This window comes from Sander lucioperca, chromosome 19, assembly GCF_008315115.2.
Source record: "Sander lucioperca isolate FBNREF2018 chromosome 19, SLUC_FBN_1.2, whole genome shotgun sequence".
NCBI classification, from domain to species: Eukaryota; Metazoa; Chordata; class Actinopteri; order Perciformes; family Percidae; genus Sander; species Sander lucioperca.
In genome coordinates this window covers 19,815,585-19,886,051 of record NC_050191.1, presented here as the reverse complement: position 1 = coordinate 19,886,051, position 70,467 = coordinate 19,815,585, and the positions used below count along the sequence as shown (strand labels likewise).

At 40.4% G+C, this 70,467-nt stretch overlaps 7 protein-coding genes across 27 annotated transcripts in view; 5 read left to right on the top strand and 2 right to left on the bottom strand.

The window, feature by feature from the left end:
- Positions 1–4,583, top strand: part of nkain2 (sodium/potassium transporting ATPase interacting 2) — an 86,248-nt gene extending 81,665 nt beyond the window's left edge. Inside the window, exon 7 of the mRNA XM_031322113.2 lies at positions 1,692–4,583. Within this exon, the coding sequence (XP_031177973.1) occupies positions 1,692–1,701 (10 nt within the window). The 3' untranslated portion in view covers positions 1,702–4,583. The remainder of the gene's footprint in view (positions 1–1,691) is intronic.
- A 6,146-nt stretch (positions 4,584–10,729) lies between these two features.
- rnf217 (ring finger protein 217) lies at positions 10,730–25,270 on the top strand. Of its 3 annotated transcripts, XM_035995334.1 has the most exons (8): positions 10,732–11,885; positions 16,320–16,532; positions 16,705–16,869; positions 17,827–17,924; positions 18,023–18,126; positions 19,740–19,811; positions 20,509–20,611; positions 20,680–25,270. In XM_035995334.1, the coding sequence occupies exons 1-7, from the start codon at positions 10,899–10,901 to the stop codon at positions 20,586–20,588; spliced, it is 1,719 nt and encodes a 572-aa protein (XP_035851227.1). In that variant the 5' UTR covers positions 10,732–10,898; the 3' UTR covers positions 20,589–20,611; positions 20,680–25,270. The 3 variants fall into 3 exon arrangements, with proteins under 3 accessions (XP_035851226.1, XP_035851227.1, XP_031177957.1); XM_031322097.2 differs by having other exon boundaries at positions 10,733–11,885; positions 20,509–25,270; XM_035995333.1 differs by lacking the exons at positions 20,509–20,611; positions 20,680–25,270 and having other exon boundaries at positions 10,730–11,885; positions 19,740–20,495.
- Positions 25,271–26,205: 935 nt separating this feature from the next.
- On the top strand, positions 26,206–41,137 carry tpd52l1 (tpd52 like 1). Of its 15 annotated transcripts, none has more exons than XR_004895854.1 (12): positions 26,245–26,388; positions 28,896–28,994; positions 30,428–30,592; positions 32,412–32,432; positions 34,202–34,320; positions 34,444–34,592; positions 35,599–35,700; positions 36,237–36,250; positions 37,523–37,537; positions 38,043–38,069; positions 38,730–38,790; positions 40,405–41,137. XR_004895854.1 is itself a non-coding variant. In XM_031322099.2 (12 exons), the coding sequence occupies exons 1-12, from the start codon at positions 26,370–26,372 to the stop codon at positions 40,525–40,527; spliced, it is 918 nt and encodes a 305-aa protein (XP_031177959.1). In that variant the 5' UTR covers positions 26,246–26,369; the 3' UTR covers positions 40,528–41,137. The 15 variants fall into 15 exon arrangements, 13 of the variants coding, with proteins under 13 accessions (XP_031177967.1, XP_031177968.1, XP_031177966.1 ...); XR_004895853.1 differs by having other exon boundaries at positions 38,031–38,069; XM_031322099.2 differs by having other exon boundaries at positions 26,246–26,388; positions 36,237–36,254.
- Positions 41,138–42,660: 1,523 nt separating this feature from the next.
- On the bottom strand, positions 42,661–46,513 carry hddc2 (HD domain containing 2). Its single transcript, XM_031322112.2, has 6 exons — positions 46,381–46,513; positions 45,573–45,694; positions 45,179–45,281; positions 44,991–45,059; positions 44,725–44,863; positions 42,661–44,338 (listed from the first exon to the last, which is right to left on the bottom strand). Exons 1-6 carry the CDS (start codon positions 46,453–46,455, stop codon positions 44,193–44,195), a joined length of 654 nt encoding a protein of 217 aa, XP_031177972.1. The 5' UTR covers positions 46,456–46,513; the 3' UTR covers positions 42,661–44,192.
- A 91-nt stretch (positions 46,514–46,604) lies between these two features.
- LOC116066194 (R-spondin-3-like) lies at positions 46,605–54,430 on the top strand. Its single transcript, XM_035995185.1, has 7 exons — positions 46,605–46,961; positions 47,128–47,241; positions 48,939–52,497; positions 52,918–53,109; positions 53,238–53,378; positions 53,491–53,637; positions 53,734–54,430. The coding sequence occupies exons 3-7, from the start codon at positions 52,428–52,430 to the stop codon at positions 53,931–53,933; spliced, it is 750 nt and encodes a 249-aa protein (XP_035851078.1). The 5' UTR covers positions 46,605–46,961; positions 47,128–47,241; positions 48,939–52,427; the 3' UTR covers positions 53,934–54,430.
- Positions 54,431–55,035: 605 nt separating this feature from the next.
- Positions 55,036–58,728, top strand: LOC116066298 (E3 ubiquitin-protein ligase rnf146-like). Its single transcript, XM_031322280.1, has 2 exons — positions 55,036–55,249; positions 55,867–58,728. Exon 2 carries the CDS (start codon positions 55,868–55,870, stop codon positions 56,939–56,941), a length of 1,074 nt encoding a protein of 357 aa, XP_031178140.1. The 5' UTR covers positions 55,036–55,249; position 55,867; the 3' UTR covers positions 56,942–58,728.
- Positions 58,729–69,905: 11,177 nt separating this feature from the next.
- Positions 69,906–70,467, bottom strand: part of LOC116066038 (protein SOGA3-like) — a 9,480-nt gene continuing 8,918 nt past the window's right edge. For 2 of the 5 annotated variants that reach the window (XM_031321780.2, XM_031321781.2), the window contains one exon: positions 69,906–70,073. The gene's annotated coding sequence lies outside the window, so the exon portion shown is untranslated. The remainder of the gene's footprint in view (positions 70,074–70,467) is intronic. The other 3 variants (XM_031321779.2, XM_031321782.2, XM_035995018.1) reach the window with 2 other exon arrangements.

Genomic DNA, 70,467 nt, shown 5'->3' with positions numbered 1-70,467 from the left:
CTTGTGCTTGTACATTAATGCACACACACATATATGCACACGCACTCGGACAAACATCATCAATATGCAATCATTGTTCCCCAGCTGTTGTCCCTTCACTTTGATGTTTATTGGCCTTGGCCAGAAGGACCAATGAAAAAGCATCAGCTCACACACACACACACACACACACACACACACAAACACAAAATAACTTGACAACAATTACTGCCTCCAGAATGTTGTAGAAATGAGCGAAAAAGTGGTCAGTCAGAAACTCGACATACTTTGCCGAGGTCATTTTCACACCTTCAGGGACCCTAAAGGGGCCTACCAGCTCTCTCCCCATGATTCCGGCCCAAAGCATGACTCCGCCACCTCTTTGCTGAAGTCGCAGCCTTATTGGGACATGGTGGCCATCCACCAACCATCCACTACTCCATCCATCTGGACCATCCAGGTTTGCACGGCACTCATCGGTAAACAAGACTGTTTGAAAATTAGTCTTCATGTATTTCTGGGCCCTCTGCAACCATCCTCCCCTGACCTCAACCCTATTGAGAACCTTTGGAGCATCCTCAAGCAAAAGATCTATGAGGGTGGGAGGCAGTTTGCATCAAAACAGCAGCTCTGGGAGGTTATTCTGACATCCTGCAAAGAAATTCAAGCAGAAACTCTCCATAAACTCACAAGTTCAATGGATGCAAGAATTGTGGAGGTGATATCAAATAAGGGGTCCTATGTTAACATGGAACTTGCCCTGTTAAGATGTGTTTGATTGAAATAGCTTTTGATTTCAGTTCTATATTCTATATTCAGCAAATGACCATTTCCAGTTCTTTACAACCTATAAAATGTTTTGAAATTCTGTTGTGCATAATAATTTGGAACAGTGCATTTTGAGTTTTTTATTTTTGAAAAAATGTTTTCATTGGGTGGTTTCAACTTATACCCTAACAGTTGGTGACTTGAAAATTATACTGACTGTCATTTGCATCGACCATTTAGGAAAATCAGTGTAAAATAGCATTTGCATAATAATTTGGAACACAGTGTAGCTAAAATGCTATGGTAATGTAACAGTGTCACAAGTAGAGAAGAGTCATAAAGTCTGTTCCATCAATATTTACCCGAAAGTTTGCTAACAGTAGCCACCAGAAGCTACTGGTGTTCGAATTAAGGGTGCGTTTCATGAATCATACATTTTATTTGTAAAAAGGAAGATGTGCTATTTCTTATCTGAAATGTTACGGTACATAGTCTCACTTTAAAGCACCGTTATTTACATTGTGTCAGCAATTATATTGATTTCATTGGCAAGCAATCAAACTGCATTTTTTTCTTGCTTTCCCAGTTTGGTGGAAAGTATTAGTCAGCACACCCATGTGGGTGTGCTCAAGCTGTCTCTGGCAGTATTATCTTTTATAAAATACAAAGGACAAGTGCTTTTGATGTCCTCAAACATTATGTTGTTCAGCTCATTTGCCAGAGTGAATTACTTTATCAGGAACGATACCACACAAATGCATCGCTAAGCATTTAATCAGAAACCTCTTAATCTTTACTGTCCCCAATTATACTGGACCTCACACAGTTGCAGTTTAAGAGGTTCACATAAACATGTACCTTTAAATCTATACTTAAGCAACACAGTGAAATGGATTTGGTCACTATTTTGTGTAACCCTCTGCTCTCCCCTCCTCTTGATGCAGGTCAAAGTAAACCCAGGAGCTACTCGAGAAGCACTGCCTTACCAATCGCCACTGCTTAACCTCCTGCTTTTACTACTCCAACTGTCTTTTAATAAACAACAACCAAGACAAAGACAAGTAGACAGGATACAGAAGACACTAAGATATTCTGCGTTTCAACCTACAAATACTCCACCCCCCCACCCCCCTGCCGCCTCCCCCTTCCAGTCCTTGTTCAGATTGCTTCCCTGGTCTGCCTGTCTGCTGTTTTTAATGGAGTTAGGTCTGTTCCTGATGAAACACTGGCCTCGTGTGGTTGAACACGGTAACTGCAGGACATATGTAAAACACCAGTACAGACTGCTGCATTTTTTGTTTAGTCTCTGAGGGACGTGATCAAGAGCCAATGATTTGCATCCTCTTGTGATGTTGGGTATCTGTGTTGTGAAAGAAACCAAAGGGATGTAGAGAGGCCCATTGGTGAATTACTGACGTGTTTCTTCAGGCTTCCAAGGAGAACTCATGGTGTTCTGCTGTCAGAGTGATGTTAACATGCAGCCCTCAAGCTGCTGCAGACAAGAGCACATATGCCTGACCAAAGAGTTGAAGAAAAAAACCCAGAGAAACATCCTCCATGTATACAATAGAAACTGTTTCACCATCTCTGGAACTTTTTGCTCTTTGTGCCTGACACATCAGACACTTCAACCAGACTGACCAAGCATCTACTAACAAGACTACCGATATAGGAATGTCACACTTTTTTTTTTTTTTTTTTCTAAGGTTACTTTTTGGTGCATTTGGTTTCTTGTTGCTGCAAAGATGGGAGCTTGATACAAGTCGCCATAACATGCCGCACATTTTCTTCTGTTGTTTCATCAGAAACGTTGAATGTCAAATAACAGTGTGATGTGTGGGTTTACACACTTTAATTCCATATGTGCATGTGTATAGGAAACAGACATTCACATACAAAGGCATTAAGCAATGCATATGTGAAATTCACACATGCACGCGCACACACACACATACACACAACAGATGTATTAGCGTTTTTACTACTAATGTGAATCTTAATGTTTACAATAGAAACTCAGACAGGCAGACTGGGAAACAGACAGGAGACTTATGTATAGCTGCAGCATCCCAAAGACCATGGGGTTTTTCTGCCATATTACCGGTAATACCAACGGGACAGTTGTTCCAGAAGTGTCTTTTGGTCTCTTGCTGTCTAAATATTTTGTCTTCCATCCAAGACAGGCCGGTAGAGGTAGATAGAGACAGAACATGACAAAGAAAACAACCCCAGAAGAGGGATTGAGGTCAGGCAACAGTTTCCCTTCCACCTCAGTCCTTTTGTAGCTCTCAATGCCAAGCTCCGTCGACACTCACCCATCTCTTTCGGCAGGCAAGTTTTTTCCCCTTTTTTTCGGAATAATAAAAAAACAGGCTGGTGGCTCAATTAAGTGCCCAATCAGCCTAATCTGCAGCACCTCTTCCTCATACCAGAAATAGTTCCAAATCTTCTACAGGCAAGGCTTACATAAAAAGAAAACACACACCTTTTACAGAAATGACAATCACAGTCAGAGTGGCCTAAACCTCCTCATGTATTGGCATTTTTTGTATCATAAACAATGTGACAAAAAGATGAAAAATGCCTGTCATCATGTGGGAACAGAGACACATCTAAGTTAAATGATTTGATTAATTATTCATTGGTGGATGACAAAGATCGGTGAAAGGAGGAGAAACAAAACGACAGAGGCTGAATCTCCGAAGACACTGCACGCGTTCATCCTCGCCTGCAGACTAACGAGGACAAAAAATTGTACCAGAGGGATGCCAGAGTCGTAGCAGCTCCCTCTCTTCACCTCACAACTCACATTTTAATGTTGAAAGTGCCAACTGTATCACCACATGGACATCTGTAGAGCCTGGTTTCTGAAAGCCACAGACTGGGACCAAAACTAATGGGTCTCAGGTTCACTTTTCTTGGGTTCCCATGTCAAAAGAAATAGCGAGGATATCACAAATCAAAAACTTCACATTTGCATTCCATGCAGCTAGCAGGTTTTCTCTTTTATTCTGCTGAGAAAAATCAACTGATACCTTCTGGAAGTGTAACTAAACATGTTGCATTTGTGTTGCAATCACTGGACCAAAACTTTGATGCCTTCTCCGTCAACCAAGGAACAGTTCTGGGTGGAAACATCGACATAAGGATGGACTATTCCACTCTACAAACTACAAAGTCCACCCCCCTCTGCTCAGCAATTCATGTTTTGTAACATAACTCTGTGGGTTACGTTCAGAGTCGCTGCCCCGTGAGGCTCCACCGACTGGAGGACAGAAACAACAGTTTATGTGTTTGCATGAGGTGTTTCCAAACTGTTGCTTATTTATTCTCATGCTGCGTGTGACTAACTAGCTACTTAAAATGGGAACCGTTTGGTCTGTTGAATGCCCCTCAACTCTCGTCAAAGAGTCCTAAATGTGAACTTAGTGATTTTTCTATAAATAACACTGAAATGTCTGCAGAGTAAAGGAGATAAAATAGCTACTACAATGTAAAACGATGAAATGTAACTTTGAACTTCTAGACGTTTTTTAATCACGTGGCCGTGTTTACTGTTTTTTCTAGTTGACTACTAATGTATTATGTTGTGTACAAGTGGGACTACTATGTTTTATTTCTTCTAATTGTACAGTGTATTTTGAAATGAGAGTGTAAGAGGAGAAAGGGAGGAAAGGGAATTAGTTGCACAATAGTCTGTAATTCTGTCATTAACCATTCTGTCAGGGCTGAAAATTCACTTTCATTTCAGCACATAATTAACTTTACAATATTAATTTATATTTGAATTGTCAACCAACACCACCTGTTGCTTTTTAATAAATGAAATGACTGTTGATGAAGTGTCTTTTTGCAAAATTCAAATCAGGAACTAATGCTGTGAAAAGGGTCACATAACCAGTATTTAGAAGCTTAATTGAAAAAGGTAGTTGCTTGTGTCATTAGTTTTGAACTTGAACTGAAAGTGAATTAATTAATGAATTTGTTTGTCTTTAAAGGAGAACTCCGGGCAATTTTTACGTTAATCTTGATCGCTATAAGTATGTGAGTACTGTCGATAGCAAAAAAACGAGCCGAATCGGTGCTAGCTAACTGGAGCTGCTGCAGCTAATGCCGAGAGCTCCCACTTAGTTAGAACGGCAGTTTTGGGGGCATATCATAAAGAGTGCCTTTGTGCCTCTTAACAGACACAAAATGCAATTAAAATGTCTGTGCAACATGAACAGGGCCCTTACATGACAACAAGATGCGTTTTCAACTCAGATATTGTTTAAATTCACCTACCCTGTTAGCTGCTAGCTGCTGTCTGGGATGAGTGAGTGTTCAGCCAGGCTTCGGTAATAATCATCACGCAACAGTTCCCTGTGTATTTGTAGCATATATATCCATTTTGTTTGCGATCCATCTGTCGTTGGTGAATAGTAGTCTCTGCAGTGGCGAACTGTATGTTAGTTGCCTTAGCCAGGCTAGCAGGCCTGACCGGCATCCTTCTAATTCCTCCCCGCCTTCCTCACCTGCCACGGCCGACAACAATCCACGGGTGCCCGCTGGTCTGGTGGATGTCCTCCAGAGGACAGTTCATGCTTTCGCGGCGAAATTTTTGCGGCGAAAAAAGTTTATTTCCCCCTCAAAAATATGTAATTGAGCACTGTAGTGGTTATGATCATATCAGTAACTATGTAACTACATGGAAACGGGCCAAATGATGCCTGTTTCTTGTACAGTAATAGCGTTACTGAAGGCTAGCTCTAGCTCCATAGGTTACTCCAAGCTTCTTCCCTTGTGAACACTGCTGTTTACTTTTTCCTGTTACAACTGAAATCCCACGGGACTTCAGCGCAAGACTACAGCCAGCCTTCTGTAACGCTGTTACTGTACAAGAAACAGGCATCATTTGGCCCGTTTCCATGTAGTTACATAGTCACTGATATGATCATAACCACTACAGTGCTCAATTACCTATTTTTGAGGGGGAAATAAACTTTTTTTGCCGCAAAAATGTCACCGCGAAAGCATGAACTGTCCTCTGGAGGACATCCACCAGACCAGCGGGTGCCCGTGGATTGTTGTCCGCCGCGGCAGGTGAGGAAGGCGGGGAAGAAGTAGAAGGATGCGGGTCGGCCCTGCTAGCCTGGCTAAGGCAACTAACACACAGTTCGCCACTGCAGAGACTACTATTCACCAATGCCAGATGGATCGCACACAAAATGGATATATATGCTACAAATACACAAACTGCTGCTTGATGATTATTACCAAAGCCTGGCTGAACACTCACTCATCCCAGACAGCAGCTCGCAGCTAACAGGGTAGGTGAATTTAAACAATATCTGAGTTGAAAACGCATCTTGTTGTCATGTAAGGGCCCTGTTCATGTTGCACAGACATTTTAATTGCATTTTGTGTCTGTTAAGAGGCACAAAGGCACTCTTTATGATATGCCCCCAAAACTGCCGTTCTAACTAAGTGGGAGCTCTCGGCATTAGCTGCAGCAGCTCCAGTTAGCTAGCACCGATTCGGCTCGTTTTTTTTGCTATCGACAGTACTCACATACTTATAGCGATCAAGATTAACGTAAAAATTGCCCGGAGTTCTCCTTTAATGGATTCGATCAAGTCAATATCACCTGGCACTGTGGAACCAATACCAACCTAAACGCCAACCTGACAGATATAAGAGAGGATTTCAGATATATAATGTGACCTGTGTGTGTGTGTGTGTGTGTGTGTGTGTGTGTGTGTGTGTGTGTGTGTGTGTGTGTGTGTGTTTGTGTGCCTGCATGTAAAACTTTGTACTGCAGTACTTTGTACTTTTCTGTGTCATGGTGAACTGAACAACACTTAACCCAGAACCTGAAAAGCCATGACTTCAACACAAATGAAACTGAAGAAAATTGAAGAACTCATCACAAATTGATAATCAACAGCAATAAGAACAGTAATAATATATTTTTAAATAATAATGAACACAATCTACACAGTTGGTTATTTATCTTCACAGTTACTTTATCATATGTAAACATTGGAACAGTCAATAGAGCTTTTTGTCTGTAGATCTAAGATCTGTACATAAAGAGTTGAACATTTGCAGAAGAAGCTGGAGGCGAGCTGTTACTTTGTTAAATGGCATCAATAAACATTCAGCCAAGCTATTGTAAAGTTCTGAATCTGTATTAAGAGTTACAAAGCTCTCCTTAAATGTAACTTCTCCATTTTGAAGATTTAAAGTTGTGGCAAGAGTAAACTATTATAGTTATTACTGTTAATATGGTGCTGAATAAATGTATGAATAATAGGGAAAGACATATATCCTGTGTTTGGCAAAATTTTCATTTAATAAGCGAAATGCAGCATTTCAGCTTTGTTTAACTTTGGTAAATATGTTGAAGTGTTCAACATTTTAAAGCCCCTGAAAACTTGGTTTCAAATTTAATTATTTCTCTATATTCTTAAATATGTGTGTCTAAATAAGCAACATTCAAAGTTAAGATTTGAAAAGAAAAAAACATATCTTTAGCCATTATTCATTAAGTGTTTAACTTTTGACGAAACTACACTAGTTTATTCGCTCCACACCAGTTGAAGGAAACATGCCTAATTCGCCTTTCTTTTTTGCGACATTTCAAACGTTTGCTTAAAATTCACTTGACAATTGAATGGAAACATGGTTAGTGGCCTGGAAACAAGCAGCCAACCTATCATGTCAGCAGAAACAATTATGTTAGAGGAGCAATCATAATAAATTAAGTAACTATTCACTGTCAGTACGTCAATGCAGGAACATGTCACTAACTGCCAGTGGAAATATCCAAACTTCTCTGTGGCTCTGGGTTGATTTGTTAATGTTCACCACTGATTAGAACCATCTATGTTGGTTTAACTCCTCTTTTATGATAGTTTTCACACAGGTGACTGACTGTACATAAACTAGACAGTTGGGAATAAAGTAGACAATGGAGAAGGAAAGTGTTTATTGTGTCCTGTCTTCTTTGACACCTTTCAGTCATTTCTTTGTACTTTCTGTGACCTCAACTAATTTACGTTTGCTACGTTATACATGTGAATGACACCGTATTCATAGACTGAGTTATTTTTTTGAGGTTTTGGGTTTGTCTTTGTTGCCAAGTGTAATCCAGTATCTAAGTTCTGAAGTAAAGAAAGAAAATACACTTTCTAAAGTGGCTGAAAAGCTAAACCTGTTGTAACAGGATCCAAAAAGACAGCTGAGGGCAACATCATCGCACATCCTGACCAGTCATGATATAGTACATCTGTATCTCCTTATTTTACACACACACACACACACACACACACACACACACACACACACACACACACACACACACACACACAAACACAGTCATTGCCAGAAAGCCCTATTGTTCCTTTGCCGAGGAAGGAGGGGTATGGTGGGTGGTATTCTCATCTGGTGCTCAAAGGTAAATTGACGTGATCAGTGTTTAAATCCCTGAGAATAATGTTGTTAAAGTAAATGAGGAAACATCTACCAAATTAAGAATAAAAACCTCTCGAGTGAAAGGGATTTAGATGCATTGGGCTGAGTTTAAGATGGAGTTAATGCTCCAGAGCGTCTGCAGAGTGTCCCCTCTTTTTGACCTGTTAAATGTGGAACAGCACATTCAGAAAATTGGGTTTCCGGCTTTATGTAATCAGCGGATGACTCACACTTGTAAAGGCTTTTTAACACTGTTGGTATTCTCCACTAAAACCAATTGGGTACAGCCAGGACAAGCAAACTAATTACCGTGTGGCTTGCGCCCTATGGCATTAATGAGGAATTGTTATGGAGCTAACAACCCATTTTACAGGCGCCCCAGTTAGGTTTATTTGAAAGTTGTGCCAACAGCACTGAACTAAAAATGTGTCCGTCCAAATGACTTTCATTCTTATGTGTTCGAGTGTCACCTTCGCTGTCGGAATTGAAATTAAATAATTTATGGGCAATTTAATGAAGATGAGAAGTGTGTGTGTGTGTGTGTGTGTGTGTGTGTGTGTGTGTGTGTGCAATAAAAAGTAATAGGTCTACAACTTTTCAAAAACCTATATGTAGCCTTGAACTGGCATATTATTCATGCTACCACTAATAATGTCAAGTGAAACTTCAAGATTACTTTATTTGTCCCTAGGGAAATTTGTCTTGGACATAAAGGCCGCCACATTAAAATACACACACCTATAGTGCAGTAACAGATGTAAGTGCACAGCACAGACATAAAGTGCATTCAAACTTCTGACTGAAAGGTTTTGCTCCTGTCAAGTATACCACCATATACAACATAATAACAAGGGTGGTTTTGTTGATGTAGTATGATGAAGCCGCCACAATCAGGCCCTGGCTGCAACACCAGAGCTGCCGTTCTAAAACTGGCACTGCTCACTGTCATGGCTTACTGGGAAACATGATGGAACTGAGCCATTGTTAATGAAGTTTGTTTCACCTGTGCAGTAAGTAAAAATATCTGCTGTGAGAAAATATTTTGGCAAGAAAAGCAAAAGCAGCAACATTTGAGAATTGTATATCTAGACATGAGATGTGCACCATCTAAACTTGATAATGAGTGTTATAATTGCGACTTGTTTTTTTGTTTTAAAGTTAGGTGCGTGTGTGTGTGTGTGTGTGTGTGTGTGTGTGTGTGTGTGTGTGTGTGTGTGTGTGTGTGTGTGTGTGAAATGTTCTACTTGAGCATGGAGGTTCACTCTTGACCTCAGAAATAGTAGTTTGACAAAACAATCCTAATCAAAATTCACCTTCTAGCTTTCTCTGCAGCTTTCAACCACATCCTTACAGTCTTCGTCAGGAGATAAAGTTTGTTCTGTTGTCATAGAGGTGTCATGGCTCAATTCATGTTAGGTCACGTGATGACAGCTGAGCCATCTCGATGATAACTGTTAGTGAGTGGACGTTGGCTTAGTGTTTTGACAAAACAGACTTAATGTCTGTTCAAGGTGGAGCATTTAACTCTTATTATAATTCTAGATAGTTTAATGAATAATAATGTATCATATTTTATTTGTGATATTTTGTGAGTAAAATTTGAATTTCAAATGTAACCAGTGACATTTCATTGTTAGGTAAATGTAGTAGTACAATGTTTTTTTATGAAGTAGAAGTACACAGTAAGTCAGTGGTACACAGTTGAGTTGCATTGGGGGCCTTCTGTCAGTTATTTAGGGGTGCAATAGTTCTGGAGAAAGCTACAAGCAGCAATACTGGAGGCCAAGCATTTTGAACAGGCACTGTACTAGTTTGTCCAAAGAGATAAAAGGTAAGTAATTAAACCAAAGTTGGATTGTATTTTGATCCAGTCATGTCCTTGCTTCTGAATATTTGAGTACACCTACCTGGACCTGTAATTGAAATAATGTATAAAGCTGCTCTTATGGTAAGTGGTAAAACGACTAGTGAGCTCCAAACAGCAGACTACTACTGTACAGCCTTGGACACATCTCACCCATGATAACAGATAATATGGAGCATCAATAACACATATTCTGTGTTTCACATGAGACAGTTGGCTCCACTGCATCCATTTTGCTACCAACATAACCAGGCTATTATACATGGGCAAAAATGAGGTGCTGGGCCCCATCAATCCCTGTTCTTTACTCTCAGGGCAGGTTGCACAGTTTTCTATGCTGTTATACTTCCCCAGGTTGTGATAATATGATTAACACATTAACGTAGGGATGCGCAACATATTTAAACAAAAAAAACTGAAACAATTCAGGTCTTAAAAGTAGATGTTGACACAGGGGCTCTTCTTAACACGAGGACTTCAAGATTAGGTGATAATAATGCATGATCCATTTTACATTTTCAGTCGATATTGCCAAAAAATATTTTTAATAAAACTCTTCACAGTGAAGCTGGAAGATCTGGGGGGGCTGGAGTTCTGGTGGCCCGGTGTAATTGCCCACTTTGGCCAGTGCTCTGATATTTGCTTGTGCCAATCTGCCCATCTGCCAGTGCTGCTCTTCACCACTAGGCTTCCCATCGGCCTATCGCTGCTCTCCTACATGCTGACGACGAGACCCGGAAGCACCGAGCTGCCTGCTTTGTTTTGTTTTGGTAGTGGAGTTGGATAAGAGGTAGACAGGCCGAGGTCCGTCCGGGAGAGAACCGCTCACTAAATGGGGAGAGGCATATCGGGGATGGAAGATGACAGACCGATAGCTGACGCCTGTAAAATGCCGAGTTTTATCAGTGGTTTCGAGGAGGAGAGGGTGAAATTGTCTCGTAACCTGCCGGAAGAAACTTCCTTCACGGACAGCAAAGTTGAGCACTCGGTCAGAGATTTGAGCCGTCGTGTCACCAGATCAAACTCGCGGTTATCCCTGGACGGAGGTGAGCGGGACTCGGGGGACAGGAGCAGCGAGGAGGAGAAGGATGCGAAGGGCAACAACAACAACAACTGCAACGGCGGAGGAGGAGAGAGGAGGAGGAGGGCGAGCGCTGTCGAGATTTTGAGGAGGAATTTCGGGGTTTCAAAATCTCCCTCTCTGTGTCTAAATACAAACAGCCGGATGCAGCGCAGCGCGGAGCACGAACAACATCGCGAAGGAAACGTTAATAACCACGTTTATAACGGTTATGGAACCGAACGTGGCGAATGTAAAAAGTCGGAGCGTGAAACGGGCGAAGCGGGGACTAAAAACGAGCCAACTTTGAACGACTTGACTTCGGTTGTCCAAAGAGTTGAATTTGTAACCGTTAACGTTACTGGTCAGTGCCATCATAAACGTGACAGTGACAGCAACACGGTCGCTTTAGATGAGTCTTTGAACACTAAAGAACACGTCTACTGCACTGTGTATTGCATCGCTAACAACAGAAAAGACGTAATCACAGACGATGAAACGGTCACATCTGACGCACCAAAAATGGACTTGGAGACAGAACAGGAAGCAGGCTCGAGTCCCGAACCGGTTCTGTACACATTGGACGACCTGGTGGATCCTTTCTGGGACATGACCCACCCGTTGTCCATGGAACTGGCCGGTGCAGGGACTACGATGCAGAGTTGCCGGGTGTGCCTGGAAGAGAAAACCATCGCACCCCTGCCCTGCTGCAGGAAGGCCGTGTGCGATGAGTGTCTGAAACTCTACGTCAGCTCTCAGGTTAGTAGGAGGGAGGGTGAGCAAAAGAAAAAAATGTTTAGTGCAGCAGGGTGTCACAGAGCCTGTCCCAGAACCAGGCATTGCTGGGTCAGTCAACACACACACACACACACACACACACACACACACACACACACACACACACACACACACACACACACACACACAATCATTTCTGTCACACTTTTTAATTCTTATGTTTGGCATCTTATTTACTCCAAGAAAATATCTGGAGCTGACATTGAACAATATGTCCCCACATGTTTTGATTAAGGGCCTAAATGGGCTCTCTGTTGTAAATTAAGAACAACATTTCATGAAATTGTTACTAAAAGGTCACAGGCCAACATTTGCAGGTCTCCTCATTTTGTGATAACAACTGTGTTTTGTGAATCTGGGTCACTGACACATTTTGCACACAAAATCTTACATTGTGCGCCGTTGGGCTTATTCGGCAGAATTTCCTTCTTTCATACTCACCTACTGAAGGAAGATTTCGCCATCAGATACACTACTTATATTATGTTGCACATTATTAGTTTAGTTACACTCGGACAAAGCACACGTGTGTCCTTCAACTTATCTCATCTTTCTTCTACATTGTTTCCTTCACTTCCCAAATGCCTTTTGTTGATGCCAGAAAATGTGTTGAGCATCCCGGCAGTGTGTTTTAGTATACACAGAGGAGCAGCATCATAATAAAGTCATTCTTTAACTCAGCCAAAATAGGTCACAATAGGGCCACAACATTATATTGTGGCTACAATGCATGTTTAGTAAGAGCTCCTGTTCATTGATTCTTATGACAATTTACATTTATAAATCAAAGAACTGAATATTAGATGGATACAAGATTTATTTCCTTTAATTCAGTGTAGCTGCCATGGAAATAAGAACTCAGCAATGAAAGGCACATTGCCAATCGCTGCTCCCTAACAGAGCTAAAGTGTTTCAGGAATGGATTTGTCTTTAAGTGCCTTGTTCATTAACTTGTACCCTCCTCTGATCATATCCCAGTTTTAATATTCACATACGCTGTCCCTGTTACTAATTTTATGAGTTGGGAAGAAGTTACAATCTTAGGTTTTTGCTACTGTTACTATAATCTGCTTTAATCTGTTTAGGTAAAACAGCTTTTATCAGTCATCTAGACTACTTTTTATCTGCAATTATCTTGCTTTGATAACAAGGCATGAGTAATCACACAAACACAGAGTCAAGCAGACTCTCTGATAAGCACACTGAGAATGAGATAAGGGTCATGTAAACTATCCTGTGTAGGTGGAATTGTTTTCCGTCAATGTACTGCAAACCTTTTTTAGCAAACAATGCTTGCTGTTAACCCTCAGTAGAGTACGCAGTATAGACAGTAAGCATTATGTCAGAGATATCTGAGTATGTGGTCAAAGATATGACCCTTGGAAGGGGGTCGGTATCTTGCTCCTTGGCACTTTGGTAGGAATTGAAGGCATCTGGGCTGGAGAAAAAAAAAAAAATCGAAAATCGTATGTATTGTGATTTTTTTGTGTGGCAATTTTTAAAATGGATTTCTTTCCCTAGAATCAATATACCTAAATATTTTCTGTTTAAAGGGTACAGCCAATGGCGAAGTCCTACATCCTATCAATTTTCAGCAAAACAGACCGAAAGCAGAAAATACAGAAAATACATGTTATGTACTTCTTTACAAAGGAAATAAATGTCAGACTGACATGTCATATGCATTCTTCTTAGAAAACAATTAGTTTTCAGAAATGTCTCATGATATATTGTCTCTAGAAGTGTAGTGTTCAGCTTTTGTTTTTGTTAAAGAAGGAAAAGAAAATCACAATACTATAGAATTGCAATACTTCTAGAATCGCAATAAATGAAAATTGCAATACAAATCAAATCGGCACCCATGTATCGTGAAAGAATTGAATAGGGACAAAACCATTGTGCCCCCGCCCTACTAACCATGTTGTTGTGCCAGGGATTAAACCAGTAATTTATTAACTTGCCTCCTCAAATCAAGGCAATAGTGTTGGGCTTATTTTAAAAAGTTATAAATAGGAATATAGTAGCTGACAATCTAGAATTTGTTGTGCCTTAACACATCATGTGTTTAGATTCACTGGGAAAATGAGCTTCTCTACATCATATGCCTATCAGATGAGCTCAAGTACCCCTTCATTGGCACCACCCTTCATGTTCCAAATATGGTTTTATGCATGAATTATAGACTGGATGTTATTTATTTTATACGTTTGCATTTGGAGTGACAGAGGCTGTTTGTATATTACTTTTAGCTAATTATTTCAACTCTGCTCACTTGCTAACTGTTTTTAAAACACTCTCAATTGCACACATGTGGTGTTTAGGTGTTACAACTGACTCGGGTTGATGGGCAGCTTACTGGTTATGTAGTAAAAGCCTGCATCATATTGATTTATCATCCTTGCTTTTTTGTCCTTATCATAAATATGACGATATATTTTAGATCAAGTCATTGTTTCTATTTTTAGCTGAGTTTAGCGGATGGACACCTCAGGGTACACAGACTCCTAGTTAGGAGTCACTGCTGAAGAGTTACAACACCACAATGTGCACAAACCTTACACAGTGCTAACTATATTGTCACTGCATACTGCCACTACATAGTACTAATTTTAGCTTTGACTGAGCTTACAGTCACCACTGTCCATATACCATTGTAAGTTTACTTGATCATGCATGCTTTAAGTTGGTTTATGTTTCTCCCCCACATTTCAAAACACCACACGGTGACATGTATCTGAGAGACAGAGTGGCAACAGTCTTAACCTGTCCATCCTGTCTGGAAGTGGTCACCACAGTGTTGGCGTTGTGGCAACAATACTACACACGCACATCAGCTCTCATGCCCTTTAGAGATACATATTTATGATCGTGTAATAGGCCTTTTGTGTGTGTGTGTGTCTGGTGTAGGGGATGTTGGGTGCAACACCATCAAAGGCTGATGCTTTTTTTCTTTTCTTTGCTTTCCGTCTTCTGTCCTTTCACACACTCTCTCACTCACAAAATGCTGTATCGTGTGTCAGTACAACTGGTCTCACTGGCTGTGATGGACTGAACATGGGGGCGAGAAACAGACAGAACTTGAATATGAAATGAGGAACAGAGAGAGAGAAGGAACCAGACAAGAAGCGCTAGATAGTGAAAAATAAGTATGATACTTACCGTATCCAAGGTCAGATTAGATGAGATTTAAACATACACACTTGTATTGCTTTGGTTTGTATGAACCCAGGTGTAAGCTTAATGACGGAAAATGTGTGTTCTTTTGTAACCGAGTAGTAAAATTATGAAATAGTGCACCCTAAAGTAAGAGCATCACTTCAATCCTGTGTGCAGATAAAAAAAAATGTTCCTGAGGGGGGTGAATTATTGTGTCAGACTTTACATTTTATGTTTATTTTGACTTCTTTGAAACATTTTTGGATGAGTAGGTTTAAATTTTATATATACAAAAGTTTGGGGTCACTTAGAAATTTCCATTCCACTCCATTATAGACAGAATACCAGCTGAGATCAGTTGCATTGTTTTTTTTAACCAGGGCAGCAGTTTTCAGATTACATTATGTGCTTACATAATTGAAAAAGGGTTCTCCAATGTTTTCTCAGTTAGCCTTTTAAAATGATATCAGATTAGTAAACAGAATGTGCCTTTGGAACATTGGATGAATGGTTGCTGATAATGGCCAATGTAGATATTGCATTAAAGATCAGCCACTTCTTTCTACATAGTCGAGAACCCTTTTGCAATTATGTAAGCACATAATGTAATCTGAAAACTGCTGCCCTGATTAAAAAAACAATGCAGCTGATCTCAGCTGGTATTCTGTCTCTAATCGAGTGGAATGGAAATTTCAAAGTGACCCCAAACTTTTGACCGGTAGTATAATATAATAATTTCTTTTTTAATAATGTTTTTTTTTTTTAAAAGGTGTCTGTTTCCCCTGTGGCTCTGTAAATGTCTGTGATGTTAAGGTTAGTTAGTGTTTGACTCAGTGGCCAGACTGTATGGAAAAGGTCCGCTCAGTATAACTGACTGCCGAGCACTTGGTCTGGACTAACTAATGTGTGTCTGTGTGTCCTTTGATACAAATTAACTTCCACTCTCTCCACGGCCTCCTTCAGCCTTCCATTCATATACCTTTTAGTCCCTCTATCCCTGGGTAAATTATTAACCATTTCCCGTCAGTGGTGTGAATACATCCACATGTAGATTTGGTATTGATAGTCCAGCACAATAACAGAGAAACCCACCATAGACAGATCCACATTGTGGAGCAGGTGAAGTTACAAGATATGTTCAGTAACATTTTAGTGTTACTTTCACATACTTGACCATATATTCTTTGTCTTCAATGTGCTTGAATCCATTTGAAATCAGATTTCTGTGATGTTTCCCAGGTGCGAGTAGCCAAATCTTACATCAGCTGTCCAATCCCAGAGTGCAGTGGCTTCCTGGAGGAGGGAGTGGTAATTTCCCATTTAGCCAATGAAGACGTAGCAAAATACCGTTACTTTTTGGAGCTGAGTCAGCTAGACTCGAGCACCAAACCCTGTCCCCAGTGCAGTCAGTTCAGCTCTCTGAAGGGGAACAACTCCGAGCACAAGTACAAGGTAAGATGACCGTTCCAATACACACCTCCAACTGCATACTGTATAACACAAAACATAAGAAAATGTAGAGAAAATTAAATTCCACATACAGCTTTTATATATATATATATATATATATATATATATATAAGTAATGTAAGAATGAGTCTACTGTCTTCTGTCCCTACTGTAGATCCAGTGTAGCAATTGCCAGTTTGTGTGGTGCTTTAAATGCCACGCACCATGGCACAATGGGGTCAAATGTCGCGAATACAGGAAAGGAGACAAGCTGCTTCGAAGTTGGGCTAGTGTCATAGAGCACGGGCAAAGAAACGCCCAGAAATGTCCACAGTGTAAGGTAAGGATACAAGTTATTATGATACTATTGTTTTGCTGTAGAACAACACGGCCAGAGGACTGCTGTTGGGTGTGGGTTAATTGAAAGAGGGTTGACTGATGGAGGGTGGAATCAAGGTAGATGAATAAATCAATGAAGGCTAAGAAGCATTAAGAGCAAGAACAGATGACGGATGGGGAGCTGTAGAGAAGTAGATGGACGCTCCAATTTAAAGTGCATGTGGAACAGCAGGACAGAGATGCATAAAGAGTGAACATATTGAAAAAATAATGATGTCTTTCTGCTGCACAAAACCAAATATGGTAGACTCACTGGCATCTCTCTCACAGTCATAAAACAAGCCTGGTCTCATTACGAGCAAGTCAGTATACACAATATCTAATTTGACTGTCAGAAAATGACTATAGCAAGACATAGATTAAGCTAATTACCGGTTTGTGGGAACTGTTTGCTCGCAGCAGCAAACACTTTCCATCTGTTTTCATCGCACTGATGCCTCTGAATTTTTGCTCTGGAAGCAGGGAAAGAGGATCGTGTTTGACTGTGATGCCAACAAATTGGTGTCATGCTGTGTTTCGCTGGAAAAGAGGCTGAGAGCAGCTGAACTTAATGCTCAGTTTATAGTAAGACTGCTTACTGCTACAGCAGCCAAATAGCAAAGATCCATTAAGTTTACCGCTGCATGCATATTGCAGTGCACTTCAATAGATGCTGAACCAGATGCTTCTAGTTTCCATTTTAAATTGAGAGTGTTGCATTTTAGTGCTGCTAAGACTGAGAAATTGTACCCTTTTTACAATAAACGGAGCTGATCTTGAGTCTGAAAGGAGAACGTAATGATGTATTCATACTGGGCCCCAAGCAGAAAGAGTGAAACTTCTGATAATGCATGTAGCATACTGTAAATCTCTCCCTTTTTCCCCTCCCATCTTGCTCTTGCCTCATCTACTTCTGTAGATCCATATTCAGCGTACAGAGGGATGTGACCATATGACATGTACGCAGTGTAACACTAACTTCTGTTACCGCTGTGGAGAGCGCTACCGACACCTAAGGTTGGAATCTTTGACTTTTTTAAAATGTTTTTATCTGACTGCCTTTTCTTCCTTTTCTATGTTATTATCTGATTTAATCTTAAACTTCCTGTCGTCAGGTTTTTTGGGGACCATACATCCAACCTCAGCGTGTTTGGATGCAAGTTTCGCTATCTACCTGATAAACCTCATCTGAGACGGCTAATTAGAGGGTCTGTCTGTGGTAAGTTGTGTGTGTGTGTGTGTGTGTGTGTGTGTGTGTGTGTGTGTGTGTGTGTGTGTGTGTGTGTGTGTGTGTGTGTGTGTGTGTGTGTGTGTGTGTGTGTGTGTGTGTGTGTGTGTGTGTGTGTGTGTGTCAATTATGCTCAGTTGGGTCACCATTTTGGCCCAAACTGAAATTTCTCATATTGATGGTGCCGAGATGATGAATCCTTTGCCATCTTTGGTGATCCTCTGACTTTTACTCTAGCGCCAGCCCACTATCGGGTCAAATTTTGAATTGGTCCAATACTTTGGTTTATGACCAAATACCTGCAAAACTAATGATATTCCCATGAGCCTCAGCTGTACTCTGTGTTTATTGCTATTTAGCAAATGTTGGTATGTGAACACGCTAAACTAAGCTGGTGAACAAAAATTGTAAACACAATTGTCACTGTGAGCATGGTAGCATGCTGACGTTAGCATTTAGCTTAAATAACCACTGTGCCTAAGTACAGCCTCAAAGAGATGCTAGCATGGCCATACACTTGTTTTTCCAAGCATACAATCAGGAATATTGAGTTTTACATTAATACAGCTGCATAGTCACACTTTGAAGCTACCCAGTTTGACAGCTACTGTGTCTTCTGTTATTAGGCACTGATTTGCCAATGCCAAATTTGGTATTTGGGATTCTATGAGTTATTTGGCAATAAACTGTTAAACTTTCTGATGTACCCACATTCCCCCACCCTGCTTTATTTTCTGTAATTCTACTTTGGTAAGTGAATTCCTGCGTTGCCCAGAAAGCCCATGACCCAAAATACATCAGAGCTACCATGTTGCACTCAGCTGTGGATTATCATCGTAGATTAGAGAAAGTAATGGAAATAGCAGTGGAATAGTTTTTTCTTATTCTCCACTGGATAAAAACCTTAAGTCAAAATGCATTGTTGCTGCCTTGCATGATGGCCGGCCAGCCCAACTTCTCTGTGACAGACAATGATTTCCCCCTTGTGACAACAGCAATGAACACTTGCATATTTAACTCTGTACTTGCGAGAGACCAATGAGGAACGCTTTATGATGAAGTGTGAAAGCATCAAATATCAGAGTATGTTAGTTATAATCATCCATTCCCAGTTATCAAATGTATGCACCAGCAGCAAGCCTCCAGGAAGCTGAACTCTGATAGATTTGTTTGACTCTGCTCTCCATGACAGCTACAGCTAGTTTACATCAGCAGGGTTGACCTGTTGAACCGAGAGCTAATTTGTCCCTTAACAAGAACCACTTAGCCATTACAGCTCTCGCCACTGTCTTCATGCCATGGATTGTTAGTGGCACAGATTTTGCACGTAATAAGTGGCGCCTTAATGTGGATGGAGAATTTTCCCTAAAACCTGCTCAGCATTCAGCATCCTCCACAGCTAGATTGTTGCACTTGTGGCCAAACATGTACAATTTTATTGCAGCGATTCATTAAAATTTAAACAAAATTTAAACCAAACTACACATTCATTTTGAATCATGCAATTTCTATTCCATTTGAAAGGAACATTTATTCATTATGAATGATTATTATTCTGCTCTCTCTCTGTCTTTCCCTTTCTCTTTCTCTGTTTTTCTCTGCAGCCACTAAGGTGCTGATAGCTCCTTTGGTCATTTTGTTGGTCATGGTGCTCGGAGCTTTCGCACTGGTGATAGGTAACACAATTATACACATGAACACACACATCGACAAAAAAATCAGAGTGAAGCTCCAGCGAGAGCAGCAAACCGAAAACAGCTAAATGGTTTGACTATATTACAGATATTTTCTTCCACACAGCAAAGCAGGTCCACTGTCTATGCAAAAATAACAAACATAAACATGCCACAAACTTTATTCATTCTCAGTTATATAAAGAGAAGTAAACTGCCAAAGCTTTAGATCCAAATAAATTATCACTCTCTGGGCGACTGGCTTTTATTTCCTGAAACTACATTTACTAGTAAAATCATCCAGCTGCACTCTGTAAGCACTCCGTCAGACAGTGATGTGAACTATTGATGCCTCGGCTGAACTGTAATTAGTGTTAATCTCTTTCCCGTGTCTGTGCGTCTGATAGATGATCTGCTGCGGGCTAACATGCCGTGATGGAAGAATCACATTTATTGTCATCGTTATTGCTGCTCTCTTTTTCAGCCTAATTAACATACACATACAGTATGCCAAATATGTAGGCAGTTTGCTATAAGATAGAATAATCAAATCCATATAGAAAACTCATCAGAGCTCGACATTAACAGATAATTCAAGATTTACATTGTACATTAATTAATAGTTAATTCAAATTAGTATCAATTGAAACAAGGCTTTAATCCATCTTTCTCCTCTCTTCCGCTTCATCTCTATCTGCAGGTTTGGTAGTTTTCCCGGTCTACTATGTGTGTAAGAGGAGGAAGAAGCAGCGCACACAGGGCTCCGGACGGTGGATTTGACTGCAACCTGCACTGCATTTAGACCACACACACACACACACACACACACACACAAACGCGCGCGCGCGCGCACACACACACACACACACACACACACACACACACACACACACAGCTTGAAAGACGACGCCTGCATCTCCTCAGGGATGAACACGCCAGCCAAAAGTCTAAGAGAAACATCACACAATTAACAATGGTGAATAGACTTTTTAAGATGGAAGGAAGTATATAAACATATGAAGTAAAGCCTGGATAATCATACATCATCACGCAGAATATTTGTATTTCAGTGGACCGCTGCTGCAAAAGAAATGCTGGATTTTCAAGTAGGAAAGCAAAGGAAAAGAAAATACTAATTTAAATTGAATTCTCTTCAGATGATGGTTGACAAGTGTTGCAATCCCCTTAAATCTCCACTAAATTTGACAGCAGTGAACTTTCTTGCTGGCCACCTTTTGTCCCGAACACATTACAGGAAGTTTCAGCAGTGTACATTTGACAAACATTAGCTTGGAGACCGTCAGTTAGCCTGATATAATGACATACTGTTGAATATTGTGGATGAAAGTTTTTTTTTTAATTTTTTTTTTTTTATAAAAGGTTTGACAGTGGTGGATACAACTTGACTTGATAAACACTGACTGCTGGAAAAGGGGAGGAGGAGCTCACAGACAAATAGTAGAGAAATGTGAGGAAATGTAATATTCTTGTTGAACTTTTGCAAACGCTTCTTCAGTCATTTGTCAAAAGTGCAAGATGGAAACTGAATTCAGGACCAAGCCATGATGGAAAAAAATGAGTTCTCACGGATGCAACAAAGCTGACATTGAATTTCGTCTGTTGGTAACTCAATTTTGTCATTGTCATTTGGAGTCTTTGACAAGCACACACTTTTCAAAATAATATGAAAGGACTTAATTTGGACAGATGGAAGGATGACATGTTACTATTCTTGGCTTTCCTGGATAACCTCGACTCTGCCTCAAGTCTTCAAGTCACTAGACAGAGTGAAAGTTGGGTCCTGTGTCCCCACCCTAAGAGTGACACCTAGTTTCAAAGGCCACACCAACCTTAGCTTTAAAAAAGGTGTCCTGTTTGCAACAAATATTCAGCCCACTGACCCCTTAAAGAAATATTGGAAAGCGGAATTTTAGCAAGCCACCATTGTTTTCTGTTCTGGTTCTCCATCAACTCTTCCCATCTTTTCCTTTCTTCCACACCTTCCTTGGGTCTCTGCCCTGGCTGGACGGTGGCTCACACACCCTCGTCTCTGCCTTGCCCTATACTGTACGCCAGTATCTGCATCATCAAAAAAATAAAATAATTGCTGCTGCTGTGGCAGTTGTGCCAAAACAAAACGCTGAATGTGGCAGGACAGACAGTTGACCCCGTCCCTTCTGTTAGATTTTTTTGGGGTTGCTTGTTGCAGCAGTGTTGGGAGGTGATGCTGCCAGTGTGTAGTGGAGTCTACATAAAGAAATAGATTTAGAGGCTCTGTAGGATTATAGGAATATGCATTAGATAGTTGAAAGCTGCTTAGAATTAAAAATGACTGAACTTATTATTGCGACTGGGTGGCGGTACGGTTTGCGTAAGTTGCGTTTGCTTTTTTTAAAGAAAATTAGTTCAGAAGTTATCGTCAGGCTGCTGTGCACTGTATGTGGTAGATTACATTTGGATGTTAATTATTAGGTGATCAGGTTTTCAAGGTGTTTAAGAATTGATGCAGTTTGGATTTGTGCAGTGATAAGAGGACGTCTGTCTGCTCGAGACTTTGGATAGTGACATAGTGGCTTTCAACGTACACATACTTAACTCATTCACACTGGCGCATGTTGCAAGAAAGCAGACACACGTGCTGCCAGGAAACAGGAGATTTTCGAGAGCTTTAAAGGTCGTCACCTGGCAGCAGCCAGCTTGCTGTCCTTCACTTATCCCTCTATCCTATCCTCCCTGCTGTCAGTCCTTAGTTTCCAACAAGGGTGCACATCCACTGGAGCTGTGGCTGCTCTTCAGCCACAAAAAAATCATCCAAACTGGATGCTTTTGAGCCTCTGATACATGAGAATAACACAGGGCTACCTGCGGTGCACGCCGCGGTCAAGTACATACAAGTGGTTTCTACATCACTCACAGATATTTCTTTTGTGTGTTTTTTTTATCCCATCACTTCATGGAGCGACCTTTTCTTTTTTTGCTCCATCATGAGACATTTATGAGGATGTTTTTTAAAGAAAGTACAAAAAGACGAGGAGTAGCACAATATATCTGCACATAAAAGATGCTACGGCAAGAAAAAGTTGTGGAATGATAAAATTATACAAATTTGAGGGGAAATGCCTCCATTGGAAACAAACTGGCACAGTGAAGATCAATGCATCTTCAAATCTGTTGTGGTTACCAGTGGAGTAAATCCTGAGTGTGTCAACACATTTCATCACTGAATCTTCACTGAAACCAGGATGTAAGGCATGAAAGCAGGGTTGATGTTCCTGCATGTTGGACATCATTAGCTTCTCTTTATCCCAGGGATCTGGCACCTTTTCTACATCTGGGAGTCAATAAATACCAACTGTCAAGTACAGTTTAACTGTACATACAAGGTTCCTAAAGGACACCGATAATTTATTGTTACACACTGCTTTCCGTAGATCCTGACTCTGGGTTTGAATCCACTCTCAGGGAGTTATTTTTTTTTTTGTTCACTGTACCCAGAGCCCTCCATCCACATGAGCTGTGGCACAGAAATGGCCGAGCAGCACTGCAGAGTCAAAATGCTTCCTGGTGCGTTTTCCCAGAGCTGCTTAGCAACCATATTTGATTTCAAGGAAGTAAAAACACTGTAGTGTCAAAAGAAATCCAAATATCTCAGTGATGCAAATACCATCTGTGTTTCCCAGCATGACTCAGCAGTTTTGCGAACGCTGCTTGGGGGTCAGGGGACTAAAAAGTGGTACAAGAAAATGTATTAGTATTACAGCACCGGGAAACTAAATTTGTAAGGTTTGCGCCAAACAAAAACATTGAAACTATCTACTTAACAATTGTTCACTTGCATCATATGCATACATGTTTTATCTAACTGCTCAGCTAGTACTACACTGACATGTTCCACTGCTGCATTTTTTTTTGTCATTTTGACAGTCATATGAAATATGACTGTCAGTTTGTGATGGGCATTTGTACTTAAAAGTGTCTTCAGCACAAAGAAATTGTTTTAATGTACTGTGGACACATACGTAAATATTTTACTATTTCCATGGCATTTTACCAGAAATGTTGCCCCGCAGTTTACACTGTACCAATGCTGAACCGATTTGATTAGCTCATTGCCTTAAAATTAACAAATAGGATCTTTAATAATTGATTAATAATTAACATAATTTAATCAAGTAACAATACCTAACATTTGGCTAAACAAAGTAAGCAACTTCCTAGGAGCATGAGTTTACAGTCAAATTTATTTGGCAGTTTTGCTGTGAGACAGTAATTCCAAATATGAATTTGTTTGACCTGGTCAGCTACAGGACAAATGTAAATGAATAATAATGTGATAATATTTGTCCTGGTTAGCCACTCATATCTGATTCCTTTCACTTTTATACATGTACAAGTGTGTTAATCCTTCTCATGTTAAGATGCCATGTGGAAATGCCATCATTGCTTTGTTTTGTTGTTGTGTTCTTACATTAATGATGTTTAGGTTCAAGTTAACATGCAAAAAAAAAAAAAAAAAGTTGCTCTATATCAATTCATCCAGTGACGTGAACGTTAATTTGGCCAATGAGATTTCCTTTGCTGGGTTTGTATTGGCTGGCTGATACCCCTGGCCTTTTTGTTTGTTACAATCCCAGCGATATTGGCATAAATATGCAATAGTGCCTTCACAGCCATTATAGATCAGAGTTTGCCAACCTGTGGTTCAGGGCCCCTGCGTGACTCCAAACATTACAAATAGGTGTAAAAATCTATCAAGGCCTCACAAAGTTATGTGTTAGAACAGCTAAAGCAAAGTATAACATATACTAATATGGGGCTTCTAATGTATGGAACCACTGTTAAATATATCTATGGATCTGTTACCCCAACACACCAGGCAATGTGCAGTGCAATCAGCCCCTCGATTAAGAATGTGTGTTTTAAATAGCTAAAAATGTAATCAAACCTCTAAAATAATACAGGTAACCACAATACAGGCTGTCAGCTACATCCCAAATAGTTTTGCACAAGTTAAACTGTCACTTTATTTTGGCTCATACAAACCTCACACTTTAGACTCTGAAGATTAAAAGGAGGAAGCAGTAGCAGAGCGAGCATCGTTTTCAACATTGGATCAGCGTCATAAGGCTGGTATGGACAAAAATGCTCAGTGAAGGAAGTGATTATATTAAAAAGATGTGCAATTTAGACAATATATCATAGGTTAATTTCAACTCAGGAGGCCTGTGAATATTGGTTTTGCTGTAAATGGTGTATCATCAGTAACATCAGGATGGGTTTTCACTATCTAGACATGCAAACTTGTTGGAAAACGGTGACTGTGTTCCTTGTTTGCACTAAGATTCTTCCACCTGCTGCCATCGTTAAAAATGTCTGCTGATATTGTTGCTCACTTAGCCAGGCACATTGTTTTCATCTGAGGATCTGATGAAGAATAAACCAACCTGGGTCAAATGCCAAAATGTTCTGGTTTGACTCTTTCATTTGATATTATACTTTCTGTTGACAGGTTTGTTTTTTACTCTAATTTATTTAATGTTTTTTGAGTCACCGACAGCCTACTTTAGAAACGGTATGAATGTCTGTCTGTTGGTCTGTGTATCAGTGTATGTCTGTTACATCAACCTCTTTTTATTTACAACCACCGTTGTGACTACAGTTTTATGTCAGCAGGGGTCATAAAAGTACTGCAGGAGGCAAATCCCTAGAATCTTGATTTTAATTTTTGTAGGAGCAATACAAATGCAAAATGACATGCATAGTCAGAGTAACAAAGAATATTACAGTATTGAGATTACTTGGATGATTACTAATATGAAATTTTGTAAATAAATAAAAAATAAATAATAGAAATGATAATACAAATTGAATTCCTTTAACATCCTTTATTAGTGAATCCCTCTATCATTATTGTTATTATTATTAGTAGTAGTAGTTGTAGTTGATATTGTTTTTTATAAGAGCTGCACATAATACAAATAAAGACATTGTGTAATAGGTTTAAAAGGAAACATTTTACAAAATCACCAGTGGTGGAAACAGACTGTGCAAAGTACATTCACCCAAGTACTGTGCTTGAGTACAATTATGAGATACTATACTTGAGCATTTGGATTTCGTGCTACTTTATACTTAATTAAGAGGGAACTTACTCTGCTGCATTTAGAACTTTTGACGATAATAATTTGTACTTTTATTGTAGTAAGTTTTGTTTAAATTCAGGACATTTGCTTGTAATGGGGTTTTTATACACTGAGGTAGTCTACTGCTACTTTTACTTAGCATCTGAATACTTCCTTAATGTCTTCATTTATATACAGTATGTTGTTGTGTCCAATGAGCGCGCTATGTCCAATATGTCCGGTAATTGAATTAAGCAAATTACAAAAGCGCGAGCCCATTGGCTCGTGCTCCAAGCTCCGCCTGAAAGAGCTGGCCCAGCGCGTGACAGCCAAGGAAACCCGAGTAAAAACACACTGACCTAACGGCCGGTGCTGCGCGTGCTGCCGTGTCTTGTCTTGTTTCAGGAGATTATTTGGGAAGTTCACCTGGCTGTCGCTGATGGAGACCAGACAACAAGGTGAGTCGGTGTCGCTGCATGTTGAAGACTTACTCTTTATTTTTCAGACAGAACTTAAAAACAGCAGCTGTTGATCTGATAATGAGGCTGCACTGACTGCACACGTCACTGTTTTGACGTTGAAGCAGTGGAAAGCAAAGTAGCCTATACATCCAAAAATACGAAGAAAGTCAAAATTGTATAGCGACAATTTTGGAGCGATAATTTATAGCCCGACTCTGCATGTGCTCAAATTATAGCCGACTGCTTAAACTGGCATGTATCATTTTCTTGTTCAGTAGCCTGCAATGTTTCTATGGGCCATTCATAAATTAGCTTTCTTGGCCAGCGCTTTCTGAAGACATTTCTGAGGCCTTCTGAGCTGGTTCAGGAAGCAAATAAACAAATATCCAGAAATGCAGGCATCCACAGCTAGACAGTTGTCAAGACATCATGGAAACTCCAGATCAAAGATCTTGTGGCTGGATACTGTTTCCTGTCTCAGAGGTTATCTGGTGGTCTAATGCACCAGTTTTCAAGTATTTTTGGTATTTGTAGAACATCAGGAGTTATGTCAATTTTCTATTGATCACTGAAATCAATTTAAGTGTCCTGTTATCCACACCTGCATCATCACTTGCTTTAAACCATGCAAACACTAAGCTACTGTATGTGGGAGGTGTTTACAGTAATAGGAGTGCCAAATATGTATGTCCTTTTGTCTCATCTGGCTTTAAGGAACTATTTCATGTTGCTGGATGTTGTTCTACCATTTGTGGCCTATCCTAGTATAGGCCTACTATTGGTGCTGTGTTACTGCTGACAGTGATACACATTGATTCTAATGTGTGCACTTAAATAATTTACATTCAGAGTCATTCGCATGTAATCGTTTGGTACAGGTGATAATGTAAGATTGTTTTGTTTATGCATATTGCTGTTTTGATTCAGCCAAAGTTTTACTGAGGAGTGGGAATTTGAATGTGAACTAATCAGGTCAGGCAATGACTCCCACATGCGTGAAGGTAGAAAAGGTACGGTTTGTTTATGCAGGTAGTTAATTGCATTCCTTTGCAGGTTTATATGTGTAGCTTACCTATGGCTAACTGGAAGACAGCAGAGCTTTGTGTTCAGAGTTAGAGGCTGGAGCAGTGCAAATGGCTTTAAATTGTCAATGAAACTTGATTAACATGAAGGTTTTGCTTTTATAATTGGAATATCGCCTCCTAAAACATCCCACGTTTATAATCCACATATTAAGTGTTTTAAATATGTTTTTAAATGATAAGGTATAAAAAAAAAATGGACTGAAAAAAGGTTTATATACAGTAGTACAGTATTGTTGCTGTTTGGCCATACTGCAGGCAACTTGGCCTTGGTTTAGCTTCAATTGATTTAGCAGCCATATGACTTTCCCTAGGCCTCTGATTTAGCATAGCCACATGACCAGCAGGCCAAACGGGAGTCTTGTGACTTAAGGTATTCCACCCCGGACAAGGGGGTAGAGAAACCGAGTAAAAAAAAAAGTGATCACATTCTTTGATCTGCTAAAATGATGCTTTATGATCAGAAGAGTTTCACTAAATGTGGCCCATTGAAATAAGCCTTCATTAACTTAGGGAAGGACAGTTCTTTGGAAACAAAGCATTTTCAACTGAATGATATGTATGCCACTTCATGTTTATGTTTTACACTGAAATCTGTGACCTCTTCTCCTTTTTGAAAGAGAGGTTTATCAGCCTCAATGCAGTAGTTAAACTAGAAGTAAGTCATTGTTGGTGAAACAACTGTCCTTGTCGGTCTGCTTCCTCCTGTAGTGCTGGAGTATGGTGTAATGAGATTTCATCAGCAACCAGAGAACTTGGATCACTCAATAACTTTGGAACTTCTTGCAAAATTATTACAAACAATCTTGTTGTTATCTGTGTGGCACAGATTTGCTCCAACTGAATACTTTTTTGAAGCGCAAGCAGTGTTTCCTTTCGGATTTTTTTTAGCAGTGGTGGCAGGTCCGAATGCGGAACTTGCAGCTTGCACTTGCAGCTTGCACTTCACACCGCAAGCTGGCATGCGCGTGTACAATGCAGCCCTATTTCTGATACCGTGGGGGGCAGAAATGTTGCCGTGGGGGGCCGCCACGGTCAAATCAACATAGAGGAAACACTGGCAAGAATCAGATATATCCTGTTTTAACAACTCTAAGAAGTTGAGATCTGTGCCACAAAGCGTCAAAAGTCAGACTTCCTGTTCCTGTACAAATGCAGACTCAGATAAACTGCATATACCAAAACAGACTCAGTGTTATCAAGTTACTGACTGGTCAGGATGGACACTGGGGAAACCCCAAATCCCTCAAGAGGGTGACGTGTGTGTGTGTGTGTGTGTGTGTGTGTGTGTGTGTGTGTGTGTGTGTGTGTGTGTGTGTGTGTGTGTGTGTGTGTGTGTGTGTGTGTGTGTGTGTGTGTGTGTGTGTGTGTGTAACCAGTTTTTTTTGTCTCCTCTCGCCCTGCTGCCTTGCTCTGCCGCAGAGTTGTACTCTGGTGTTCTGAGTGAAGCAGTGGTGGACTGGGGCAGCATGGGTCCTGGAGAGGAATGGGTTAATTCAGCCACACACAAGGGAGAGCAGGGTAAGACTCAACTCTCCCAAAAACGAAAACGTGAATCCACACTGAATCGCATGGTGTTAATATACTGCTGCTGCACACAGATCACGTCACAGGAAGTGATGTCTAAGCATGTTTGTTTTGTCTGTGACATCACTGACTGGGGTTTTGGAACAAGTGCGGCGTGTTTAGTTTTTTATATTCAGGTCAGTGCAGCAGCAGTTTTCTTCCTTATGTGATTCGGTGTTGATGTAACTGCTAGAAGTCAGGTGAGTGGGTGAGTGTGGTCTTAAAATATTTCAAATGAATATTTTAAATTTGAGTCACTAACATGAGGATGGTTAAAATAAGAATAATTGACCCTTCAGGAGTGACTTAACACAGGGTCTAAGTTGGACTTTACTCGGAAGCAGGGCTGCAGCATGTATAATTGTATTATTGTTTAATCTGCCCATTTTCTATATTTATAATTTTGTCTACAAAAATACAGAAAATTTTACAGAAAAAATTTTGCGCCTGGTTAGCTCACCTGGTAGAGCGGGCGTCCACATATAGAGGTTTACTCCTCGACGCAGCGGCCGCGGGTTCGACTCCAATCTGCGGCCCTTTGCTGTATGTCATTTCCCCTCTCTCTCCCCTTTCAAGTCTAAGCTGTCCTATCCAAATAAAGGCCTAAAATGCCCAATAAATAAAAAAATACAGAAAATTATAGGAAATGTTCATCACAATTTCCCGAAGCCCAGGAGACATATTCAAAATATAAGAGAAAAGAGAGAGACATTAGCATTTTAGCTTGACTCATCGATTATCAAAATAGATTGTGATCCCTTCAGCTTTAATTTAAAAAACGTTCAGGGTTGGCCTTGACCAAAATACAGTCAATCTAAACAGATTGGTATTTGATGCCCCTTTTAATGGCACATCCTTTAACTGTTCAGGGATTTTAAATAATGATTTACATGTAGGATGCAGTAGGTGTCTGAACATCCAAAAATCAGTTTTCTTACATTATCAGATGAATAACAGATGTAAATGTGGCCAGTCTTCCATTATGCAAAAATGTGCTGTTGGGCCCTACTGACCTCTACCTATCCTCTATGCAATGTGTAGGTACCCTTAAACCTTCACGTATCTATTACAGTCTAGTACAGTGCTATACTGGTATAATAATTTGTGTTTATTAAGCATAACTGTATTATGACTTTCTATCTTTTGAGCACAATATAAAGTTACAATAATCTGACACTTTCAAAATTAGAATTGACACAAGGTCCCTCATTGAGTACTTTTCCAGGAGCTGAGACTTCTCTTAAAAAAAATGAAACTTCCTGGATTTTTTTGTCAGTTAAGCTAAAACATCATTAAAAGAGGACTCAACACTTGCGAAATAAGATGAATCAAGCACTTCCTGTTTTGTCTAAGATACTGAAAGTGTATTCAACTGTAACTTTGCTCAGGTTTGAATCAGGACATGTTTTACCCTTCTGGCGAGGAATCGGTTAAAAGGACAGAATGGGGTAAAACTTCACCATCAGTGGACGATCAGTGGTGTCGGGCATCAGTGTCGCACTCTGACGACTGGGCCATGTCCACCACTTGGGATATGCAACTGGACAGCACAGGTGAAGAGGGATGTAGACTAGAGCCTGTAGAATAGACAGATCCTTCATTTTGATTAAACATTTACTTGTCAACATAACATGACCTCTGTAGGAACCTGTAGCCACACAAGGGCTATAGCTGACACTGAGGCCAATTCCTATGAGTTTTATCTAGTAATTATCCGGTTTTAGCAGCCTAAAGAAATGAAATGCATTTGTACATATTGTGGGGATATTATACACAGATTCAGGTAGTGTTAGACTCAATATTTTTTATTTTCATTACTTTTAGGTTAACCAATAAAAAGCTTTAGTATTTCCCCTCCAGAATTTTATTTCATAGCAGTGTGGATCAGACTTCAAACATGTTGGGCCTAAATAAAAACAAAAATACACAACACATAAACAGTCAACTAAAAATATAAAAATTCACAAACCCAAATAAGACTTTATTTTTGGCGTCTGGTTAAAAAGGTGTAGGTCATTCTGGCATATGCCTGTCCTAGAACATGATTAGCTACTACAAAAAGTGTACACAGGTTATATACCTGTACATAAGCATGTTTTGAAGTTAGATGGCAAATTCAGTGAAGAATAATAAATATACTTGTTAAATGTAAAATGAACAAAAGCACAAGATAATCATTTAGCAGCGTCTGGCAATGTTGCCTGTGTAACATGACCTGAAAATGGATCCACGTTTAGTAGAGAGCTTAGGATCTGAGATTACTTTGTATCTAACCGATTGTATGCAGTGAACCGTGACTGGGATCATTAACTTGTTTCAGCATTCTTCACATTCCTGACAATTGGTAATGCTACGGCAATGTATCATAGTATTAATGGGACAATCTTTCAAAACCAACAGCTAATCTTTCTGTTATTTTGAATTTCACCATAGATCTTTGAATTGTGTTTTTACTACTAAGTTAAATGTTTGATAGAAAATAGCACTACATCATCCATTAGTGTTGATAATATAAGAAGCAGCTTAGACACTGTGACTTTTGTTTCCATAGTGACAAACTGTAAAACACGTGACTTTCACAAACAGTCCTTATATAATGTTATGTCTTTCAGAAAGTTGATAAAAAACACTAGCAGTTTGGAAAAACCCTAATAGTGTGTGAACATTTAAAAAAAACAAAAAAATTTTTCGAGACGGTTATCGTGGATGTGTGAGTTTAGTTTCATTGTAATTTAATTCCTACAATTAATTCTGATTTGAATCTTACTGGCATTTTTAAGGTCTTCTCATGGCTGCGTGAACATGAAAAAATGCTCTTAAGATCTGAGTTATCCATGCACTTTAACAGCTTCCACCTTAGCCACAGGGGGTTTAAAAATCGGATTGTCCTGCTGCTGTGTGGTGTTTGCAGAATAGCTCCCTACTATAGAAAGACCGGTTACACTTTACTTGAAGGTATCTACATAAGAGTGACATGACACTGCCATGAACGTGTCATAAACATAAACAAGTCATACACGTTTATGACCTAACGCTTCTTTTAGTAAGTGTCATTCGCTTTTTGTCATGACAAGTTATGGTTAGGGTTAGAGTTCATGTGTCATGACTGTGTCATGACACTCTTATGTAGATACCTTCAAGTGTTACTTTACAAGACCTTGTATTGGTGTGTAGTTCTGCCACACTTGTGTGAAATGTGCATGTGTTTGCTGCATGTGGTGCTGACCCCTTTAGATTTCTAAAGTATTAAAGTAATTGCAGTTTACTTGTACAATAGTACGTACTTTAGTCAGTGGACAGCATCGCTAGTTTTTATCAGTCTTCACTAACCTGACGCTGTCCTCACCTGTCTTATAATGCTGCCACATCAAGAGAGAGGACACCTCACAGCAGGTACAGTTATCCTTTTCCATTCTGTCCAAACTGTGGGTTTTAGATAGTCTTTTTTGCAAAACATTCACAGGTCCACTACAAACATAGTGACATACATGTACTGTATTTGCATTTATGGTGTTGTGTGGACACGGTCGTCCTGCCGTTGCCTGGTGCTGTGTGGTACCGGTCTGTCCTGATTTGCCTTCCACAAATATCCTGCAACAATACAAGGCTAACCAGATGGAGCAGTTATAATGTGAAAATCTCTTGCTCTTGAATATTGCAAGGTATGGAGAAAGAAATCACTATTCTGAAACTCAATATATTTCTGCTGCATCATTTATAAGAGTCTATATAAGTGATTTAGTTTAGTATCAGCATCTAAAGAGTGTGTGTGGGTAGTTGTGTGTTTGAGTGTGGCTTCCAGAAGTACAGTGTGCAATTAGTATAATAAGGTGTTTTTGTGAGTGGCAGAATGAGAGAATATCTTCTAAAGACTGTTTTCTAAATCTGTGAAAGATGTTTGAGTATAATAATGTTTGAGTAACTATATTTATGCCTGTTTTTCTTTGGAAACTAATTTTATTGGGAACAGGTGCCAAGGCAAAACATAATTTGTTTAATTTTGGTTTCACTAAAATCCAATATTGCAACGTCCAAGTCAATCTGTCTGCAGAAACAGCATCTTGTTTGTTTGTGTGTGGCAGTCTGTAGTGTCCGTCAGCAAAATAATCCAGGAGTTAATCCAGATTAGAGCTTTACAGCCTGCCGCCACGGATTACATAACTGTCAGACAGAGACACCGTCAGAGATGGAGACAGACAGACAGACATGTTGACTCAGACTATATAGAGGCTGTCAGACAGTTTGCAGCACACAATCAAAACAGGCAAAAGGGCAGAAACATTTTAGAAATATCTTAAATCGATCGTAAGCAAGAGAAACAAAACAGAAAGGTCAGAACCATTTCCTCCCGTCTTTGACGTTGCATTTAAAGTACAAGACAGTTTAACTCTTTGTTGAAACCAATAAGAACTGCATTACATTCAATTCATACACATTTGTCCAAAGCAATTTACAAAAAGTGCATCCATACTAGGGGTGTGCCATTTCATATCGTTGCATTATCATGATGTGAAAAAATTTGTATTGTGACTTTAGCAATATTCCGACTTGTAGACGCAATTGCCTGTTAATCTGGCATCTGTTTAGATGTGCTTTTAGTTTTTACTTAATATATTTGAAGGCAAACTAAACATTGATGTTGACATATAAAACTATAACACTTGGTATGTTCTTGAAATTATTAACAAAATATTGTTCAGTATTTTTGTCATATCATCAAGAATATCATTATCGCAAATATACCCTGAAATAACATCGCCCAACTCTAGCCATAGGGACAAGAACATGTCAAAACTCATAAAGTGATGCGTTTGATTCCAGGACTAGATTTTTGCTATAACTGATGAGATCCAGAATATTTCAAAACAACACCACATCAATGAATGTAGTACTTGAAAAGATTATTATTATTTTTTTGCTGTGCCTATTCTACATTAGCTCAGTTTCAGTGCCATCACTTCAGAAGTTGAGCCAGTTGTCTTTTTTTTTTAGAATCAATGTATTACTTTTATTCACAGATCTTTCTGTCTTTTCTGTTTTGTCTCCTTCATTTCACTGTGTGTGTGTGTGTGTGTGTGTGTGCGTGTGTGTGTGCGTGTGTGTGTGCGTGTGTGTGTGTGTGTGTGTGTGTGTGTGTGTGTGTGTGTGTGTGTGTTCTTCAGGTTTCCTGGACTCTGAGCCATTGAGAGAGACTGATGAAGATATGGCCTCAGAAGTCAACCTAAACAACTCCATCATGACGGAGGAGGAGAGAGAGGAGATTCAACAAGAGTTAGCTAAAGTATGTTTACACATGCAGATTCTCATGCGCAATCTCAGAAAGAACAAGATAGTGGTGATATTGTTGATAGTCATAGGATAGTATGACAGTTAAGTAGCACTTTGTCTTTTTGTGTATGTCCAGCTGGAGGAGGAGATCAGTACGTTGAAGCAGGTTTTGTCGTCCAAAGAGAAGCAGCACGAAGAGCTCAAACAGAAACTGGGCACGACTTCTCTGTACGAGCTCAGGAACAACCTCAGTAGAGGCTGGCACGACATGCAGACCTCCACGGCGTAAGTTAATGTGTGTATGTGAGTGTGTGAGACAGCTGAAAGAGTTTGCAGGTTGAAGTGTTAGAGTGACAGGGAGAAAGTGTGTGTTTGTGTCCACAGCACTCGACAGAATGGCTTTTCTATTTGGTGTCATAATAGATGCCTTTATCAAGACGTATACACACACACACACACACACACACACACACACACACACACACACACAAAGTGCAGGTTTTAACAGTCAATAAAACCATACTCCACACTGAGTGTCTGTTATAAACCACAGATATCAGAAACCCAATTAAAAAGACATAATCCTCTGCTCCTAGCTGCACAGCATGTCTGTTTATCTTTGTTGCGCTTGCTGTAACAGACATCATAAACCTGATTAAAAACACATCAAATGGCTACACAGTGCTAAAGGCTACCGTTGACCTCATGACACAACTAGCTGAACATGTCCCGATGATTTTTACTGTATTATCAGCAGTAAAACAACAAACATCTGTAATGTTCCTCCAAAACTGGATAGGACTTGTTAGAAGAGTTTATTTTTTATTTTTTTTGCTTTCGTGTGCAGATTACCAATTTCCTAATTTGACCATCAGCTATGAGATCTTACTCAGACACCAAGAGACAGAGAAGAGCAAGGGGATAGTCTCCAGAGGCCTCCCTTCTTATCCAGTTACACTTCAACCTGAAGATCACTTTACACACACAGTTGCCGTCCTCATCTATAATGAACCAGTGTGGCCACAGGAGTGTGAGATCCCAGAGAAACGGAGTGTGGATGTGTGGATGGGAGCAATCCACGATGCAAATGTAAACAAAAGGGTTGCTAAACAGTGGAAAAAGGTTCAAAGGCTGTTGCGTATCTGTGTGTTTATGCGTTTGTGCTTGTCACCTTTTATATGCATATGAATACATCTGTGTTTAACAACGTTGTGTTAGTTTAAGCATGAGTGTGAATTCAGTGCAGTATGTGTAGGAGAGATATTTTGAATGGACCCCCTTTATGTCGCAGCTATAAGAAGACATCCGAGACGCTGTCCACAGCAGGACAGAAAACCTCAGCCGCCTTCAGCACACTGGGCAGTGCCATCACCAGGAAGTTCGGGGACATGAGGTACATAATGATGCCATATCGTCATTATTTAGGAAAATTTTTCTGTGTTAAAGAATGATGCAAATAGTGTGGACATAAGTCACCCACTGAATTTGGTTGATCTGTTGACAATTGCACCCAGCTGGACACATTGTCCCATGTGTCCACATGGCATGAGTCCCAGTGTCTTTCAAACATCAGTTGGAAATGTGTCTTTTGCCCATCATATAGCTCCATCATCAACACATTTGCATATCTAAACCTATCATAACCCCAGCCTACCCATTACCACCGATGCAGTTACACCTTCATCTAATTCACAGACACATTTGTATCTGTGCTATCCATTCCCCCGTCTCTCAGGGAGCAGAATTTGGACTCTTTGCTCTATCCAGCTCAGGCGAAATTCAGATTATGTAAGCCCACATTAAGCTGCTTTCTGTGGGAGCTGAAGGGCCAGAGGCTCTGAAGTCTGTCCGCCTTGAAGTCACTTTCTGTTCTTGTTCTTGTCCCTTTTCCTCTGTCACTCTGTGCTGCTCTGTTTGAGACACTGAAAGTCAACACAACACAAGTGTGTGAGTCAGCCTGTATTGCTCTTTGTGAAATAAATAGAGCATTTGTGTGTATGATGACTTGAGAAAGCTAGAGAATGTGGGCCTGTGTGAATAAATGTACGTTCAAGGAAAGCTGTTGAAGGTCAGGGAACAATCATGTCAACATACAGTATATGATTGTTCATGTAAGCAGAAAGAGCGTTGAGTGTAACTCAAGAGAGTTACTGTGTAATACCTATAACTAAAACAAATTTGAAGACTGCAGAATTAAAAACACCTAACATTGTGTGCATGCATCTAAGTAACACTTGGAGACGGCTTCATTTGCAACTTTGGTACCATGACTTTGACAACCTCTGTTCATTCATAACAAAGCAGGAAACGTTTTAAAAATGCCATATTGCATGTGGAGACTGTAATCTGTTGGCTCTACTGTAAAGACAAATGGGGTATTATCAATTTCACTGCAGCTTATTATGTTTTTGGAATATGAAGTGCAGAAAGGAAACAATGCATTATCTTTTGGTTATTCCAGCCTGGCTGGTCTAGAGTTACTGTTCCCTCGGAGGTATGTCCCAGTTGTTTTTGGCTCATGGTGTGCATAGGTTTTGGTTTGTGTGCAACACACAGTAAGCATGTTTGTATTTTATTTTTGCTGTGGATGTGTTTGAAGTGTGCTCTTGCATGTCACTTGTCATATCAAATATTTAACCTTCTTCAAACAGATTTTCAAAGTGAAGCCTTATTTTCAATGGATACAGCATATCAAGAGTTGCATATAGACTGTATATCTATCTAAATATTTGTAATTGTTGTGTATTCCAACACTGTTAATTCTGTCACATTTCTCTTTCAACAACTTACGTGTGTGTGTGTGTGTGTGTGTGTGTGTGTGTGTGTGTGTGTGTGTGTGTGTGTGTGTGTGTGTGTGTGTGTGTGTGTGTGTGTGTGTGGTAATCGACTCGATTTAGGGTTTCTTTTGTGTGGAAGGGCAAGTGTGGATGAGATTGGGTTTTTGTGCGTTTGTGATGTTTAGCTTTAGAACATTTTTATTTTGTTAGCACATCTGTGTACAAGTGAGATAAAGCATCATGTAGAACAATCTAGTTCCCCAGGTGTCCACGTTAGGTTACTTCCTCTAACAGATAAGAGATGATAGTTTACCTTTCATAGTGCCATTGTTTGTATTAATAACAAATGTTCTAAAGTGAAAGAGTGTGACTGTGAAGTATACAAGGCCTGTCAATGTATCTTCAAAATGTTTTCCATCTTCCTCCACGCTTCCGAAGGTCCAACTCTATAGGGTAAGAATTACACAGCTGATTATATCACATTAGCTGTTCCTCACTCAGAAACCTTAACTCAATAGATCTCAGTTAGATCAGCCGATAGTACTAACAGGTTGGTACAGTGTGGACTCCACAGTCAGCCGAGTCTGGTTGAGTAAATGCGGCTGCCATGCTGGACTACAGTACTCAGTCTCAGCTCAGATTAGAATCACATCTAATTGATTTTGGTCTCTGATAAGCAAAAACAAATTGTGTAGGTGAATCATGTGAACAAGTTGTCATGAACTTTCCCAGTTGCAAGAAAGTGCTAAAACTTTAAGCCAATACAGGCTGAGACGGATGTAAGTCCATGCAGTCATTCATTTTAAGCAATTTGAAATTAATATTGAGGTGTGTGTGTGTGTGTGTGTGTGTGTGTGTGTGTGTGTGTGTGTGTGTGTGTGTGTGTGTGTGTGTGTGTGTCCTGTGCTAATCATTAACTCCTCTCTCACCACGCTCTCTGGGAAAGCTACTCCATCAGACACTCTATGAGCATGCCTACCATGAGGTAACCAAACTGTGCTTGCTTTTGTGTGTGAGGGAGAGTCAATTTATGTTTGTTTTTCTAATCTTTGTATTCCTTATATAGCCTTGTTTAAACACCTGGTACAATGCTAATTCACTCTATTTTTTTTATAGAAGCAAACTGTTTAACTTGTCCCTTACATTGACATTTATTTAGAAATAGTGATACTAAGAAACCTGAAGAAAAAAAGTTGAATACCAGAGATGTTTGTACATGGTATTTATACCTGCTTACACCCCATACTGCTGTTTTCAGTGCATTTTACTACCTCTATGCAAGTGTATGCCATTACAGTAAAAACAATTTATATAGACAATCTATCATTGTAATACATAATTCTTTAACAGAAAGGACATTAGTTACTTTTTTTTTTTTTTTAAGATTATTTTTTGACAGCTGAAGACATGAAAGGGGAGAGAGAGGGGGAATGAATGCAGCAAAGGGCCACAGGTCGGAGTCGAACCCGGGCCCGCTGTGTCGAGGAGTAAACCTCTATATATGGGCATCCACTCTACCAACTGAGCTATCCGGGCGCCCGACATTAGTTACTTTACCAATAATATTGTTTCGGAAAATAGTTCAGCAAATCGTTTTGTGCAGTTAAAAAAGTAGAATGTCTGTCTTTCTTTCTTTTCTTTACAGAAACTCTCCCAGCTTCAAGTCTTTTGAGGAGAAAGTCGAGACTACAGTGTCCACCATCAAGGTAAACAGTGTGCAGAAGTAGTGATGTTAGGTTCTGTGCCGAGGCTTCGAAGCGTGTGTCGAGAAATCCCGGAAGTTTTCCGTGAAGCGTGTATTCAGGCTTGTATCGTTTTACACACGACATCACTGATGACATCCGAAGCCGAAGCCTTGCATGCCTTTTTATACCCATCAATTTGATTGTATCTAAAAAGCTAAAGTTGTCGGAATTAATCTAATTGTAAATGACAAATAGTTCTGCACAAGGAGCATGTAATTAGTGAAACTTTCTATTGCACCTTTCACAATGGTTAAAACATGCTTTAGACCTACAATAAAAACAAACATTTAAAACAAAAATAAAACTAAATAAATCTAAAGCCAAAAAATAAACTGTATAAAACACTATACTGTATATGACCATATTAAAACGATGTGCTCCGCCAGACGGAGGCATCAAAAACAGCATCATTCTATTTGTCCTGTTTATCGTATTATTCATGAGAATAAATTCCATAACATGCCAATATAATTAATTACAGAACATTTGAGTTTCTTTGCAAATATATCTTTGTTTGAATTTACGATAGTATCTTGTTTTATTTTGTCCGTTTTTCACCGCAGATGGATCAAACCGGTGTTTGTCTAGGACATTAATTGTGAGAATGGCTTTGTGAATTCTTCATATCATCAATAAAGGGAATATTTCGATTTGTTTTACCCAATGGTCTCAGATTCACAGTTTCACGTGTTTCATCCATCTGCTGTCGGTGTCGCCGTTTCTCATTTCACCTGTTTCTGTGCGTACGCCCGGGGTCAGAGTGTCCGTGGAGGATTGCACATTTTCCAAGTTTGCTTTTTATAAATCCCAATTCTTGCGTAGAGAGCGGCGTACGTCTTCTTTTGTGCATACGCCACGTTTATAAATGAGGCCCCTGGTGACAGAAATGTTCACAGTCACACTAATCAATAGCATGTCAACCATGCTTTATGATCTAAAGTAGTACGCTGTGAAAGCCACACAGAGAAAACAGGTAATGTTGCCACCTCTGAATGTTATAAAATGTCAGTGAAGCAGAGACAACTGAACACTATAATCTGGGTGTAATTGGCAGTTGACACTCTTGACTCTTGCAGTTGGTAATTTATAATCACACTGATCCTGTCTTAGCAGTGGTGGACTTCCACCTTTTGTCTGTACTCTGCAATAGTCACTGTAAAGACCACCATCTGATTTATTTAAATTGCTGCAGACTTCTCTCCTGTTTGGCGACTTTGTTTTAATGCCATTGCAAAGATAACATGGGCCTCTATAGAAAACCAAACACTTCTAAAGTTCATATAAAAAAACCCTCTCAAAAACACTGGCTAAGCTCAAAGATAGAGGACTTTAGAGGACATGTTTAAACAAAAGCTGTTTAAATAAGTTACCTGAAAAGTTTACATTTCAGCTTAAAATGAAACATCACTCTTCATCCTCTTATGTGCTCATAGTGGAAGTCTTTGTAAAAGTCTGCCACCCTGAGCCGATTCTGCAGCACAGCAGCAGTGCTGTGGCCATGTGAAGAGGGAGAAAGAACTATTCAGTGATGACAGCACATTTTATGTTGATACAATTTTTCTGCATTTTCCATAGACAAAGGTTGGCGGTACAGGGACCGCAGGCAGCTTTGAGGAAGTCCTCTCCTCCGCAGCAAATGCCAGCTCTCAGGACACGCCCACTATCAACTTGACGGACAGCGCCGAGAGGCCGTGTTAGAGCTGCGTCCACACGGTGAGGCGGGACTTAAACCAGGAACTGCTGTGTTGCAGCACTTTGTCACATAACTTCTCAATGCTTTGACTAAAATTTGACAGAATACCTTTATTTGATCACACGTGTTAAGATGCTTTTGCAAACCATGTTTGCGATTAAATCTCCTAACACTTGCATGGAATTTCCTGCAAACCCTAAATGCCTAGACATAATAAAAAAGTTACGTAATTTCTTGTTTGGCCCAAATTCACTCAAAATATTCTAAAGCGGCAGTTGTTTACCTTTTTTATTTTGAAAGATCAAGACAGCTGATGTCAAAAGCACACCTACCTGGTAGAGGGCTGCTTAACACAGTGAGCCTCTCAGATTGTTATTATTAAAATGGGTTTAAAGGAAGAATCTGTCGACAACCTAGATCATTTTATGAATGTTACCAAGAGATCAGAGCTTGTTGATCTTTTTGTTGAAGGACTGTTTTTCAGTGTCATGGATTTAACCAATGAGCCGACAAATGTCACCTGCCTCTGGTGACCTCCACACCATGTTAAACCACAGATGTTGATCACATGGAGTTGAAGCTAAGCCTTAGTTAAAAAAATGAGGACGCACAGATTCCAGACAAAAGCAAAAACACTGTATTTCTGCTGTCACTTAAGTTGAGCGCCTTGTGGTTTTGGCTCATGTAGTCACCCTCTCAACACGAGTGAAAAACTGTCAAACCACAGCTGGAATTCCTCAGACACAAAATAAGAGGTTATTGATGCCTTCTTTTGTTGTGTAAATTCAACATTAGTGGAAACAGCCATGTTGGTACATTATCACAACTCTACATCACTAGAACTTTCATACCAAAAACTAAATTTTTAGGTTAGTATTAGAAATAGGTGTTTGGTATAAAAATACACGTCATGTTACATTTTCAACTACCTTGTACATTTTACTAAAACATGTAAAGAAAATGTACATATAATCCATGTTGATGTGATTAACCCAGAAGTCCTGGGGGAAAAGATTATTTGTAAACTTGTATAAACGGTTTTACACTAAAGGCCGTTTTTTGCTTCTGCGTTGAATCGACGGCGTACCCCCGCAGACCCCTCTGCGTCTACGCCGGACCCTACGCCGTAGCCTGACGTGCACCTCTCGAAAAATGTAACTACACGTCGCTCGGCCGTGGCTTGGTAGCGTTGCATATTCCCCGACTCATTTCCTGGTTCTCCTTCTCCATAGACATGAAATCAAGGAGAGGGTTAACTTTTTTTTTTTTTTTTTATTACAGATTTCCCACCGTGGTCAGAAAGCACAGGGGAGACACGGTTTCTCTCACTACTACTCTAGAGTCGGTACTCGCTCCGAAGCTAATCGCCGTTACTCTCTCACTTCTCCCTCGCTCTGACACACACACACACACACACACACACACACACACACACACTCTCAACGCACATACCAACGCACAAGTACAAACATCAGGCCACTTACATAGGCTACGGCGAAAGCTCTGTGTGGAGCCTCCGCAGAACCATAAAACAGGCTTGAGACCGAAGATCTTAAGATTTTGTTATGTCACCTAAAACGATCTTTTGTGGGCTTTACTTTGCAAATGCAGCCACTCATGCTACTTTTTGAAAACCACAGCTGACTGTTGTACACATTTTGTGCTGCTGACAGTTTGGGTCGGGCCCTATTTGAATGCTGGATTAGACTTATGGCACAAATATTTAGTCTGTGCAGTCACACTATAGGACTAACTAGTCTATAGGAAGAAATGAAAAACTGTATTTGCCATGTGCGCAAAATCTGATAAATCACTTCTTCTTTTTTCAATTATGTCTAATGCTGGAAATGACAAAAACAATTGTGTGCACTGTTGTCTGCAAACATCTTCACTCCAGCAGTTTAAACTGGGGATATTTATTCTTGAAAGTTTCGATGTTTTTAACCTTGTGTGAACTGCTGTACCTCAGATAAGTGCTGGATCCGCACAGGTTTAAAGCATGAAATGTTACACTAAAATGGTCAAGATAATGTAAAAGCTGAACTTTTTTCTGAGGCCTATGCAACTGACGCACAGTATAACATTAATACAACATCATACTGCTGCTTGCTTTGGCTTCACAAACAGGGATGTGATTCCTTTCTTTTTTTAGCTCTCCTGGTGCAGAACTAACCTGTTTAATGCTGAAAGACACCACACATTTTTCCTGCGTATGTTATGAAAAGGTTGGTGCCACAAAACATAAAAAAACTCATTTAATTTTTGTGTAAAATCCCTTTATTTCTTTTAATCTTTTCAAGTACGGCCTCTATGGCCACCACATAACTTTGCCATCAAAGTGACGTTCTGTTTTCAATATATGATGTGTTTTGTGTTTCTCATATTGTCTGTCATGTGTTTTTAAGATTTGATTTCCTTTGCTGTGGTTTGAGAAGACGCCCCGGATCATTTCATGTGTTATGCAGTCTGCCCATGAAATGTATTTTAATAAAATTCATGTCAACATTCAAGTACTGAAAGATCTTGCGTAGCAAGAAAATGTTGTCCGGTCTGATCTTTTCCCAAATAACTGAGGTCATGCATGTTATGTCATTGGAAAATTAATTACAGTATATGTTTTACATTTGTACAATGTGTTGGGTTGAAATCAAACTGAACTCAGCAGTTAAGACTTTAACAAAGGTTTCTACTAAAACTCCCAAGCTGTGACATTCAAATAAAATAACTTTGTGTTTAACATATGCATCTGTATTCATACAATTAATTACACACCATTACAAAGAGCTGTTTTTATGGCTGATGTGAGGTGACAACATTTTTACAATAAACACTAAGAACTGTGACTGAACCTGTGCAACTGAAGTTCTATGCAACATACTGATTCCAATAACATCCACATCTGACCACTGTTTTCTCTCACTGACTTCCTGCGTATGCTGTTGTTACTAACATATTCTGTGTACTGTACAGTTAGACTGCATCAGAAAATGTATTAACACTTTTCTGCTGATGGTTAAGCACCATTGTTACACACATAACCCTATTATGTAATACCTGCCAGATAATATACGTGTGTGTGTGTGTATATATAATGACATGTCAAAATGTAATAAAATGTATCTGTCAATAGATTGAAAACATACAATAAAGCCTGGTGAAGGAAATACGATGTGGGCCTAGTTAAATGATTTCTCTCTACATTAGCAGTTCAAATAAGCAGAGTTTATACAGTAACTAACCATAAAAGAGGTCACATTCAATGCAACTAATGTGATAATGTGACATTATCTGGGAATTTATATAGGGTTTAATACTTTTTAACCCATATATACAGTAAGGACATTTCATTGCATTTTGACGTTATTGCATTTGCATATTATCTGGCAGTATTTGCACAGTCGTCAGAATGTATTTATTATAGATAGTGGTACTGTACTTTCCAGGACAGTATGGATTCAACTTAATGGGCCAAAACAGCTGCATGCACATTGAAATATCCATGTGCCATCACAGTTCACAGTTGTGCTGCAGCAAATGGCTCAAAAATGAGGGGAGATGCAGAAGATGGCTTTCCACTGGGTTGTTTTCCTGTGTTGTGTTTGCGCATCCTCATACACACATTGTGTTACAGTCCCTCCACTAAGGAGGTTTGTGTGTGTGTGTGTTACAGTTAAGTCTTACGTGGCTGTGAAGGTGACGCACCAGTCGTCTGCGAGTTGCCAGAATTCTTTGTTTCATCCGTTTTAGTCGATTTACAACCTCTCTCTTCATTTAAAGAGCTGAGCAGCTGGAGCACGTCTGGGTGGTGGAAACGACCTGAGAGATGATAAACAACGCAAGTAAAGGAAACTTACTTCATAATGAGTTAAACATACATTTAAGTTGACAAACATACAATTTATAAGAGCTCTGCACAACAAGTCAACATGAAAACCATTTAATCAAACCATATTGTTTGCAAACTGATCTATGGTCAAAGGGCTTTTTCGTTTTGAATGCGAACCACCACTGTGGATTATTGACTGTTTTATAAATCAAACAACTGATTCAAATATATACTGTAATAATAAGAAAACTGCTTAGTTGCACATGTATACATTGAATAAATAACAAAGAAAAGAAAAGAAGTCCCCGTGCCACAATGTGAGCAACTTAAGTGATGAGTTCTAGTGAAGGAGCGAGAAACAGATATGAAGACTTACCGTTGGTGGAGTCAAAGAACTCCTGCAGTCTTCCCGGCGTCCCCTCTAGCTCCTCATACTCATGAGCCTGCAGGATCATCTCCAGGAGGTCGAACTCTTTCACCAACCTGGCCTCCGGGCTGCTCTGGGTTTCATATTCCTGCAGATAAAACAAATGCGATTCCACAAAGACATTCTGGTATACATAATATTACAAGGGACATGAAAGCATGCTATTAGATACATTCAAGTATCATTCATAAGCTACAAACACACCAGAGGCGTACCTCCCAGAGTCCATAAATCTCCTTTTTGAGTCCCTCCGGCAGAAGAGCTGATAGATGCTTCATCGCCTCCTGAGAGAGTGGCGATGAGGAGAAATTATATATATATATATATAGTATATTGTATAAACCACCATAATTTACTTAGAGAAAACAGAGTCTATTGTGTTTAGATGTAACTGGTCACTTGCCTCTTCTCGCCTGTGTTTCTCTGCTTTACTGATGTTGTCTGATGGAGCGATATCTCCCACAATGCACTCTGCCATGTCGTGAACCAGAGCCAGCTTTATACATCTAAAGACAGTGACGGAAAAAAATGTATGAGTGTGATAAAGTTAGTATTTCAGTATTTTGTTAACCATTTTGCAACAAAATATTCGGACTATGCTGCATAAGCAACATGAAAACGTGATGAATAGTTATGCTTTTTGAATGCCATTAAATAGCTCCATTCATTTCATTAGTTTGGGAGAAGGCTGAAATTAAAAGAACAGCGGATAAATTGCTGTGTGTCAGTAGATATTTCTCTTTTTAATCTCAGAAAGTTTCTTCCAGGTGTGGGTGCAAGCTGTGTGAATGAAGTACCTGTTCTTGTCCACTGTGGGGTCTGTGATGGTCAGAGACATCATAGCCATGCGGTACATGTGGTCTGATACACTCTCTGGTTTCTTCACGTTCCTGTACACCCAGCCCGTCCGTGGGACCCTCTGCAGGTAACGCCAACCATAAGGCACATTTCAATCAGTGGCACAGAAGAGGGAGAGGAAAAACCTTAAATATATGCCTCGTGACTTTTTTCACCAGCTTAGTGAGACAGTTTGTTTGCAGATACTGAACTTCACTGCACTAAATTGACATTTTTTGTTTGACTGTACGTTTTATAATGAAAGACATTTTTAACCAAACATTCACTGGCTGTAGCTTTGGGGAAGTGAATATGTCATTGTTTCCTTAATCTTTTATGAGGGTAAACTGAATTTCTTTAGGTTCTGCACTGTCAGATAAACATGACATTTGAAATTGTTACCATGTGTGAAACCACTGACAATGATTTAATTTCTTTGACCATATAAGGACACAAATAAGATTTTTTTTTTGATTAAATAGGTATTCCTAATCTTACTCCTTTAAATTACAGCAGTCGGTTTCCACCTGTTTTGACGCTGCAGTAACAAGGTGCTTTTTCTAGTTCTCAGTAATAAGATGGTTGTGTGTGTGTGTGTGTGTGTGTGTGTGTGTGTGTGTGTGCAAAAAGCAATGCCTCTGCCTGTATCAACACCAGCAGCACCAGCTACAGATTGAGCCTTAATACACTTCAGATAATGTGTTGTTCTGTTTTTTGGCCTGGAACCAAATCAGCAGAAAAAAGTCGTAGTTTGGGTAGAAGTCTTACTTTGAGCTGTCCGATAAGTTTCATGAATTGTAGCATATTGCTCATGCCGACTGCTGTCTCAATGGTGGCCGCCATTACTGTCCGCTGACCCGGATGCAGAAAGACGGTGTTTTGCTGAGGTAGTTGCCCAACGCAGCCGCTAGATGGAAGCATAAACAACACAGCGAGCCGAAGTGAAAAGACATTACCGCAGACTGTACAGTACAGTCATTGATTGCTACACTTCAAACCTCTGCCTGGTTAGTGCTTTTTTATTTCCGGAAATATAAAGAATAGAAAACAATTGTCCTTGCTTTGAACCTCGATGCATTGAACACATTTTAAATGTGTTACTTAAAAACTGTAGATGGCAGTAACGGCAAAAAAAAAAAAAAAAAATCGATGAAAATGGCACGAAGAAGAAGTTTTACCGGAAGTATGAGAAGCGGGAGATTGGAAGACGTAAACAAACTTTGTCGGCGTGAAGTTGAGCTTTTCACTGAACATTTGCCAAAATGTTGAAGAAGGCGACCAAATTGAAATCTATAATTAAAACGAAAACGAAGAGTAACATAAATATGAGGCCGACGTCAGAGGCAATGGTAAGTAACGTTAGATATTAATTGTATATTTAGTCCTGAGTGACGAGCTAACGTTCCTAATGTTCTGACTTTTCACTTTGTTTTTGGCTAACGCTAACTAGCATAACTGACATATGAGCTGATTAGCTATATAAACAAAAGAGCTAATTTCTTACCATTCCTTCAGATCGAACTTCTAACGCTGGTGTTTTTAAGCAGCCTGGCTGAGGAGGCGAAGGCCAAAGCTTTTGAAGAGAAATCTGCAACGATCCGAGCTCAACATCTCAGAGCAGTCTCCAAGGTTAGGTCAAAGGGATTGTGCTAATCTAAGTTACATAATATGTCTTACTTGTATTAACAGTTCTCTCAGATGCAATTCAACACTAAACTGCTCTATTGTCTCAAATGGCCACGCATAAACACACTTAAATTACTAAAAAAACAGACTGCAAACTGCGCCTTATTTAGGCTATGTCTATTACAGGTTTGAATAAACTCTGGTTAGAGCTGCAACAATTAATATCGATCGATTAACCTGATTAATTGTTTTGTTTATAAAATGTCAAATAATAATGAAAGGTGCATGAGACAAAGATGTCATGTTGATGTAAAACTGGGGAAGCGTATTTTATAGAGTTAGTTTCAGTCCACAAGGTTTTCTGATGGCCCGGTTTGTAATGTGAAATTGAACCAATATACAAAGCTGGGATCTTGAATCAGTATGTTTATTGTCATGGTCAACATAAAAGACAATTAAGAAATGTCTAATTTTCTGGAAATGGCCCACATCTTAATGACTATAAATAGGCACCAGTAGCAGCCCACATACTATTTTTCTTTTACAAATGATGTCTAGTGTTTTTAGTTGAGTTTAGTTTTGGGGCGGCTTTAGCGTAGAGTGTGGACTGGTAGCTGGGGAGGTGCCAGTTCACCTCCTGGGCCCTTGAGCAAGGCATAGAACTGTTAACTGCTCATGACTCTAACATCGTGTGTGTGTGTTTAAAATAACAATTGAGTGAAATATTAAAATGAACTTCTTCTTAAGAAGTTTATCAATCACCTTTCGGTCAGAGATTTTCTTAGATATTCTTTAATTAGTTTTCGGTTATCAAAGATCCTTTGTTGCCAATTTAGATACAAAATTACAAAAATATACAAACCATCAAAATCTCTATTAAAGGCTGCAGAAGACCTGCTCTGAGTCTGAATAGATGTTTGTTTAGAGGCAGGTGCACCAGAAAGGTTAACCAAATAAGTAAAACTGCTAAAAACACATAGAGTGTTGGCATCAGTTGAATCAGTAAACAGCATGTTGTCTGGTAGGACTGGGTATCGGTATTTGATACCTTTTTAAGGCATCCACTGAAATAACCCAGTACCTAGTAGTATTGAAACTTCTCCAGTCAAACAATGCCTGCATTCGATCCTTTTTGTAGCCAGCCTTAGAAAAAAAAAAAGACTATTTGTATTATTTTGCTCTCAGCCAATCATCACACACATTCTTCAATTTAATGCGACATGTGATTGTCCCACTACCACAGCAGTAGCGCCTGGTAAAAAAAAAAATGCATAAAATGCTGAAGGGTTATTTCAAATGTAGTACTCTGTTGGTATCGGTATCACTTTAAGGGTCCTGGTATCATCATTTTATAAATGATATCCAGCCCTATGTCTTGTAGAGGTGCACAACATAATCAGGATCTCAAATTAAACCTTTTCTCATGTCACCCATTTTTATTTCAAAACAAAATTATTTTATGTTGAGTGCATTTGAGTTGGGTTTGAATGTAATACAATTTAACCAAACAGAGGACTGAAACGTGCATTTAAAAAAAAAAAAAAAAAATGTATTTATATAATATCTAGAATTGGTGTTGATATTATTGATGAGATGTAGTAGTGCTTTTTACTCATTTTTACTATTTCTTGAACACTATTTGATGTCTCCATTCTGAAGAGGAGACAGACTTACAGAGGTTTTTTTTTCTTTCTTTATAGAAAATGCTGAAAAAAGCAAGGGGGTGAAGACAGAAGTGCGACATCGTCATTTTTTTAACATTATCATGAATGACAGCAGCAACATTTTTTTTAAATTTTTTTTTTTTTAATATATATAATTTGTTTTCTTCAGGAACTTCCTTTTTGTGTTTTTTATTCTATCCCTTGTGTATCTGTTTTCCTGTCATAAGGGTTTTATGTCTTTTTTTTTTTTTATTAAAGTCTTGTGAATCTTGTAATAGCTCATATTGTCGACCTTTTAGTCCCAAAACTTACCATGCTAAACACAACAGCTTGCTCATATTATTCATATCATGACTGCTGCGGCCTTTAGGTTTAACCGTCACATTAGAACGTGTTCAAATCATACAATAAAGGTATAATGTACAAGCAATAGCATAGTGTATTAAGCTTTGATCTCAAACTTGTGGACAGCTCGGAGTACGCTAGTGCTTCCAGACACTTCGGGCCCCGTCTCCCTCTCCTATCATCCGTCATGGTCAGTGTTTCAAGCTGCATGCTTCACAGCTTCTTCACTGAGCGTGGGGCTCAGCCTCCTCCCAAATTCCTCACTTCTTCACGCTACATAGATTATCCGCGTGCTGAGATGCTATCCTGCTCATACCTTATCACTGCAGGGTCCCTCACAGGTCAAAGTTAGAAGGTTAAATTGCTCGATTGTACCGTATCTGTTACGTTTTTATTGAAAACTATATAACTGCATTTTCTGCTCAAGCAGAGCCTTGATTGCAGGTGGTGACCTAAAAAATGTTTTTGGTTTGCAGTACAGTGGACTGTTTAAGCATCAGTCTTAGTTCAAGATTTATCTTTTTTATAGTGTCTTGGCCAGTATAAAAACGGTAGATCAAGGGATTTTTAATACACAAATGCAAGGTACAACTTCAGTGCATGCATTTGTGTAAATTTGTCACTATTATTCACCTGGCTCTTTCGCTCCTTTGCTTGCTGTCCTCCATCTTTATCATATTTGCTTCCCCCCCCCCCCCCCTCCCCTCTTTTTTGTTGGCAGTTAAGACATTCCTTTGCCTCCAACAGTTATTTTCTTTAAGAATCTGATCTCGCACCCCCGTGAGCGTAGCCTTGTCATGTTTATGTTCCCAGTCAGTTTGTGGAGGTGTTACTGCGTTTGTGGAGCCCCACCCTTCCAACCTTTAAACCCCTGGCACCTGACCTGCTGTTCTCTTCTTGGTTCTTATATTCTCATGACAGAGCCCTCTAACGTTTGCATACATTTTTTACTGAATGCACATTAATGGATGATGTTTCTCTGTAGCAGCGGGCTGCACATGCAGAGGATCCTCTGAGGTGTTATTATATCGTCCTCCCTGGGTTTGCTCTTGTACCTGAGGGATTTGAGAAACACTTTTCTTTCCTCTATCAAAATAAAGAAGTAGTCAGGCCTCGCCTGTTCGCCTGTGTCTTTGTGTTTAAGCACCTGTTGACAATTTAACCCAGACAGCGTAGAACTGTCCAGCTCCTCTGTTTGGCAGTGTGTAACCTTTAGCTCTGGTGCTCTCAGATAAATCATCTGCAGTGTAAATCCCCACTGCAAAGCTCCTGCTGATTCCTCTTTTAACATTTTTCCAGACAAGCCCAAGAAAGCACGGCAGTCCATTTTGGCACAGATGTTATTATGATAACTTGCTGTTCCTTTCTTAATAAGGAGCATATGGTTTCAAGTGTCTCACTATGTCTGTTTATGTCTTTGCCCCGAGGAGGCATACAATTATTTTAGTCTAACAACAATATGACAAAACAATTTTGAAATAAACAAAAGCAACATACCCAGGTTTTGATTCTATAAGATTTGACAGGCTCTGAAAGGATTGTGTGATGAAGCAAAGAATCACAAATTGCAGAGGGGAACCAATTCCAGGAAGGGGAAAACTGGAGAGTTCAAATCTGTTTTGAGAACCACAGAGTTCCCAAAACAGGCGATAATACACACTGGGATGCCAAACAACAAATTCAGTTTACAGCTTTTATCGCCTTCCAGAGTTTTTGTGGGAATCGCAGATCCTCTCTGACACCTCCAGCTCTCTAGTTTTTATTTCTCATTGGAAGGTAGCCAGTATACTCTGTGTCTGTGGTTTTCATTCCCAGAATTCAGCCTTCATGGAGAACATGAAGTGCCCAATCGTGGAACTACATCTAAAAAGCGTGGGCACATGGCAACTGCAGCTTTTCTGCAGTGGATGCTTTTGTTTTCTTTTGTCTATTCCATAAATGTGACTTTGAAAAGCTGGTGTTGATCTTGTGATGACACGCTTAAAAAACATTAATGCTTTGTTTTAAATGGAACCAAAAGAGGAGATATTTTGTTATGGTCACAGCCTCCCTCTAATTGCTATTCGGCTGAGCAGATAGTGTATAATTTAAAGATGAGAGTATAAGAGAGGTTTGTGTACGTGTTTTGTTACACTCGCCTCTAAACAAGCTCCACCCTCGTGCAAGATCGAAAGCAGTAATGCTTTGGTACATTGTGTATGGCACAGAAAAGTCATTTGATACAAATTGTATCAATCAGCTCAAATAATAATATATCTGTCAAATGTTTTATTGGTCGAAATGTCAATGGACTTGAATGAAAAATCATTTACATTGTTGAAACATTTTTTTTTTAAAACTACATCTTTTTCTTCCTCAATAAAAAATTAACTACTGGACACAACTACTTCTTTGAAAAGTCAAGTATCAGTATGGGCTCTCAAGTTTCTACATCACACTTGTGTAAGTTGCTTCTTATTGGATCACCGTTGACTTCCAGTTGTGATGTCACAAAGTGATGCTTGTACATGTACACGTCTTATCTTAGATTTAAAGTGAGCACAGATAAACTTTCCTCCTTCCGCAGCTGAATCTGAAAACAGCATTTTGGTGTCAAACTCTGCAAAGTGAATGTCAAAAATCAGAGAGAAGTAATAATAAGCAGAACACATTTTTGAGTGGAAGGGGACTTGAAAAGACACCAAATTGTAAGCTTTAGTGTAAATTTTGAGTGAACCGATGAGGATGAAGCTCCCCAATAATTTAAAGTTATTATTACACCGTTTGATGTGATAATGGCTCAGTAGGAGGGTCGGGAAGGACGGGTAACACAGGAGAGGAGATTGGGAGTGTGTGTGGGGGAAACGGCAGAGACAAGCCCACAGCAGCTTACCCAAACTTAAATCTGGGTTGCGACTATTCTATGATGGTTTCTCTTCTGTTTGCATTCTTCATGGCATTCAGCCGGCTTGAGTGATCTCATGGAATGCACATGGGATTTTTCTTCATGAAAACATTAAGCCAAACTCTGCACTCGACCGCTCTCTCACCCAGACTGGAGTCTCTACGTTGGTCCATTTGAATGAACTGTATCGGATTTTTTATTTTTATTTATTTTTTTAAATGTACATCATGGGATTTGGGATGTGATGCAAGGCGTCTTCGCTGACTGGATCGATGCCGTACTGAAGGTGAAGGACAATGTGGATACCATTGTTAATTTGGATTCTGCACTTCATGAATCTTACAAAAGGCCTAGAAAACACAAGACGTAAGTACTCCTGCATAACTTGTCATCCCCATCTCTCTTAATACTGTTGCTAGACCTGGCTCCTGTGAAATCTTCCTTATCTTTTTCTAGTGGGAGATAGTAAACAGTAGACAGACACTACATATGGAGACAATACGTGTGTTCTTTCAGCTTTCAGGGAACACTCATAGATTTCCATTGGTTTAACCCACTTGCACACTGAATTTAAAAGCTTGGATCTGTGTATTGGTCCTGCTCTAATAAAACCAAGTTGCCTGTAAAGTCATATTGTAAATGGAGCAGAGAGTACTTTGTATTTTATTCAATTTCATTTGCACAAGCACAGAAAGAATGTAAAACTCACTTGGCGTTTTTGTTGTGGAACACAATCGGGCTTCCCCTACACACACACACACACATCTCGTATCCCTTTATCCACAGGTAGCTCCTCTGTTAGCAGACTCTGTCCAGCAGGTTGTGCGACATGCTCTGCTCTGAATGGGTGTCTCTCCTGCATCCCTCGCCTGTTCTTCCACTTGGAGCTGGACGGGATGCGGCAGAGGGGCGCCTGTCTGTCCTCCTGTCCCCGGGGTCACTATGGCATGCGTTCTCCACACATTAGCACCTGCACCAGTAAGTACCAATAGGCACATGTGAGTGACGGAATGATGTTGGCTTGAAATGCCCACTGTGTACACTGCAAACTGATTAAAGTCCATGTTGCGAGAATAAGATCAAAGTTCGTGTCCATTGGCCCGCAGGGTGCAAGGTGGACTGCGCTTCCTGTTTCAGTGAAAATTTCTGCACACATTGTCACCCGGGTCACTTCCTGTTCCAGGGCAAATGTGCAAACAGCTGTCCATATGGGTTGACGGCAAACACAGTACTGCGAGAATGCACAGGTGAGGCACTGTCCAGCATGTTACTGAAGGCTGTGTACAGCATGCATGTGTTTTAGTGCATGAAATGAGGTCCATGATGTCAGGGACTTATGTTTGTGGCCCTCTGTCTCAGTGTGTTCTACAGGCTGTGAGGTGTGTGTGAGGAGGAACATGTGTGTGAGGTGTAGAGCAGACCTCTACTTTCTCCACGGTCAGTGCCATCTCACCTGCCCGACGGAATTTAAGCCTGATGTGCGGCTTATGCAATGCATCCCCAAAGGTGAGAGAAATGCATGTTCACCAACTGTTTCCTCATAGATGAGATGTCAAATACACTGTCTTACGTTTTCATCTCTTGCAACCCGTCTCCTCGTAGTGCACTGTGAGGTTGGGGAATGGACAGGTTGGGGTCCATGTGTTCAGAAAAGGAGCATGCGGGCCTACAGGAGGGGACAGGAGACACGTAACCGACAACTTCTGCGGTCTCCAAGTGACGACGGTGACCCCTGCCCACATGTGTCAGAAATCAGGAAGTGTGTCATCAAAATGAGACCAAAGAGTCCAAGTAGGTTGTAATAAGTTAAAAGAGAGCCCATTAGATTGAATATTTGTTGATATTGCAGAGATATTCAACGTGCACCTTTTGAAATTTGCTGGTTAAACTATTGTAAATTGAAAACTATTGTAAATTGTTAAGATGTATTCATCTGTTTTTTATGCAATCCAACAGAAACAAATAAATAAAAAGGGATGGATGGATATTATGATCTTTTATAAAATTCTTGTGTACCTATAAATTCAACACCTTTTCTGCATCACTTGGGTTTATCTGGACTTTAGCTGAATCGGAGACATTTCCTATGAATAGCAGCCCTGTGCTAGATTGATGCCACTTGTGGCCAACCATGCTAAAATGACTTGGTGATTGCCTAACTCAACTGTGATTAGTGTCTTTTGAGGACACTTAATGATGGCTGAATTCCATTTAGCTGCTTTGGTTTCAGGGTTCTGGTATTGTGCATGCTGGCTCACTGTCAAACTGTCATGGCTTATCTGGGACACATATTTATATATATATATATATATATATATATATATATATATATATATATATATATATATATATATATATATATATATAATAGAACATAACAGAGCCATTGTTAATGTTATTAGTAACAGCCGTGCTTTTCCTACTATTACCATACATCAATAAGCATAAGAAGGCAAAGTATGTAGTAAAGAAATGACACAAGACATTTTTTATTATTATGCAATAAAGTCAAAACCTCCCTGTATAACAGACCTTTAGGCCTATACCCCTGAACATAAGCTTCAAAAAATGTAAATTTGTATGAAAGAAATGTATAAATATATACTGTATGTAATAACAAAAATAGAACAAATAATCATGCATTACGATTGTTATTAATATTGTGTATGGATATTTAAAATTACGAAAACTAGCGATACAAACATGACAACGCTATATATATATATATATATATATATATATATATATATATATATATATATATTAAATTGATATAAACCATAGACTTTTATACAGTCTGAGTGTGTGTCCTTTTGTAGATGAGTGAAACTTACTTCTTTTTTCCGTCTGCTCATTATGTTCATATCGTCATAAATGCGTAGACCCGTACGTACATTACGTACGGTGCGCGGCTGTACTAACGTAGATCTACTGAACATGTCTAGACGGTTGTGAGGCCGATCCAGCTAGGAGCACTGAAGTCAGATGGGCGTGGCCGAACAATAACGCAGTCATTACTTGTTGACCTACTTAACTCTATCCAAAAATAAGTGCAGCTTTATACATTTCTCCACCTGCGCTTCTGCTGAGGTCGCTTCTACGGTATCCCCGTGTTCAGGTGAGTGTATTAACCAACAGAAGTTAAATACCGGTAGCCGGGAAGCTGACAGCTAACATGCTAACTACACAACGTTATGCTATAGCAGCTGTCAAATTAACGTTAGCTAGCTAGCTAGCTAGGTAAACGTTAGCTTGACATTGACTACATTATTGTAGTTCTAGCGTCACTTGCACATTAAACAGACGAGCCTCTAACGTCACTGCTGGGAATAAACCCTCTTTAATGTAATGAACTAACAAATTAGCGAGTTAGCTAACGTTAACACCATAGACTGTACACATCTTAGCAGCAACGTTAAGTTAGTTGCTCCGTTAGACAGCAGAAACGAAGCCTTCGATATAACTCGTACTGAAGTTGCGCACATTTTGGGATGCCTGCCTAAACTAGCATTCTTTGGAAACTTTATTTAAATTATGTATATTTGAAGAAACCATAACTTTGTGCTTTGGCTGTATGAGGGCGTTCCCAAAACCAACAGAACAGCGCATGTCAAGTGGGAACTGCACCAAATTGCATGCCTATTTAAATTACATTTAAGTAATTTACAGTTATGTAATATAATGCAAATGTGCCAGGCAAGATCTGTTGTGATAGTGCTGTGTTTCTCTTTGTAGTATGGCAGGCTGTGGAGAAGTGGACTGTTCAGTGAATGCCCTGGCTCCCTCCAAGCTGATAGAGGAAATAGGAGATACTTGTGCTACAGACCCTTTCAGTCCCACCACCACCACCCCTGAGTGTGCCATCTGCCTGCAGAGCTGCGTCCACCCTGTACGACTCCCATGCTTCCATGTCTTCTGTTTCCTGTGTGTGAAAGGTGCCTCCTGGCAGAGCAAGCGCTGTGCTCTCTGCCGACAACAAGTCCCAGAGGACTTCCTGGAACGGCCGGTTCTCCTCTTGCCTGAAGAACTGAAAGCAGCAGCTGCAGGGGTGAGCCGGAGTGGAGGGACCCGTGGCGGTTCCCGTGGAGACTATGCATGGTACTATGAGGGGCGCAACGGCTGGTGGCAGTATGATGAAAGGACCAGCCGTGAGCTGGAGGAGGCCTTCGCCAAGGGCAGGAAGAGCACAGAGATGCTGATTGCAGGGTTTCTTTATGTGGCCGACATGGAGAACATGGTGCAATATCGCCGCAATGAGCATGGCCGAAGACGCAAGATAAAGCGGGACGTTGTAGATATCCCCAAGAAGGGTGTCGCAGGACTGAGGTTAGACCCTGAACCTGCCCCCATTCCTGCTGTACCAGTTGTCACCCCAGCTGCAACAGAACGTGTCAGCTCAGCTGATGGATCAGACACTGATGGCCAATCACAGTCCTCATTCTTTGGGATAATGGCATCTCTTCCCCCTGTTAGACCTCCAACACTCCTGGGACGCCATCTTAGAACCCCCCGTCCTCCCTCACCCTTAAGCGTGGAGGAGTCTTTCTCCCAGCTCCTAATCAGCCAGCCAGAGGGTGAAGAGGTGGAAGGAGAAGAAGAGATACAGACGTATGAGTATGCATCCGGCAGCAGTGAGAGTGAGGAGGAAAGGCAGTGCGAGAGAGGGAGAGCAGAATCAATGCCACAGAGAAGACATAGGCTAAGAGAGAGCCAGCCGGCTAGGATGCCTCCAAGGGGCGGGCCCTCCAGCTCTGCACTCAGTCTCCGCTCACGTAGTCCAGATGGTCAGTGCACTGTGACAGAAGTGTGACTGCGACTGGACAGTGGGAGCTGTTCTACAGATGACAGTGCTTGAACTTGTATCAGGTCTGCAAAAAAGTTTGAAAACCAGTATGCATCTTTTAAAGGTCCCATGAAATGAAAAATACATTTGTTATTTGTATCACTGGGTGATTGCCCCATCGACGATTTATTTTTATAACAAAATGTATTTGTATTTTTTTCAAAGATCTCATCCAATGGAATGTAATCTTAGTTTTGTGTGGGATCCGGAAACCGTTTCTTCAAAACCTGCAGGTCTACAAGGGTAACTAGCAGTAGCTGCAGTAACATGGCTCACTGCTGTGTAGTTGGATGTTAGTTTGCAAAAAAAACACCATCGACAGCTCTCTCCACTGTAAACATATAATAACTTAACACATGGGATGAACTCATGCATATCTTTAATGTCCTCCACCCAATATTGTGTTTAATGCAGAAATGCTAAAAACAGTTACAACTAGAGTTGCAAAATTCTGGGAATATTTAAGTTGAAAACTTTACATGGAAATTAACTCCAGTAATATAATTAAAGCTTACACGAAAGCATGTAGTCCTTTTGCTCAGACAGCACAGTACAGTGCAGTAGTGTTGGCAGTGGTGTTGGCTGCACGTGTGATAGGAGAATGCCCTGTGCATGCAGAGGGTTTCACCGAATTCCTATTTAATGGGATGCTGGCAAATAAAAGGATCTGTACATGGTTACAATTTAATTAAATGGGCATACTTTCAACCAAAACATGCTAAACTACTTAGTATTGCATTTTTAAAATGTATGGATTTTGTATTCAGTATTCCCGAGCTTAACTTCCCTTGGAAAAAACCTGGAAATTTACCGACCCTCTACAACCCCTGTTACAACGTTAAAAACATTTCAAGGGACCTCAACACATAAATTAAGGCCTTTTGTTGAAGACTCTAAAAGCTAGTTTCAGCCAGCAATATACTGTATACAATAATAGCTATGCATCACTCTCAGCCACAGGTTATGTAGTGAAGCTTAACAGTCTTGTCAGGCCAAAAAAAAAGGGTGACAAACTATGGCAACATCTTAGTCAGTGTACAAAAACTCACATCTGTCACTGCCTTTACATCAGTTTGTGACATGGCAATACAACCTGTTTTGAATTTAAACTACACCCTCTCTGTTCTCTAATCTTTTGAGCTCATGGTTAACGTGGCTGCTTTTTTTCTCCTCTCTTTTAGAATGACAGTATAAAAATCGAGCTTAAATGTAGCAGCTTATGTACCAGTTACAGAGGGTTCAAACTGCTCCTCTGTTCCTACCTTGCTGATTAGGCTGTTTAAAGTTAAGAAGTTTTCACCATGTCCTAGTCTAATTAATAATATTTTAACTGGTGTTTGTGTGTGCATATTTTTAAGCGTACGAGGGGAGGAGAGACTGTATTCCCTCTATTGCGTGAGAGTCTTGTTTTAATAATGGTGTGTGTTTGTGTTGTTGTGAGTGTTGGGTGCTGAAAAGCTACTGGCAGAACCACTGGAAAGTTTTGGCTATATATGTAGAGAGACACATTTGGTTTTCTATTTCTTGTCATAGTACTCTTAATAGGGCTACTATCAGAGCACTGACACGTACTTGGACCATCTCGATCTGTCCTCGCACTCTGTTTTTTTTTCCCCATTTTGCCTCAGCTGCTATTACTATCAACTTTTCACTGTTGGTGTCTTACCATCTGATTTACCTAATACAAACTTTTGTCTGTGTGATGTTGCACCTGTGGTGGTTTGTCAAGTTATTAAATATCTACAATTTAAAATAATATGTTGGATGATTTATCTTTGTTGTAAATAGTGGAATACATTACAGAAATATGGGATAGACTGGAAACAAAAGTGGCACTGATCCATAGGCCTGTTTGCAATGTGTGTCCTGCCTCCTGTTTGAGTCTACATGCAGTGTGCATTAAGAGTCCACATGATGGAGCTGTTGCACAAATTTCCCTTTACCCACCTGTTGTTTGAAAGCCTTTCACAGGCTCCAGACAGGCTGGGTGGTTAAAAACCTGCCAATGAGAGCAATGCCATTTTTTTTCTCAATCCTCTCCCTGCATAAAACCATGGTTATTTTTTTTTATAGCTTTGTGATTTTGGTCTCATACTACTGGGGGCTGTGGGACCAGGATAATTTGTTACACAGTTACTGGTGCTGAGTCCGCTGACTAAAGTATGGGCTTCTGAATGCACATGTTTGTTTCAGGTTTGTGGGAAGATAAGACATTGCCAAAAAACAAGAGCATTGCCACCAATGCAGCTGAGCTGCAGCATTTGCCAACTGAAAAAAACAATCACAGGCTCAGTGTGTGCAGACTGTGACTTGAATTAGAAAAACTCTTAATGAGCCAGTGCCTTTTTCGAGCTTCTATATAATTGAGTAATTTTAATGATAAGGATGGTGAAAGGTTGACTGGCAAAAGGCATGTTTCTGCTTTTATATACTTTCTCACATAATTTACATCTGCAGCCTTTAAAATAAGCTTAGCCCCCTCATAAACTTGGTTTGGTCTTGAGAAATCAGAGATTCAGTTTAATGTTCAGTGTATATATATACTTAAGCGAAAACTAAGTATTAGCAGCCACCAAAAAATTAATGGGACTGGTCCAAAAAGAGGAAATATGCCCAATGTTGATTTATGAGTTAAATTTGCACACTAGCCTATATAGCAACTTAAGTTTAATATTAGACCAGGCAACCTACATTTAACCCATACGGTAACCAGCAATCCTGCTTCAGGAACATCTGCTATTTGTAGCCACCATTAGAGAACTTCAGACTTTGCCATCCATTGAACCACACTGCTACTGTGGCTAAAAAGCTACACACATACACGCTCCATAGTAGAAATATTAGACTTTACACAATGCATACACACTATACACTTGTGTTCAATGGTCAAAGAGACAGAGAATGGAGATGGTGCAACTGTCACATATTTTCCCCCTAATACTGTATGTAGAAACTCCAATGGAGCACGTGTAGCTGGTTGAAAAATGCTCTGAAATATTTGGTGGTGAGTGATGTCTCTGACTGAAGATCCTTTGTTTTGTTTACTATGGCGATTCAAGGTGCCAATGCTGATAATAATGAAATTACTTTGCCCCACTTATCATAGAAGCAGTCCATCACACATCCACGCTTGGTTGCCATTTAAAACATACATGACGAAATGTGTGATATTTTTACAATATAGGACTCTGCATGCTATACTGTATCCAGGTACATCAAGAATATGTCATATATTATGTAGGGCATAACATTAGCTGGGATGCTATGAGACACTGACAGATTTATTTGTCATGGAAAAAGACTGTATTTAGATTGTACATGTATAGAGCAGCATCTGTCAAGGACAATTACATTGCGTCTGAGTTAAAAGAGGACAGAAACTGAGTGCGTGTCTCTTAGCATGCGTGATAAGAGGTCAGTGACTACTCTATATGATAGGGCCAGACATAGCCAAACATACAGACACACAGGCGGGCAGACAGGAGACAACACTGCTATATGTTTTCAGACACATGGTTGCCCTTTAACTCCCTCATATGTGCTATCATATCCTGGTCAAATACCTTTTCTAGCCCTCCCTCTTCACACTACAGAAAATACACTGTTGCTGTCTTCAATCCCTCCACAAATAGTCCCGTCATACCCACGTCTTTCGCCACCCCGAGGCCCGCAGTAGAGCATTGTTGCATGGATTATTTATGACTTTGTTTTTGTTGAACAAGGTACACTAGCCATGTCCATTAAATGTTTGTTTATTGTGTAAGTTTATGAAGAAAATGTGCATGATATCCGTTCTCCCTAGTGTAACATATTTGGTATCTGTGTCAGAATAGCAGTTAGAACTTTGCGTATTTGGATGTACATTTACATACATTATGTCATCAGTATTTCAAAGCATCATAATCAGGTTTATTGCCAAGTAAGTACTTACAAGGAATTTGCCTTGGTGGTTGGTGCATATATAAACAGACATATTGAACATTAAATAAACAATAAATGCTGTATGCTGTATTACATACATAATACATAATGCTGAGATTCACAGACAGGGTATCTCACTCCTGCAGGAGCCAGGAATGACCTCACTACTGTAACCATCATCGACCTAACACCATTAGAGCCTATCAAGTGACACGCCTCGTTAAGCTGGGTGCTACTGAACCATTTATAACAGTGACGGGTCACGTCATTACTATGATGGCTTCTTGAATCATAAAATTTATATTATGGCTATTCTCTATTTCTAAATACATTGCCATATGACTGCAGAGTCCAATTTTGGTTTGTATTCTATGATTTCTGCTATCTAAAGAAGACTGTGGCAGGTGAGATATAAAAATGGTCAAGGAGGAGTACACTTTATTGGACACTATTACATAGGCTGAGCTAGAAGTCTAAAATAAGATGTTATGCGTAGACAAAAATGTTCTGTAGGAATCTCTGTATAAAAAAGGCCTACTAATGTCAGACTTTTTAATGGCACATTCATGCTGTAAACTTAATTAGCTCAGCTTAGTATAAAGACCAAAAGCAGGGGGAAAAGTTAGCCTGTCTGTGCCCAAAGTTTTAAAAACAATCTGCGCAAGAGCACCTCTACATTTTTCGTATATCAAACACATTATATCGCATTTGTTTAATCTGTCTTAGTGTAAAAACAAGTTGTGAATTTACAGGGAGTCACGTGCTGTAACTATGTCTTGGTGGAGCACAGTGACTTCCTGGAGTCTCTGTTAGTTGCCTGGAAACGGTATGACAAGAAGACTACAAGACATTAAAATGTTGAGGAGCCGGTAGACATTAAGTCTTTATGCTACGCTAAGCTAATCGGCTGCTGGCTCTAGCTTCATAATTAGCAAAAATCTATCTTCTATCTGAAAGAGAAGAAACTAAACAAATATATTTACCAAAATGTCAAACTATGACTTTAAAAAGAGCATAAATATAACGGCAAGTGAATGGTACATCTATAGAAAGTGAAAAAAGTAACAACAAAGTGAGGTTGAGTTATTTTGTTTTCGAGGCACCTGCAGGCTTCTGTGGTCTCAGCTTTCCCTTTTCAGTCAGAGTAGTCGAGTATGCCTCCAACACTTTCTCCCTCTGTTGTAGACAAACAACACTATGTATCCCTATCTCAATATCGCAGCTCCATATTTTATAAATCAAAGGCTGCACTGCAACTGAGTGCGTAATGGACTGCTTTCAAGTGGGCTTATCGGGGTAATTAGCATGCTCATTGTCACCTTGAATGACCACAGTAAAAATAACAAAGGCCCATATTGGGATACATTACCACTTAATATTTCAGAGCATTTGTCAACCACTCACTCAAAGATATGCTACACTATGCTCCGTTGGAGTTTCTACGTATTAGCGGTAAAACATTTGACAGTTGCACCTTCTCCATTACGGTCTCATTTCATCCTGTCAGCCCGGCCTCCAGGGAAAAAAAACATCTGTCTGTTGTTTCCTTAGTGAAAGCAACCCACTGACTCCAGCTTCAAGTAAGCTTTTGTCTTGTATCGTTTGTATCTGGTCTGCTTCAGTTTCATCCAGCCAATGAAAGAGCACAACATACAGGATGTGTGTTTGTGTCTCTTTCCCTATCAAATGCAAATGTATGTATGTGCATACATGTAGAGTGTGTTATGATCCACTGGTCCATGTTAACACTGTCACATGGACACATGGTTAGCATGCTGACATTAGCATGCTGATAACAGTAGTACAGCCTCACAGAGCTGCTAGCATGGATGTAGACATAACGTCTTGTTGTTCATTGCACTTAATTCCTGTGTGTGTGTGTGTGTGTGTGTGTGTGTGTGTGTGTGTGTGTGTGTGTGCGTGCGTGCGTGCGTGCGTGCGTGCGTGCGTGTGTGAACATGTTGCGTGGGCCACAGGCCAGACGGCAAGCCAGCTGACTGCTCCACTGAAACCAAATTAAAATTGGTCATTCATCACACGATAAATAGACCACTATAGTCACCTCTGCCGGGCAACACCAGCTAATCCCACGAGAGCACCCCGCTCTTGTTTTGAAAGGCGAGCCTCACGGGTTGTCTTTCAAAGAGGAGATATTTGGGCCCCATTCTATTTTAATGGAGAGGTCTGAAATTCTCAAGAAGCCCTTTAGGGTCCTCCCGACTGTCCTTGATAGTCCCACCTCTTGTACTGCTACACTCATCATCTGGCATTTGAGATGTCCGTTTCAATGGACGGACGCAAACACACTGACAGTTCGGACATGTGGACGAAGATGGAGCGAGCAGGACTGTGCCTCGAGCTACAGTCCAACTGACAGGATGTTTTTTACTTTGTAGATAAAGTGGGTGAAAAATGGAAGTGTAGAGTGGTGGGATTTAAAATACACCTATGGTCTAACAGGGTTGACCCCTAAATTAATAATTTAAGCTGTCAACACTCCCAGTAGATGAACAAGATCTCAGAAATCCATGTTCCACCTCTATCGTTATTGATATACGTAGGTGTTCAAGAGGAATAGGCTCAACAACTATTGCGTCCATGTGAGTTTGACAGAAGGCTAACTTTCATTGATCTTATTTAATATCGTATATCTATGAGATACAAAGAGAGGGCACTCCTTGTGTCTGAGGTACACAAAATTGTTATTTGATCTGATTTGGTCAGGTCTGCATGAAAGTTGTGTCCTAAGCCTGTGAAAGAACACCAAAAGATCATGACATGGCTGCAGAACAGGCGTCCGTCCACCCAGTTTGTTTAGGAAACCATGCGCTCACATATCCGGCACAGGTGGATGCCAATGAGGGAACATCCTTTTAAAGTAGAAGAAAAATGCAAACACTGTAGAACTTAAAAGTACTCTAACTTGCATGGTATTCGAGACATGCAAACGTCTCCGGACTGTTAAGTTTTTACTGGAGAAAACGTTCTGTATAATACAAAGAGAATGTTCGGAGGACCCTGTGAAACAGCTGTAAAACAGCTCAGTTGCAGGTTGTCCCGTCCTCTTTATGTTTAACCTCTGGAACAGGGTGGTCCTGTCACTCTTCTGTCCACATTTTTGTGCGACACACGCTTACAAGTGGCAGTTAACAATCTATTTTGAGCCCGTTGCAGTAGCAACTGACACATGCTGAGGATTGCAGTGTAGAACCCCGAGCCCAGCTCCAATGAATGAGAGGCTTGTCAGGACAGAGATGTAGCACTGGGGGAGGGGGAGGGGGGGGGGCAGAGGGCACAGGGCCCAGGGCACAGGACAGGGGACAGGTGGATGTGGGTGAGAGGAGGCAGGAAGGAGCGCAAGATTCACACATGCCTAAGACAACCAAGAAGACATTATGTCAGCCACCAGGGGCTTATTCAGACACATGTAACGCTCATAATCACGCATGTATTGCAGATATATTGAGCTTGTCCAGATGAATAGAGACTTTGAAGTTTGCCTAGCAACTAGTGTAGACAGCCTGTCTCTGTCAGTGAACTTAAAAAAACAGGGCACATAAAAAATCATGCCCTTTCCATGTCATTTCATCAGAGTAATTACCTGAAGGCCTTTATGATGTTATATCAAAGATACATTTTATGTTAATAAAAAAAAAAAGAATTGCAATAAAAAACCCCAGCCCAGAGATGTTATCATGGGTTTAAGTTAATTAAGAAGTTAAATAAAATAGTAAAAATACTATCTCTGAATTACAAGGTTGTGTTCTTGTGGTAATGGGTTAATTTTTCTTCTTATCCCTAAATAAGGCTCTACAGCAGTGTTTACAGATGATGGTACAGTACATGTTTTAGTGAATGTATGTGCGTTTGTGCAGGATTACAAAAGTATACAATAAGAGTTGTGTAACTTAGTGGAGAGAAATCTTCCGTGCTGTGATGCAGAACTATTTTTTGATGGGTGTTGCCTCCTCCGGCATCGGTCTGGATGTGATAACGTGGTCTGCTGACGTCAGGGGAGCCATGACTACACTTCAGCTGTCTGCTCTTGTGTTCTTTCTTTCTCCTGCTGTCATCTGTCTGTCTCTTGCTCTCATGAATAGCCTTTTCAATGGAGGACATGCTGTGCCAAGCTCTGCCATCCTGTCTGCAAGGAGTATCCTCAGTCAGGGAAGCAGGGAAAAAGGGAGTAGAGGGTGAAGTAACAGGAGGAGAAAGCATTTGGTGCTCTTGTTGAGCAGTTAGATCATGTAGGCAGCAGCTTGCCAAGAGTTAGCAGGGGGCCTGATGAACACATAGGAGTGGGCGCCTTGTTAAAATAACCTCATGCAGCCCAAGTAGGTGCCAACCTGTGAGATAGGCTCTCGTTTACACACACACACACACACACACACACACACACACACACACACACACACACAAACTGAGAGTAGAGGCAGGAAGAGGTGAGAAGGGAGGGAAGAGAAAAAGAAGCTATCACAGATAAGCAGACAAAAATGTCTTAAAACCAGTGAGGGTAGGACAAGAAATGCTAAAAAATCATTATTAGCAAATTGACTAATGGATAGAGGTGATTAGAGGACGGCAAACTAAATCCCCAATTTGTCGACATTCATTTGACATTACATGTTTGTTTCATTGGGAGGTAGAAATAGTGATGGGTAAGATGAAAGAAAGAGAGAGAGCAACCAACGTCCTCCTCCCACTCTTTTTTTATACCCCCAAAGACAGCAGGGTAAGATTTCTGGCACCAAAACACACGTCACGCTTGCTATTTCTGTCTGAGGTGCCACATAGCACCGAGAGGTAGGGTGACAGGGCTGAGGCATCACGGGGCCAAGGAACTTCCCTACACCCACCCAGCCTTTACATTACATTTCACACTTTGGCCACCTCTGCCAGAAGACAGAGTGTGTGTGTGTACTATGAATGTGTGGCATGTCCTTTTTTTGTACAGAAAATGTTTATTTGGTGAAAAAATGCAAGATATGTATGCACGTATAATTGAAACTTTGTTCTTCGTGTGTGTACGTGTGAAGCTGAGAGTGTGTGTGTGTGTTTCCTCACCTTCCACAGAGCATGAGGTGTCAGGGAAGCCAGGGGTTGTTGATGCAATGTTATGAGGCGAGAAACACAGAGCATGGAAAGTGATCCCTAATGCTACAGAATCAGTGTGTGTGCTGCATACAGGACATCCTGGTAACGACGGATAACATAACTGCTCTTGAACCAACACTGTGCAGCATTAATAGTACTTTCTATTCAGTGTGACATAATCCAAGCGCCGTGTCATATATCAAATATCTGTGTTTAGAGGACAATCTGTAAATTGTCGCATATTTTATCATGCAGCTCCTCAGGTATGACTGAACCAGTAGATGTGTTAAAGGTGGCAGACAATTAGCAACTGACACTGCTTGAGCTGCCACTGCACTGACATGCAGGGATATCCATAGGCTTGACATGCAGCAAATAATCAACACCCTGAAATATGAATTATCGTAAATGCAACAGTGCAATGCTGCAATAGAGAGAGACGAGTCGTTATGTCAAAGCACTGTCATATTTATTACCAAGAAGAAAAAAAAAACATTAAAGGCATATCATAGTCATTTGTCACAACTGTTATTTGAACACCTTAGATATATCACTTTGACAATATGATACAGTAAAACACACTGTTGTTGACAGTTAGCAGATTGCTGCTGGGAGCACAGTCGCGACTTAATCTACTCCTACTGGTGGCCAGGTTGAATTTGATTCAACATGGCAACCATGAGGATTAAACACATGAGCATGCACCCTCAAACTGGGGCTGCATGCAAAATCTCATTATACAGAAAAGACCTGAAATTCGATACAAAAAAGAGGATAAGGGGGAAAATGCAGCTAAGCAATATGTTGATGTGTTGGCAAAGGTTTCATCACAGAAGAAGAAGCAAAAAGCCACAGCAACACTGGAGAATGTTGTGGATGTGTTTTATCTGGAACATGTCATCAAGATGAAATTAAGCATTTCTTTAACTCTCTTAAAGCACTTTGTTTCACAGAAAAGTCCTTACTATTTACACAGAGAGAGAGGGTTTTCCTGGAGGAAGGGATCAAGCTTTAGTGAAATGGAAAGGTATCACATAATGACAGTCTCAGTCTGAAGAGAATAGGAAACGAAAGGCCGGTGCTTCAGGACGGGACTTGGGGATCTGGTCATGGGGCTAGGGGGGCGAGTCAGGGGGCTTGGGGGCCTGTACATTGGGCCTGATGGGGTGGTGATGATGGCAGTAGGGGTGCGGCCGGCCCACCTGGAAGGAGGTCGCTGATTGGCTGGCCGCGCAGGACGAGAGAAGCTCTTTTTAGGATTGGCTAGGGACAACTTGGCTGGGTTTACCTGAACAGAGACATAATGGGACACATGTTAGCTTATATAGTATCAGAACACGTTTCATTGGTTTGCTTTTGTAAAATTGATGCTAATGCTGAACGTAATGACATAAAGAAGCAGAAAAAAGCCTACCTGCTGTGGATCCTGTCTGTAAGCTGTGTGTCCTGCTCTGGGACTGGAGCTGTACTCATGTTGGATGTCCAGCATGTCCAGCAGCTCAATAAGTCCTTCATCCTTCACCCGGCCACAACCTGGCAACTCCTGTCCCACTAGCCCACCCCTCTGGATCTTCTGAGCTCCAGAGGAAGCACTTGAGACCCTGTAGTCCATTTTGGGTTCCAAATGTTGGGGTGCAGGCTTCCTTGCTCCCTCTCTGTCTGCCCCACTGTTAGCCCTGGGTCTAATCTTTGGGCTCCCTACCACCTGTGACCTCCTCTGGGACTGCTGAGGACTCCGCTGGGCCCCTTTAGAACCGATGTAGCCTCCTCTGTGATCCTTGTGGTTCTGTCTCCCAGAGTCTGATACTAACCCCCATTCTTGGCCGGGCTCTATCTCTGCTGTCACCACACCGGAATCTGATTGGCATTTCTGGGCAGGCACACGCATGGGCACCCTGCCGGAGACTACAGTGGCTCCCAGAGCTCTGCGCTGACAGCTAGGGGTGGGACACTTTGGCTCTGGTACCAGCCCCTGATTGGTCACCACCCCTGATTCTGTGAGCATTTTGCCCTCGTTTTCCTGAAGCATGGCTCCAAACTTCCTGAGAACAGAGGGGCTGCCGCACTTCCTATCTCCCAGGACGCCAGGACTGAAGGACTTCCTGTCCGGAGCAGGAGATTCAGCTGTTGTTATGGGGAGCTGTGAGCGTGGTTGTACAGCAGGAGCATCCCTTTGTCCAAGAGGGGGCTTGGCGCCTGTGTTTTCTTTGTTGGGGGAACTCTCTCTGCGGGGGGAGCTCTTCATGTGAGACACTTGGTTCTTCCTGTTTTCAGTGTCCTCAAAACAACTGCCCACAAACTGCTCTTCACCAAGCCTGAACCAAACCGAAACATACAAAAATAAGATTAACAGGTGTTTCCCTTACATCACATCATTCTACAAAAGTTTCAAGAATGGGGCTGCAGTGCACTTACCTTTCATTTCCAGAATTTTTTCTGATCTCTGATCCCGGGCTCACCTTGATTGTGTCACTGAAGCGCTGAGAGAGAAGGGAAAAATATATTTAAGAAACATCCATATCAAGCTCTACCTACTATATTTAGAAGCTTTAAATGAGTGTGCTACTTCAAGATCACTGGCAATGTTCCGTTTACTGTACCTTACCAAAACTGACCCCTGATCATCACTCAATATAGCACTGCTAAAAGCACTCTGATCTACTGTACTTTAACGTTGGCCATGCACATGGCTTTTCATGTGGAACAGGAAACAGTTTAACGTATTGACTTTCTTTCTGACTGCTTCGTCAGGAGTTGAGAAAGTGCAAGAGTTGGTGAAAGTATGTGAAACTAACTCCTATCTGGTAACCTGTCTGTGTAAGCAGACTACAAGGAACCAGCTAACTGTAATCAATATGTTCCTGACTGAACCCCAGCTGAACCCCCGTATCATGTCCACATATCCGGTTTCCTCAGATGTGCAGATGCCAACAGAATGAGGCATAAGCCAGTAAAGTAAAGAAATGCCTTTACTCACCACGTGGCGAGCTCCATTGTTCTTCCGGCTCATTTGCTTCCCCTGCCCCAAATAATCCTGCAACAAGTCTCCAATCTCCGAGTTAGCGTGGCAGTAACCGTAGCCATTTTGATGACACGCAGGGTAGCTGTACCCACTGGGGCTATAGTTACAGCCGTTACTATAGTGATGTGGCACAGGTATAGCTCCAGGGTGATTCTTGCTATGATGGCTGGGCGCAAAAAGACCATTGCCGTTTTTCTGGTTGTCAGTAGTGATATCGTTTGCTCCTCTGCGGGCCTGAACTTCATTGTACAACTGAAAAATGAAAACAGAAGAAAACATAAACAACTTCCTAAGTACTCTACACAACTATATGCAAATACAGCTCAACAAGAGGAACTGTGTTTACACAACAAACAAGTCTTATAATTATCACAAAATCGTTGCGCAGCCTGACCTATATTTATGATCAGCACATGTTATTCCACTCCACTATGTTTCCCATTGCAACCCTTAATACTCCTTTAGTATCCGCTTTCAGACTTTGTGTGTGTCTGTCGGCACATCACAGTTTAATTGGCTTGTTAACATTTGCCTTTATTATTGCTCCAACAAGGCCATGAGGTTGAGTTAGTCGGTGCGCTGCCAACAGTTTATTATGGTGCACTAACAAACACACTGCGTTGCTCCTCAAATCCCATTTTCATAAGTCACATTTTTATTCACTGACTCAAACTGTCCACTAATCCACATAACGTTCTACTGTATTCAATATTCAACGTGTGTTTTCAGGGCAAAGATCATATTTTTGAACTCCGGTCTCTATGGCATTTGAAACAGCCCGACATTTTCATACGTAATCTTACCTCTTCAATTTGTCTCTGGATGTCCTGCAGCTGGTCCTCCCACTCCTGCATCTCTGAGTCAAAGTTGTCCATCAGCTCCGGCCTTTCTTGACCCCAGCCCCGGCCACTGTGTTCCAGCCCACGCTCCAGATCAATGGCTGCCATGACGCAGGCCGTTCAATACCCAGAGGCCTCTTTAAATGGCAATTTCCCCTTTCTCCTGTTTCACTTTCCTGTCAGAGGTCACCGTAGGGTTGGAAGGATCGATGGCCTGGAAACACTATAAATACAAATACATGGGGAGTAAGCATTCTGATATAAGCTTCTTTTCACTGTGTTTCTGTGTCATTTAGCCCCAAATCTGATTTGGAAATCTCATTGTTACTTAAGACAAGTGAACATTTTTGACACTTTTTTACAATGCTAGTCAACCTGTTTCATCTTCTAACAAGGCAGAATAAAACATACTACTGCACCAGTGGCAATGACACCTAATTGAGGATAAATTGCAGCAAGTGAAACCTATTTATTCTATTGGACTTGAGTCTGACTTGTATTGTTGGGCATTTTCCATCCTCACATAGGTCAGATATTTACAGTCCTCTTCTTTCACATTCTTCAAAATTCACAGTCATGAAAGCATACCTATGCAGCACGTATTGCGTATGTTGCAT

What these genes read in the sequence shown, in the direction of transcription:
- LOC116066194 (XM_035995185.1), top strand. Translation starts at nt 52,428, where the DNA reads ATGTGGATACCATTGTTAATTTGGATTCTGCACTTCATGAATCTTACA. An exon ending in ACACATTAGCACCTGCACCA is followed by an intron (nt 53,110 to 53,237) that starts GTAAGTACCAAT and finishes ATTGGCCCGCAG; the next exon opens with GGTGCAAGGTGGACTGCGCT. An exon ending in TATGCAATGCATCCCCAAAG is followed by an intron (nt 53,638 to 53,733) that starts GTGAGAGAAATG and finishes GTCTCCTCGTAG; the next exon opens with TGCACTGTGAGGTTGGGGAA.
- rnf217 (XM_035995333.1), top strand. Translation starts at nt 10,899, where the DNA reads ATGGGGAGAGGCATATCGGGGATGGAAGATGACAGACCGATAGCTGAC. An exon ending in GAGCGCTACCGACACCTAAG is followed by an intron (nt 17,925 to 18,022) that starts GTTGGAATCTTT and finishes TCCTGTCGTCAG; the next exon opens with GTTTTTTGGGGACCATACAT. An exon ending in AATTAGAGGGTCTGTCTGTG is followed by an intron (nt 18,127 to 19,739) that starts GTAAGTTGTGTG and finishes TTTTCTCTGCAG; the next exon opens with CCACTAAGGTGCTGATAGCT.
- LOC116066298 (XM_031322280.1), top strand. Translation starts at nt 55,868, where the DNA reads ATGGCAGGCTGTGGAGAAGTGGACTGTTCAGTGAATGCCCTGGCTCCC.
- hddc2 (XM_031322112.2), bottom strand. Translation starts at nt 46,455, where the DNA reads ATGGCGGCCACCATTGAGACAGCAGTCGGCATGAGCAATATGCTACAA. An exon ending in CCCACAGTGGACAAGAACAG is followed by an intron (nt 45,282 to 45,572) that starts GTACTTCATTCA and finishes CACTGTCTTTAG; the next exon opens with ATGTATAAAGCTGGCTCTGG. An exon ending in GTTCTTTGACTCCACCAACG is followed by an intron (nt 44,339 to 44,724) that starts GTAAGTCTTCAT and finishes ATCATCTCTCAG; the next exon opens with GTCGTTTCCACCACCCAGAC.
- tpd52l1 (XM_031322098.2), top strand. An exon ending in TTCAACAAGAGTTAGCTAAA is followed by an intron (nt 34,321 to 34,443) that starts GTATGTTTACAC and finishes GTGTATGTCCAG; the next exon opens with CTGGAGGAGGAGATCAGTAC. An exon ending in CTACAGTGTCCACCATCAAG is followed by an intron (nt 38,791 to 40,404) that starts GTAAACAGTGTG and finishes CATTTTCCATAG; the next exon opens with ACAAAGGTTGGCGGTACAGG.